The sequence below is a fragment of the Apodemus sylvaticus genome, chromosome 13 (assembly GCF_947179515.1).
Source record: "Apodemus sylvaticus chromosome 13, mApoSyl1.1, whole genome shotgun sequence".
In the NCBI taxonomy this organism is placed as follows: domain Eukaryota; kingdom Metazoa; phylum Chordata; class Mammalia; order Rodentia; family Muridae; genus Apodemus; species Apodemus sylvaticus.
In genome coordinates this window covers 20,080,184-20,152,272 of record NC_067484.1, presented here as the reverse complement: position 1 = coordinate 20,152,272, position 72,089 = coordinate 20,080,184, and positions in this window count along the sequence as shown.

The window sequence follows — 72,089 nt, the reverse complement described above, 5'->3', positions numbered from 1 at the left end:
GGAACAATGAACTTAACCTTCACTGAGCTTCTCCACTTTAGGATAAAAATTCCTGCTTTAACCTATTTCCCTATTATGTCCTAAAGGCAGATTCCTGCCCGAAGCCAGGGATTGTCCTTGACCAAAGTCAAACTCCGACCATGTGCATGACTGCCCCAATATGGCTCTGTACATGTACTCAGTTGAGACAGGTATGGGGATGGAGCCCATGACCAGGATGTTTGGGTGGCATTTCAAAGCCTTGGGACCGCATACTATCAGTACACTGGAGTGACAGGCACACTCAGTGGGATGGGAGGAAGGGCCCTGAGAAGTGGTGACAGCAGTGTGCAGTCACAAAGAATACTGATACCGAGGTTTTAGTCAGCTGATGTCCTTGTCCTCTCTCCCACATTCACTGGCATCTTTCATGCAACTGCTAGCTAGCTAAAGCCCCAGGACCTCCAGTAGCTAACTGTCCTTGGATGGCACCCAATGGGTGAGAGGCCAGACTGAGGGAGTCACCATCCATCATTCATCCTTCATCCACAATCAGGAAGAGCAGAAGCTACCTCTCCACATCCATGCGATGGGCATGGAGATTCACTGAGGGCGAGCCATCCGTGGGGCATCTGTGGACCCCGATTGCCTCTGTTCCGTTCCTCTAGGAAGACAGCACTGGGTAATGAGAGGTGAGGGACAGATTTTCAATTAACCTCTCTACTAGCAATCTGTTTAATTCTCTAGCCTATGGCCTGCCAGCATTAGCCCATCTCACAGGGATGCTGTATCACAGCAGACGGTGCAGGAGAGGCCTTGGTGGACTCTTGGGTTCAGAGAGTATGGAAGGGATGGTGTTGTTATTGTGCTCTCTGGGGGTGGGGAATGAAGCAGTTCCATCCTGTTGAGCAGAGTAAACACCTTTGAACGGAGTTTCAAACCCTGGCAATGAAACTTCAAACATTAAGTGGAGTAACCTGAGTCTATGTGGCCCTTGAGGGAGGAAGAAATGGGCTGTGTTTGCCTCGGAGGTCACCATGAATGTCTAAAGTGTACAGTCTTCAGCAGTGACTTGCCTGTGAGTGAGTTACACCACAAGGAGTGTTTCCACAAGGAGTCTATCTGTGTTTGCCCTCGGCCCCTACCACAGAACAAAGCTGAGTCATGCCAATGCATCCCCTGTGTCTCTTGAGAGAGTGCCTGCCCAACCCACTCATGAGTTATTATATGGTGTTAAATCTGTTCAAGTATTTAATCCACTGTGACATAAGAGATATAGAGTCAGTCTTTGTCCCTAGTTTCTGGTGCAGATTTCTAAAACCCTTGTAATTTTCTAAGTAGTCAGGGTGACAGAAACATTAAACAGAGCCCCTTTTTGTTCAGCTGAGGTGGCTTTTGACAAATGACCAGAGAAGCTCAGAACTGCCTCAGTCAAAGCTGTAACCAGAGGCAATACTTTCAATGCCAGTTTCCCCTGCTCCCTTCCAATTCTGCCAGGTTGCTCAGTTTCACACTCCCATTCAGCTCTGTACCATGGAACCCGGTTTGCTGAGAGCCTTTGTAAGAAAGAACCAGAGCAAGAGCTCCTTAAAAATCAAGTAAAATAAACTTTCAGCCCAGAGCATTTGTTCATTTTTAATGTAGGCGATTAAATAAGTGACTTTTTTTTTTAAAAAGGAGGAACTCCAATGCCTTTGGTTAAACACATTAATATAAATGATTTAAGAAAGCTGATGTCCTAATGAGTTGAGAATTTTATATTGATTCGGTAATTACAAAGCATATTGCAAAATCAATGAAATACTCCTGAAAATTCACATTGATTGGCTGGCTGCAAAAAGATCGTGTTGAAGGAGCCGGTGTATTTGCCAGTGTGAATGGGTGCTCATGTTAACACACTCAGTGACAGATGGAGGTGCTCGGGTGGACCTGGGGCCTCTTGGAGGGGACTTGCTCTGTGCCCTGGTTTCTGCTCCTTTTCTCGCTTGGTTCTGGCTTTCAAAGCTGCTGGTTAATGAAACATTAGATTATTACTCCCTTGTGCATTTAAGTTTTCAGGTCTTTATACAATAATTAATTAGGATTATGTGACAAGGAGAGAATTTCCACCAGGAAAAGAAAAAACTAATGGTACTGCTTTAACAAATGATGCTTAAACTCCTATTGACTCAACTTAATTTATTTAATCTTTCTACCTAGACCACCCTGAAGGTAATTATTCACATTAAATACTTTTAAACTAGTATCTTTTAAGTCTGGGATTTCTCACGTAGCCACTTAGTGTCTAATAAAGAAAGCTTCCTGGGAATGAGTACGTCAAATTATATTAGAAATGGATAGGTCCACAGAACACATACCTCAGTGCCTTTTTTCAAATGTAATGGATGGATCACCAAGTTCAGCACTACCTGGGATCTTACTCTCAATTCAGATTCCCCAGGTCAAAACAAGGCCTGAGCTAGGGTCGAGTTCAAAAGGGCATCAGCCCTCCAGATTTCCCTGAGTAGTGTGTGAGTGTATGTTTGTGTGTGTGTGTGTGTGTGTGCATGTGTGCACGTGTGTGTGTGTGTGTGTGTGTGTGTGTGTGTGTGCTTGCATGTACGTGGCGCCCCGACCCTACCCTCCCACCCTCCCCACCCCCCCACCCCCGTGCTACAACTGTATTATGTGGTTCAGAACTCAACAGAATACTCAGAGTCTGTTCTTCGGGAGCTTACGCTCAGGGTTGGGTGTAAAGGTTTGTATTTTTTGTATTTGGTACTTATTTCTGTCACCAGCTGAATTTAAAATTGTCACAAAATACTTAATGTCCTTGGACCTGATTCCTCACCCATAGAAAAACAAAGTTGGCTCCGATGATTACTCAAATTTGCAGCTACCTCAGGCTGTCACTCCTTGGGCCCACAGCTGTGAAAGGAGTGGATATTTACAGAGCTTCCACATTGACAGAGTGATTTGAAACATGTGAACAGGTTTTGCCTGTTTCCCAGGTAGCTCACCTCTGGAATGCTGTATTGGGAAGCCCAGGAGGAAGGACAGAACCAATAGAGAATGGAAAAGGAGAAGAGAGAGGGGGCAGGGAGGGAGGGAGACAAAGGGAGCTGCTCATCCTGGAGTCTCAGGAATCCTGTGGTGCCCCATCTTTAAGCCAGAGAGCTAGAAGAGCTGGCGAAGTGAATGAAGGCTCGAGCACCTGAGGAGCAGAGCATTGAAGCTGAGAGGCTTACCTCAGAGCAGAGGAGCAGCGCCTCAGCTCAAGCAGCCCAGCAGAGAACTGATCCCTTTCTTCAGCCTTTGCATTCAGGTGGTGCCCTTGGTGGCTTGGGTGGAGCCCACTCCCTGGTGTGAGGGATTGTCCGCATCTTCTGGGCAATAAACTCAAATGTGAGTCCCAGCCAGAGGCACCCTCACTGTGGCACCCCCAAATTATCGTCATCCAATTATCTAGACACCCCAGAGGCTCTAGAGGTCAACACACACACACACACACACACACACACACACACGCACGCACGTGCACATACACACACACACAAACTGACTCGGGTACTTCTGAAATTCCTATCAGGGTCTGTCCTCTGGGCTTGAAACACAAAACTCTATCTTGAAGATGAAATGGCATGGAGAGGTGACAAGAAAAGTCTCCACAGCCCATAGGATTCTGAAGTGCTCCACCTGATGAGATGTGCTGTCCCCACTTGGCCTCTGTCTGGGCCTGGGCATCAAGTACGGGGTAAGAAGACCCTTCTGGGACTGGCAGGGAGGGAGCTGAATGTCTGTCCCTTGGGTGGTGAGGAATGCTGTTCATCTGGCCATAGCAACAGAAGTCTGAACCAAGGCAAATTCCACAAGAGAAAGGGACCCTGTGAGAGGAGACATTTTTAGAATAAATTCCCCCACAGTCCACAGCTGTGCCCAAGACTGCTCCAACCTGGTGTCCACGTGGTCCTCGGAACTTCCCATGACTCTCAACACGACCTGTGAATAGAAAAGGAAATCTGTTCCACGGGATGATGATGTTGCAGCCTGGCCTAGAGGGTAATCTCCAAGAAGCCTCTCAGGCACGGCTTTTGTTAAGGTAACACTATGGAGCGCAAGGGACTTTTTAAGCACTGGGGACATGTTTTATTTGGAAAGGTAGCACACAAAACAAAGCAAAACAAAACACACTTACTGCACAATGTCATGTTAAACACATTGACTCCTCCCAAGGATTACAGTATATGAGTTAGAAGGGTATTATTATATTAGTCAGAGGTTATTCAACTGCTTCTTATGATGATAAATATATAGGAAAATTTACAGTCAGTTATATACTCTTTAGTAGGAGTGAAAAGGACTTTTTGGTCCTATTCATTAGTCTGAGAACCAAAAGTTGAGCCCAGAGTTTTTGCTTCTGAGGTGAGGAGTTCCTGGCCATCCCTGACTGAGACGTCCTTAAGAACAGAAGGCAGGAGTCACCTCGGAGTCTCCTACTTCAGGAAAATACATTTCAACAGTTTTCACCAACTCTTTGAAGAGAGACAGCATTGCAGAAAAGGAATAATATTATCCCTGCCCCCACTGGCCCCACCATGGGTGCAGTAACAGTGTCTGTCTCAGGCAAGATGCTGAGTTCTAAGTCTCAGACGCAGCCAACCCCAGCAAAATACCATTGACCCTGCAGCCCCAGCCCCTCCATCCCCTCTCTCACATCCCTTGGGGAGCAGCCTCAGCAGTAGTTAATACAAGGGGATTCCACAGAAGAATGGGCTCTTCATCCCGCCTCGGAGGGGTACACACACCAGCAAAGAGCATGCCATTTCCCTAAAATAGTCTGGCATCTGTAGCAGCTATTTAAAAAAAAAGTTATCAGTAAAGGAGTGCCTCTTGGTCATGGGTCATGGCTGATGTAAACTCTGCCGGGCCACTGTCCCCTTTGTCAAGGTTTCCCTTTTAAATGGCCAAATCGATACTCATTAGGCACTGCCAGCTCCTTGTCTTTTCCTAACTGATTTATCCACCATGCTATAAAACCCATTAAAAATTAATTCTCTAATAGACGAGGCCTCAAATTGGCTACTCCAAGGTTCCGGACACAGGGCAGATACCCATTGCCTCTAGGAGGTGAGACCTAGAAGGCCAGGGCTGTACAGAAAAAAATTGTCCCCAGACCCACAGCCCAGGAGACTGTAGGGCTGGGCTCCATAACAGTCACTAACCCCGAGGAAGGAGTGTGGGAAGTAAGTCATCTGATGGACAGGGGAAGGCTGTGGACACAGCTCCCTGGGTTTAGGGCACAGTGAGCTCAACTGAGCAGCCTCCCTAAGAAGGGGAAGGAAATAGGTCCATGAGCAGTCCTCTGACTCCAGTTTAGCCCAGCTAGGGGAAGTTGTGGAGCTGACTGATATTCCTTCCATGAAGACCCAGCTTCGCCACACAGCTGGCCCTGCCTGACCCGTAGGACACTGTTTCCTCTCCTGTCCCATTCTCTTTCCAGCCTCTAGGTGCAGACAGTCCTCCGGCCCCTCTTCCCTCAGATTCCTCTCTTCCTGAGCAGACTGATCATGCCTGCACCCAGCTTTCATAAACTCATTCATTCAGCAAGTAAGGCCTGTGTGTCAAACACTGCTATACACCAACTGCTGTCTGTGGTCAGAGGCAGAGGCATGCAGCCCCTCCCTGCTCCCCAGCAGTCTCCAGTTTTATAGTGGTGGAAAAGGAGATTTAATGTGTGATCCCAGGGAAGTTGGGCGGGGGGGGGGGGGGGGGGGGGGGAAGGAGTTCGGAACAAAGAAAAGACAAGAACATAAGGCAAGGAGACCCGGGGAGATCCCCTGGAGGCAGCTGTGAAGTCTGGCTGGAGCCCTCGCGGCCTGCTGTAGAGGAACCAAGGAAAAAAACACTTGGGAGGACAAGGCCCAGACCAGGACTGGGCCCCTTTCAGCCCAGGCAGAAACTTGGAGGCAGGAGTACTGAGGGCTGGGGCCATGGGCGTCGTGGTAATCATGAGTGTGGGAAGCATAGGGAATCGAGGAAGGGCTTTCTCCGATAAAAGAGGGTGGTCAGGTCACTGCGGGTTCCGTGTGAAAATGCAGATGTTATCATCTCTAGCCCAGATACATTACAATGGTGGCCTGACCCAAGTCACAGAGCTTTGTGTGTGGGGGGAGAGGGGGGAACGAAAGAAGCGAGGCCGTAAACTCAACTGAAGGGAAAGAAGATTTAGTGATAAACGGATAGACTTGAACCTAGTACAAATTGTATAATGTTCCATACTATATCTGTCTTTAAGAACCAGCACCTGCTCATTCATTAACTTATCCTACAGATACTTAGTAAGCATCTACTATACACCAGGCACTATGCTATGGGCTGAAGAAATAGTAGCAGTTATAACCATGCAGGGTCCCAAGAAACTTAAGTGTCGTGCTGCTTTGTTGACACCATGTTGCTTCTAGAAAAAAAATAACTGGAGGATGCGGACAACGGCCATCCCACATCTCCTGGTGTTTGTTCAACACATGATTAGCAGACCGTCTCCTGGGAAAAACAGTTGGCCTCTCACTGGGGAGAAATGTCACCGTGGCTGCACCATAATGTCGACGCTTTCCTCTCTACACAATCCAGCCTGCATGTGGCCTGCCCAGCACCATATGTCAGCCCCTCTGAAGGCTGAGAGGAGAGCCTCTCATTTGTAAAAGACCTCCAGAGCTATACTGCACATTGGATCAACAGCCAGCCTCCATGGATTTTGTGCAATATGCTGGACAGGACTTGGTGGCAGTAAAGTCCAGGGACAGGGAAAACAACACAGAAGACTTCCCAGTGATGGAGTCTGGAGAGATGTGACCTAAGATGATGCGTCAGTGATGAGAGCCGAAACACAGAGCATGCATTGCGTCATGATAATGAAAACTAACCACCCGCACCTCTCAAACCCTTCAAGAGAAGTTGTTGAAGCCTTTACTGGATGGCCATCAAATGTCTTCTTGCAGGGGAAGATGTCAAGACTGGGTGGACCAACAGACAACCCCACAGTGGCAGTCGTGCTGCCCAAGGGACAATGGCATTCAAGGTAAACCCATCCAGTGAGGCCATAGGAACTTCCTCACCACCAACCTAAGATTTATGATTCCCCAGTTCTGTGGGGTCCGCATATTTGTAGCATGCATGTGTTGGTGAACTTCCTCCAAGGAACCTCGCTCTTACCTGTCATTGCTTATCCAGTCCTGTAGGCAGGTCCCCACACCACAATCAGAGTCCTCAAAAGAAGATAGCAGGGCTGGGGAGGCGGCTCTGTGGTTAAGAATGCTTGCTGAGCAAGCAGAAGGACTTGAGTTCAAATCCTCAGCAGCCGTGTAAAAGCCAGGCATAGTAGTACACACCTGTAGCCTCAGCACTGGAGGGAGTGGGGGCAGGGTAGGAGAGGAGGAGGCCTGTGGCCTGCTGATCACCAGGCTAGACAAAAAAAATGGAGGGCTTCCTGCTCGATGAGAAAGCTTGTCTCAATGGAGTGAGTCAAAGGGGGATGGAGGCAGGTACCCAGCACCCTCTATCCTTGGTATGTATGCCAACAGTGCATGAGTACACATGCGCATGTATGCGTGCATACAAACTACCACCACCAACAACAACAACAACACAACACAACACAACAACAACAATGACACACAATACATGAGTGCTCACGTGTTTTTCACTTACTCTCTGGCTTAGAATCTGATGTGAGACAATCCTGTCCTCCCCTTCGCTCCCTCCTCAGAATGCTCATAGCTGTGCACTCAGTTCATGGGCCCCTGGGACCAAGGATCTTCTTCTGCTCAACCCTAGACTCCTAGCTACCATCCTCCACCCCTCCCACTGCTGCATCTCTGGTCCAAAACTGTAGCCATACAGGGAGCGGGACTGGCTGGTTGGTGGACTTTCCGCTCACCCCATTCTACACACATGGCTAGGTGAGGTGAGAAAATGCATCAGCCAAAATCACCATCTCTACCCAGCTGATAGTTCCCATCTTTTCCACAGTGGCCATCCTTGCTGCGGAACCCAGGAGTGGCCCAAAGCATTGGATTTCCTTCCCAAGCAGCAAGGCACACGGCTTGCACCTTGCTACCATGGCTATGTTCCTGGCAGAGGGATCTTCCAAGCTTCCACTACAATGTACTGACCACAGATGAGGGCAAGTCCAAAGGAGGTGGACATTCCTACTATTCGATGTGAGTACTCCAAGGCCAAGGTGCCCCGGCTCTAAGAAAAGTGGAAGAATTTGAGCCTCGGGGTGGAGGGGGGGAATTCCCCATCCAATCTCAGCATTCTTATATAGTTCTCAACCTGTCCTATCCAGTCATTTACTTTCATCCAACAATACTTTGTAAGGACTACTGTGTGCTGGGTATTGGAAATGTCAGACAAGCACAGCAGACCCGTCCCCCTTCCCCCCCCCCACCCCGCCCCCACTCTCGTAGCATTTATAGGAAGAAAGGGAACAGACTTGCCTGCATCTTCCCAGTCAGTGCTCAGGGGCAAGCACAGTGTTTTTATGAAAGTGTAGACCCAGAATTTCTGGTCGCCTCTGCAAAGGACGCTTGAGCAGAAGGGTCCTTCTAGGACTTCATCTCTGTAAGTAATCCCCAGTGTTCAGTTCCAAAGACATCTGTCTGTCCCTGTCCTTTCCCGTCCCACTCTGCCAGCCCCTCCCTCCTCTGACCACCACAGCCTGGGGCTATGCCCCTGCCTTTCCCAGCCCCCCTCTCTCCTGCACCCTTGGCCTTCAACCTGCCCCTAGCTGGAAGGAAGAGCAGCAAGACTAATTTCATTTCTTTTCCTTTGGTGAGTCGATCTGTGACAACCCTTTTTATGCATTTAATTCATTCTCAATTTCTCATAATCAGGGGGAAGGTATCCCCTAAGGTTAGGCAAGAGCTTGTCAGAAAAAGAGAGAAAAAAAAGAAAGGAAGGAAGGAAGAAAAAAAGCCAGTGTAAATTCACAGAGGTAATCATAGTCTATCTCCACTTCCCACTGCCCGTGGAACTATTAACTAATATCGCTCTCTAATCTTTTTTGTACTTATTTATTTTGTAGCGAGAAACTAGCATTATAAACACCCCTACTGTCAAAACTTGTCATCCCCATTACCTCTAGGCGGGCTTCATCTCTGTTATTCTAATTTCAGAGTTTCTCAAAATTCACAGCCGCTGGAAATTGAGTACAAAATCCATTATCATTTGTATATTTTAATTATGCAAATGAGGCAGCTCAGCTGCGATGTCCGGGACCTGCAGGGATGCCTGACTTGATTCTGGGTGATTACAATTTATCCAGTCGAGTCACTTTAATTGTAACAAGCTAATTACATTGTTTCATTTGGCTTTAACAAAAGAAAAAGAGACAGGAAGCTTGATGTGGCTGGGGCCCCCAGAACTGTCTCTCTCTTCCCAGGCTGGGGTAGGTGACCAGGAGAGTGGGCTCAAGCTTTCGCTGCCCCAGGGATCACAAATAGGGAAGTCTGGGGGAAGAGCATCGAGTATCCAGGTAGTCAGAGGTACTAGTTGTCTGGGATGGCAAGCGGACTTCCATTATAGCGGGGACTTTGCCCAGTGGTAAGCCTGGCCAGGGAGAGATCAGAGAATGCTGCAGAAGGGTGCTTTGCATTCAAGCTTTTCTTGACCTCAGTCTCATCTTTAGGGACCCACCCAACTTCCCCTGTTGGTGGATCTCTGTGTAAAAGTGATGTCTTCTGGCTAAGTCTGCCCATTCCTTGTAGCACTGGAGGCCATTGAGACGCCAATGGATGTGCTTCCCACAGCCAGAGAGAAGATGCAGTCGTGGACAGGAGAGGACAGAGATGAGAGCAAATATGAGTAAATTCAGCCAAGCGAGGAGGATGCTTTGGGAGCGCGTTTACACACTGTCTCACAGTCATTCCTGCCGCCAGTGAGAGGAGGTGCTTAAGCTCACAAGTGTGCTCAATATTTCAGCAGCATGACGGTCCCAGGAAGCGCCAGGCTCGCTTCCCTTAACAAATGGCCAGTCCTCCAAACAGAGTGCAGCAGGGATGGAATTAAAGCGTTTCTACAGGGGAGTGACTCAAGGCTGGCTACAGTCTGGGCTGTTGCCAGGTAATTCTTCCTCTCCCAGCTATTCCGGAATCTGGACCTCAGTCACCTGACAAAAGATGGGCTCCATGACAAAGTCCAGAAGTTAGATTCATGGCTAGTGATGTCAGCAAGTCAGTTAACCGACAAATGTTTGTTGAGATCATATAACCATTGTATCTGCTATCAAGAGAGAGGTAAGGTTTACAGATTCTCCAAGAAACAAAGTGAGGAGCTCAAAAGAGGAAGGAGGAGAGAAGATGGGGGGAGTGGGGGGGGGCAGGGGGGGAGTCAGTTAGCACTGTGGTGATCTAGTTCATTTCTGAAGGAGTTAGATTCCAAGTAAGGCAGACACTGCAGAAGGACAAAGCTGATTTGATTTTTTTTTAATGATGAAGGTAAACATCCAGGGCTCCCCTGATGGCTGCAAAGAGACAACAGAGGTGACAACAGACCCAGCTAAAGCGGGGACAAAGGCAGAAGAAAGGGGTTTGCTGCCAGCCTACTACAGCTAAACCAGGGTGCTAAATGGGATCTTCTCATCAGGTTCACTTCATGAAAACTGTGTGTGCATCCGCAGTGCGTGCGTAGGTGTCTGTGAGCCAGAAGAGATGGGAAATGGGTGAGGAATCAGCTGGCCAAGGGGGCAGCAGTCAGCGGCATGGGACTCCCGTGTGTCTTGGTAGCATGGAGCGACATGAGTTGCACATTGAGGACTTAGAAAGCATGTTAGTCTTCTCTGACGGCATGAGAAAGAGCTCTGAAGAGGATTGAACTGATGGGCGAAGATGTAGAAAGAAAAGCCCACCAGAAGCTGAAGGAGGCTGTTGGAGAAGCCTACGCTGGCCACCATGCCCGCTCGGTTGTGAACACAGCCACCATCTCTACGCTGGAAATTCTCTCCTTCTTTTAGTTTGCCTTTTTGTTTTCAAGAGAGGATCTCTATATTCTTTACTTGGCCTAGAATTCATAATGTAGCTCAGGCTGGCCTTGAACTTGCAGCAGTCCTCCAGCCTCTGTCTCTGCCTCCTAAGAGCTGTAGTTAACTAGCCTGAAGCACCATATCCAGGAGCCCTTCATGTCTGTTAATGGTTAGTGAAAAGAAGAAAGCTAGTGTCCCTCCCAGAACGGGGTTGCACTAGTAACAGACACTCCAACAAATACATACCAGAAGAAAAGGGAAGGGAAAGGAAGGAAGGAAGGAATCAACCCACGGTTGAAATAACCTGAGGGTCTTCTCCGAGACCCATTGTTACCTGGAAAATTGAGGTATGTCCTTTAAAGGGTCAGAGCCTGGTCTGCTCAAGAAAGGGGGCTGGCGGCTGGGGGCTGGGTAAAGGAGGTTCATCTGTGATGACCCTCCCAGACAGAGGTCTCAGAGACAAAGGATCCGTGTATTCATACCTCAGGAGAGGGTGTCAGTCTCTGTCTAGATATTTAATACTGTACTGAGCGTGTGCTTGATTTCAGAAAGAAAAATAAATAAATCAAGGCCGCCGCTGCTGCCTGGCTTCTTTCTCCAGCTCTAAGTAAATGAGAGCCAGATGCCCAGGTCCTCCTCGCCTCATCAGATGACTCCATGGAGTAATTAGAATACTTTATGGCATTAACTCGCTGATTCTCATCGTGCCCTAGGAGGGAAGCATTCAAGATCATTATCCTCCCCGTGCCCAGGGAGGGCCATAACATTCTTTCCATGTGCATATCCTGACAGCACCTGTCCCCAAACACACTGCAAGGGAGAGCTGAGCCCAGCCACACACTCAAGGAAGATGAGAGCCAGAACCGGGGTTCCAGGGAAGGCGCCTCAGTAGTGAGGGAGGGTCCGATAGCAAATGGACTTACAAGAGGGGGTGCCTTAAGGGGAAGGAACTGAGCTAGGCATTGAGAGAAGCAGAAAAAAACGAATGACAAATACTGGAAATGCCTCGGCTTGGAAGAGGCAGAGAGGGAGGGAGGGAACTGGGGACTTGAAGGCTGGCTGGGGCTAACCTGGGGACCTGGTGTGGAACTTAAGAGTGACATCATGAAGAGAAGATGGGGATCAGGCAGACCCTGGGTCTCTGTATGAAATTAAGCCACACTCACTCGTCGGTGGCTTCTCTGGGTCCAGGGGACACTGTGGCTGTTTCTTCTCAGCCCAATGGCACTTTCTCGCAGATGATTGATTACAAGTCTTTCAAAGATGGGAAGTGTCAACCTGTCCATACAGAGTGCCTGGGGCCACCCAGCTGGCAGCACCAAGGCCAACCAAGAATGTCTCCAGACTTCACGAAATTATTTTCCAGCCCTTCTGTTGCCCATCAGAGCCCTCCTTGTTTGGGAACAAATCCTAAGCCCCGCTTCATCCCTGGAAAAGATTGCATTTGGGTTTACACTGATCTATGTTAGTGTTCAGTAACTGAATTCTGGAAAGGGAAGTCAATGTCCCAAGGGTCCAGAGTAAAGAATCTGTGGGCCTCGGCCCCAAGTGCCTGACTCCCACTGCTGAAGATATGTCTGGTCCTGCATCCAGACATCATGGGATAGACACAAAAACCCCTGAGATGGGCTACTCTAAGCAGAAATATCATCTTGACTACTTACCAGTTACATTATTTTGCACAAGTTCTTGGGCCATTCTGTGCCTCTTCCTCTTCCTGAACAGATTACAAGTGATCAGTATCCCCTTAGAAAACACATGAGTTTAATGGGCCAGTCTATTAAAACCTCCTAGAAAATATCCTTTACCTCACCAACATCCAGGAGCAGTGAGAGTCTCACTGTCTTCTCCCTTGCCGAGTCTGTAAGTTCAGAAAGTTGCAAGGACTGCTCCCTCAGTGGTCTCCCACATGTATGCATTTAGCACCCACCAGGCATGTCACGCTCTGACATGTGCTAAGGACATAGAAGTCTAAAAATCCAACTTTCCACAAAGCAGGGGCTGAGGTGGTGCAAAGGGGACCCGCTATCCCAGCAGTGAGGCAGAAGAGGGAGAGAAAGCCACGGGGCAGGAGATCCACTCCTGGGCCTCTGTGGACTTGGCTCGGAGGGAGATGAGCCTGTGCCTGGCATTCCTTAGACCCTGAAGCTCAACAACATGTAGCTGAACCCCTATACACTCAGCCTCGGGCAACAATCACAAAGGGTTTCTGTTCCCATATAAGCCCAGGGTATGACAAGAACAGATACCCAGGAACTATGTTGGCATTTGAATTGCTATCGTCAGCAAGCAAAACCAGGAGACACTAAACATGGAAAAATAAGCACACCCACAGCATGGCAGACAAGAAATAGAATATCTTCCTTTCTCTTTCCCATCCGTCTACAGGGGACCCAGAATGGAGGGACCATATCAATTGCTGCTCTCAGCAGACACTCACCCGCCAGTGGCTTCTCTGGGTCCAAGGGACATTGTGACCACTTCTTCTCAGCTCAGTGGCACTTTCACGCAGATGACTGATTACATGTCTTTCAAAGATAGGAAGTGTCAGCCTGCCCATACAGAGTGCCTGGGGTCACCCAGCTGGGCAGCACCAAGGCCAACCAAGAGTGTCTCCAGACTTCCACAGCCAAAGGTGTTTGCTTAGCAAGCACCTGCCCTCAGACGGTTCCTCTTCCAGATGTCCAGGCCCGCATGAGACTGGAACTGGATCAGCCTATGGGAAGGAGGCTGTGGGCTCAGCAGGGGTGCCAAGCGGCCTCCCAAGTACTAGCTCCAGGACTAGGGAGGTTCCTCCCATCCCTGCTGCTGACAACTGTCTGCATCTAACAGCACATAGGAGTGTCCCAGAGTGAGACTAATCAGTGAGGAAAACACTCGCCACTGCTTCCTGTTGGGGACTTTACTTGGATGAGGGGTTACCCAAGCATCCGCATGCTGTCTCTGTACGACATTTGCTGGAGGCCCTCACTTCAGTCCTTACTGAAAGGGCTTAAGCAAACCCACGGTGTTTCTCATTCAATGTCACGGCACCAAATGAAGGGGCTTAAAAAGAGAGGATGGGGGTTAAGGCAGTGTGGGACGGCAGTGTGGGGGAAGAGAATGCCCAGGCAGGCCCCTGTTCTGGGTACCTCTGCCCCCTGAGGGACCACACACACACAGGCATGGTATAGAACAGAGTTTACTCAGAGTAGAGGATGGGAGTTAGTGGTAGAGAAAGGCAGAGAGAGAGAGAGAGAGAGAGAGAGAGAGAGAGAGAGAGAGAGAGAGAGAGAGAAGTGGAGTGGAGTGGAGGCCGGCCATGACCACGTGGGGGGGGGGGGAGAGCCCAAGGAGCAGAGAGGTGAAAGTATGTGGGAGAGTGGAGAGAGCAAAGAGGGAGAGGAGGGGCAAGTAGCCCCTTTTATAGTGGGCCAGATCTATGGGGCAGGGCATACCTGGCTATTGCCAGGTAGGTGTGGGGTGGAACTTAGACAGAATACCAACACTTACTGTATTTGCTAGTTGGAGACCCATTTTACAGAGTAGATTACTGAGGTCAGTATATAATCATCAGCGAATCCCTTAGAGCCACCAAATCTTCACTGATCATGCCCAGAGCATTTGACCCCAGACCCCCCGCAGCTGACCAACTCAACTGCCCCAGATCCTTGAACAAACCTTTTATTTTTTTTATTCTTTTGAGCTCTTTTTGCTCCATTTCCCCCTCAATATCCTCTCTAGTCTTCTCATGGCAGCAGTCTGGTTGGAGTGAGGGAGGGTGGATTACTCTGACTTCTAGTGTCTCTGGATCCATGTCCAAGAGGCTCTTCTGGGACGCAGGCAGGCTAGGTGGACTCACGAGCAGCTAAGAGGGTGGAGCCACACTGAACAGGCTGGACACCAAAGAGCCAACCCCAGACTCACCATCCAAAGACTAACACCAGATGAGCCCATCCTCCCATCCCCCAGTGTTGCAAACTAAGGCAGCCAACCCTTCCTGGTCGTCCACACCTGCCGTGCAATGGATGGCACTTCTAAATAATTAAGGAGAGTCATTTTGTAATGTGCTGACCCCTGCACGCTACACATCACTCACTGTGATACCTCTGGTCCCTCTTGTCCCCTCCTCACCTCTCTCTCACTCTGCCAGCTCAGCCTTGCCTTCTAGCTGCCACCAAACACCCCATCAACTGGCCTCTGCATTTGTCACAGCTGAATGATGCCTCCTTTCACAATGCAGTGGAATCCTGCAAATAACGGGAATTTGGGGACTTTGATGATGCTACTTCAGCCAGGGAATTTCCAAAATCTCTGCTGTAGGAGAAGGCCGCCCTAAAGAGAGTATGCCTGGGAAGAAGTCTCTGCCGCATGGCGAGCAGCCCTTCCCTCTGGAATCTTTACTCCCAGGCAGAACAAAAACATTCACACAGAAAATGGGGAATTGGCCTGTACAAGATAACCAAATGATTTTTCTGGCTCTGAATTTTGTGCACCTTTTAGAGCAGATCACCTACTGTGTGCCCAGGCCTGTAGAGGATGATGGAGAAGGAACAGCCTTGAATCCCAATGCTTGTAACCCCCATGGGAGAGAAGGACTCTTGAAACTATCAGGGAAAATGGCAGAGGTCGGGAGCTGGTCTGTAAGAAGCACCCAAAAGCTATGGACAGCTGCCTGTGGAGACTGTAAGGGGCCAGGGGGCTGGGCTCTCACTCTTTGCTTTATAGAGCACCTACTAAGAACTGTTTTTACAACATATACCTCCCAGTTTGTTTAGGCTTTTACATGCCCATAATAGAGAATGGCACTGTCTGAGCACTTTACACACCAGAATCTGACTTCTCTGTTACTTTTCAAAATTTTAACATTTTTGTCAAAAACTTGATAAATCAAGACTGGAATATAAGCTACTGAGGTGAGAGGCCTGTTGAGCACCTATAGTCTGTTCTGAATTTACAGTATCTAGAATATTCCCAGTGGAAATGCTCAATCAAGAGTTGCTGGATGTGAAATAAAGATAATGCTGTTGTGGGGTCTTAAATTAAAAATGTAAAAGACTCAGGAGGAGAGGTACCATGATTATCCAAATATTTTAGACGGGAGCCAGAGAGATATAAACAAATAGGGAAAAGTGATTTAACTGACATAGCTTTGGATGGATGGATGGATGGATGGATGGATGGATGGATGGATGAATAGGTGGGTGGGTGGATGGATGGATGGATGGATGGATGGATGGATGGATGGATAGGTGGGTGGGTGGATGGATAGATGGATGGATGGATGGATGGATGGATGGATGGATGGATGGATGGATGGATGGGTAGGTGAGTGGGTGGGTGGATGGATAGATGGAAGGATAGATGATAGATAGATAGATAGATAGATAGATAGATAGATAGATAGATGGATAGATAGATGAAGGAGGCATAGGAAAGAAGCAACCAATGGGGGATAAGAAAAAAAACATGAAATAAAACAGGCAGGGAGCTTCGAACCTTGAAAGACAAGCAACCTCTGCTTTAAGTTTATTACCAGACACGCCAAAGCTGAATGCTCTCTCTGTTGCCCAGCAGGCAACATCCAAGGCTGAGACCTTCCTCATTCCAACCCCACCTCCAGAATGCTCCTCTGCTCTTGAACCGTCAACTTCCAGACCCAAGCAGTGCGAGGCTCCTCATCTGCATCAGAGCAGGCATGGAATCAGTGAACAGCACATTTCTAGGCTAGATTCCCTCAGATTCCTATACCCAGAAACTGTACCCAGAAACCATAAGTTGTTTTCAGATTGACAAGTAGTTTATCAGATTTATGAAGTACACTTTGATATTTGTAAGTCTACATTATGGGATTGTTAAACTGAGCTAATTAATTTATCATCTCACATACATAAAATATCTTGTAGCACAAATATTTTGTTACAGTGTACAAATGTAACTCTTAGCAACTTTGAAATATACATCATAATATCATTACCATTGTCACCTAAAGATTCTGTGCTCCTTATTAGAAGTAATAGGAAGACCTGAAATCACAGGGTAGATACAGAGTGTATGTTGTTCACAATTCTTCATTTTTGAAATGCTTCCTAATTTGAGGATGAAAAGCTCACATAATAAGTGATCTTGAATAGTCATCAATAGTGTGGTCACTCCCTAGGGCCATCTGCTTGAAGCATCAAACGATGTAATGCAAGTGTCTGGTCTGTGGCCAGAATTGTGTATACCTGATGGTTTCCTACGAACCTGGAGATAGGAGGAAGGGAGGACGAAAACCCACAAGAAAAGGCTGGCAATGCCAGAGACAGAATACTGGCTGGGTAATTTTGTCACAATCAATTCCTTCCAGCACAGTTACAGGCATGAAACCGGTACTCAATACATCTCTGCAGTGGGGCTAGGGGATGTACTTGCCTAATTTACACAAACCCTGGGTTCAATATTTATCACTTAAGAGAAAGACAGAGAAGGGGGAGACGGGAAAGAAGAAGGAGCAGGGCCGCATGGTAGCTCTACTGTGGATCTGATTAACCAAAACAGGGCTGGTCTGAGGTCACCTCCAGTACCTAGCACAAGGACCCTGCCCTCAGATATCTCAGTTCTAGGCATTACTGTCAAGTTTATACCCCTTCCACGAGTCTTACAGGAAACAGAAAGTTACCTTCCCAGTCCTCCACCTCCCCCTTCTTCTGGGACAGTGGAAACTATAAAACACAAGGCTCCTTGGGGTGCAGCCCAAGTGTGATTATGAACCCTATTCAGTAGTTTTTGAGTAAGACAACAGGAAAAACAAATTGCTTTTCCCACAGTTTGAGCCCAAATAATGCCAGCCCTGAGATTTGAAGATGCTGGGCCCTGGTGAGAAGCTGGAATAATTATGCTGACAAGCTTCCAGAAGATTGCAGAGAAGTAATGACAGTGTTGACAACCCACGGCATCCTTCCCCCCACCCCCCAGGCCCTGCTGATTTTGGTGCCGTGTTTATTTCAGTTTTGTGGATCCCACCCCTGGCAGAACTGAAACCCCAAGCCAGGGACTTCAGGATTCATTTTGGCCTTTACAAACCCACCTGAGTTCTCTAACCACCTCAATCTCAGCCTCTCCCATATTATGGGAACAAGGACTGAGCTAATAATACTTAATTTTCATTCGCTTCTGTGTTTACCTAGCATGAAAAGCCCTGTGTTCATCATTAGTGCAAAGGCTGTGAAGATGAGTAAGATCTGGCTCCTGTCCTCCATCAGCTAATATGCCTGGAGGCACAGGGACAAACTCCCCAGGACAAGAAAGTCAGGCAAAAGCCAAGAACGTGAGGAGTGGGTAGGCAGGAGCTAAAAGAAATATATTAATCTGGGGAAATCTGAAGAGAATCCCAGCGGAAGGTATTGTGTTCAACTTGAGGCATGGATGACGGGGTGGTTGATGGCTTGAACGTGGACAGACAGGTCTATGTAGAAGGGGGCACAAGACAGAAGGAAAAGGAGAGGATGTTCCAGGAGCAAAGGCTGGAAAAGCCAGGGCCAAGAGCACATTGGGACAAGTAGAAGCTGCCCTGGTATCGGGAATGTGGGCGGGCTGCCGCGGGGAGCGGCTTCACTAAGTTGGGGGGGCAGATGGCAGCCATTAGAGGTGCCAGGGCATTGAGTAGGCACACACTCAGGGAGTTGAGGTTGTCTGATGGGCAGGAAGAGGCCCCATCTAGTCTCATGTCACTGCCATGGGTGGGGCTTCAGGAAACCTAAGACAACTGGGAAACATTCATATTTTAAATTGGAACCTTCTTTTTAAGTTTTTAAAATAAAACACGATAGAAAAAATGAATCTATTTTAACTGAAATAGAATTATATACCTTTCTCCCCTCCCTCCCCCATTCCCTTCTAGATATCTCTGCAACATTTTTTATGTCTCTCTTAAGTTGATAGCCTCTTTTCTTTGAATATATATAAATATGTATAGTCATATACATTTATATATATATATGTGTGTGTATATATATATATATACACATATATATATATGCAACCTGCTGAGTCCATTTGTTTTCTATGTGTATATTTGGTTTCAGGGATGCACATAAATATTAGACAACCAATAAATGGCACATTCCAGGAAGAGGTTAATTCTCCTTCCCCCAGAAGTCGCTGGTTGCCTGTCGTTCTTTATCTGGGGTGGACCTCATGGAGCATGTCCATTGCTACTGGTATCATTTCAGTCTTGCTTGGAGCCATTGCCAGGACAGCCTTTCACAGCAGACTTCTTTCTGCTCCCTCTTCAAAGATGTTCCCTGAGCCACAGATAAAGTAGCTGTGGTCCCAGCAAGCCTTATTTATAAAACTCACCTGTCTTAGTTAGGATTTTACTGCTGTGAGCAGACACCATGACCAATGCAACTCTTATAAGGACAACATTTAAAAATTGGGGAGGACTTACAGGTTCAGAGGTTCAGTCAATTATCATCAAGGTGTGAGCATGGCAGCATGCAGGCAGGCATGGGCCAGGAGGAGTTGAGAGTTCTACATCTTCATCTGAAGGCTGCAAGCATAATCCTGACTTCCAGGCTACTAGGCCTAGGGCATTAAAGTCCACACCCACAGTGACACACCTACTCTAACAGGCCACACCTATTCCAACAAGGCCATACCTCCAAATAGTGGCACTTCCTAAGCCAAGCATATACAAACCATCACATCACCCAGCATTTCTTTGGGGCCAGCTAAAGGTAGAACGGTGACGGGCATTTTATGTCCATTGTGTCATCGGATTCTAATGACCTTGGGTTGTCTTCCACCATTTTACAGAAGCCAAGGTTCAAAGGGGACCAGGGTCACAGCACAGCATGTGATGGATCTGGAATACGAATTCACCTAACTCCAGCACCTAAGGCCTTCCCATCAGTCCTCCACTACTTTACCCTTCTGCAACATGAGCCAGCCAGAAAACAGGCTCTGAGAGAGAAATACTCATGGCTTGTTGTGGAGGTCTCTCAAGAGTGCCAAGCTGTGGGACCTTGGCCAAATTACTTCCCTCATCTAGAAAACTAAAACTGCAGCTGTGGTTAGAAAATTGTTTTGAGGGCCAGTGAGGTGGCTCAGTAGGTAAGGGTTCCTGCTCCCAAGCCTGACATCCTGAGTTCTATTTTGAGAACCACACAGGACAAAGTCTTCTGACCTCCACATGCCTGTGTCCCACACATAAATATAGGGAGACTCAGAGAGAGAGAGAGAGAGAGAGAGAGAGAGAGAGAGAGAGAGAGAGAGAAGAAGAAGAAGAAGAAGAAGAAGAAGAAGAAGAAGAAGAAGAAGAAGAAGAGGAGGAGGAGGAGGAGGAAGAGGAGGAGGAGGAAGGAAAGGAGGAGGGGGAGGAGGGGAGGAGAAGGGAGGAGAAGAAGGGGGAGTAAGAGGAAGAAGAAGGTGGAAGAGGAGGAAGAGGAGGAGGAGGAAGAGGAGGAGGAGGAGGAGGAGGAGAAGACGAAGACGAAGAAGAAGAAGAAGAAGAAGAAGAAGAAGAAGAAGAAGAAGAAGAAGAAGAAGAAGAAGAAGAAGAAGAAGAAGAAGAAGAAGAAGAAGAAGAAGAAGTTTAAAATGAGAAATATTTTATAAACAGGAATGGTAGGGTTAGAGAGATGATGACTGGGCTGATAAGTACTAACTGCTCTTACAGAAGAACCGAGTTTCATTCCCAGCACCCACATGACAGGCCACAACCATCTGTAAGTCTAGTGCCAAGGGATCAGACTCCTCCTTCCAACCTTTGCAGTCACTAGGCGTTCCTGTGGTATAATACATGCATGCGGGCAAAACATACATACACATACACACACATACATACACATAAAGTGTCTTTCATTAGAAAAACAAAAGTCATGGTGACTCACACCTGTAATCACAACACTTGGAAGACTGAACAACTTGATTGCCTCAAGTTCAAAATCATCTTGGTCTTTATAGTGAGTTCTCTGACTGTCTATCTGTCTGTCCGTCCATGTCTCTCTCTCCCTCTCGCTCTCTCTCGCTCTACTATCTATCTCTCTATAGATAGAAATAGAGAGAGATATGTGTCTGTACATATGTATATATATATATATATGTATGTATATGTGCATGTGTATGTATGTATATGTGTATGTACAGAAATATATTTGTGCATACATGTATCTATGTGTGTATATATGTGTGTATATATGTATATGCATAATCCCATGCCTCCTATCTGATCACTATGGAGTAAAAGTGGTCTTCAATAGCAACAGAAACAACAGAAAACCCACATACACGTGGAAACTGAACAATACTCTACTCAATGATACCTTGGTCAAGGAAGAAATAAAGAAAGAAATTAAAGACTTTTTAGAACATAATGAAAATGAAAACACAACATACCCAAATCTATGGGACACAATGAAAGCAGTGCTAAGAGGAAAACTCATAGCCCCGAGTGCCTCCAAAAAGAAAATGGAGAGAGCATACATTACCAGCTTAATGACACACCTGAAAGCCCTAGAACAAAAAGAAGCTATTTCGCCCAGGAGGAGTAGAAGGCAGGAAATCATCAAACTCAGGGCCAAAATCAATCAAGTAGAAACAAAGAAAACCATACAAAAAATCAACAAAACCAGGAGCTGGCTCTTTGAGAAAATCAACAAGATAGATAAACCCTTAGCCAGACTGACCAAAGGGCACAGAGAAAGTATCCAAATTAACAAACTTAGAAATGAAAAGGGAGATATAACAACGGAAACTGAGGAAATCCAAAAAATCATCAGATCCTACTACAAGAGCCTGTACTCAACACAACTGGAGAATCTGGAGGAAATGGACAATTTCCTTGACAGATACCAAATACCAAAATTAAATCAGGACCAACTAGACCATCTAAACAGTCCCATAATGCCTAAAGAAATAGAAGGAGTCATAGAAAGTCTTCCAACCAAAAAAAGCACAGGACCAGATGGCTTCAGTGCAGAATTCTACCAGACCTTCAAAGAAGAGTTAACACCAATACTCTTCAAACTATTCCACAAAATAGAAACAGAAGGAACACTACCCAGCTCCTTCTACGAAGCCACAATTACGCTGATACCAAAGCCACAAAAAGATCCAACAAAGAAAGAGAACTTCAGACCAATTTCCCTTATGAACATAGATGCAAAAATACTCAATAAAATTCTTGCCAACCGAATCCAAGAACACATCAAAACGATCATCCACCATAATCAAGTAGGCTTTATCCCGGGAATGCAGGGTTGGTTCAATATACGGAAATCCATCAATACAATCCACTACATAAACAAACTCAAAGAACAAAACCACATGGTCATTTCATTGGATGCTGAAAAAGCATTTGACAAAATTCAGCATCCCTTCATGCTTAAAGTCTTGGAGAGAACAGGAATTCAAGGCCCATACCTAAACATAGTAAAAGCAATATACAGCAAACCGGTAGCCAGCATCAAACTAAATGGAGAGAAACTTGAAGCAATCCCACTGAAATCAGGGACCAGACAAGGCTGCCCCCTTTCTCCTTATCTTTTCAATATTGTACTTGAGGTACTAGCTCGGGCAATTCGACAACATAAGGAGGTCAAAGGGATACAAATTGGAAAGGAAGAAGTCAAACTATCATTATTTGCAGACGACATGATCGTCTACCTAAGTGACCCAAAGAACTCCACTAGAGAGCTCCTACAGCTGATAAACAACTTCAGCAAAGTGGCAGGTTATAAAAACAACTCCAGCAAATCAGTGGCCTTCCTATACTCAAAGGATAAGCAGGCTGAGAAAGAAATTAGGGAAATGACCCCCTTCACAATAGCCACAAACAGTATAAAGTATCTTGGGGTGACTCTTACCAAACATGTGAAAGATCTGTATGACAAGAACTTCAAGACTCTGAAGAAGGAAATGGAAGAAGACCTCAAAAATGGGAAAACCTCCCATGCTCATGGATCGGTAGAATCAATATAGTTAAAATGGCCATTTTGCCTAAAGCACTATACAGATTCAATGCAATACCCATCAAAATCCCAACTCAATTCTTCACAGAGTTAGAAAGAGCAATTATCAAATTCATCTGGAACAACAAAAAACCCAGGATAGCTAAAACTATTCTCAGCAACAAAAGAAAATCTGGGGGAATCAGTATCCCTGACCTCAAGCAATACTACAGAGCAATAGTGTTAAAAACTGCATGGTATTGGTACAGTGACAGGCAGGAGGATCAATGGAACAGGATTGAAGATCCAGAAATGAACCCACACACCTATGGCCACTTGATCCTCGACAAAGAGGCTGAAAACATCCAATGGAAAAAAGATAGCCTTTTCAACAAATGGTGCTGGTTCAACTGGAGGTCAGCATGCAGAAGAATGCGAATTGATCCATCCTTGTCTCCTTGTACTAAGCTCAAATCCAAATGGATCAAGGACCTCCACATAAAGCCAGACACTCTGAAGCTAATAGAAAAGAAACTGGGGAAGACCCTTGAGGACATTGGTACAGGGAGAAAGTTTCTGAACAGAACACCAATAGCGTATGCTCTAAGAGCAAGAATTGACAAATGGGACCTCATAAGGTTACAGAGTTTCTGTAAGGCAAAGGACACCATCAAGAGGACAGATCGGCAACCAACAAATTGGGAAAAGATCTTCACCAATCCTACATCAGATAGAGGGCTAATATCCAATATATATAAAGAACTCAAGAAATTAGACTCCAGAAAATCGAACAACCCTATTAAAAAATGGGGTACAGAGTTAAACAAAGAATTCTCACCTGAAGAACTTCGGATGGCAGAGAAGCATCTTAAAAAATGCTCAACTTCATTAGTCATTAGGGAAATGCAAATCAAAACAACCCTAAGATTTCATCTTACACCAGTCAGAATGGCTAAGATTAAAAATTCAGGAGACAGCAGGTGTTGGAGAGGGTGTAGAGAAAGAAGAACACTCCTCCACTGCTGGTGGGGTTGCAAATTGGTACAACCACTCTGGAAATCAGTCTGGTGGTTCCTCCGAAAACTGGGCACCTCACTTCCAGAAGATCCTGCTATACCACTCCTGGGCATATATCCAGAGGATTCCCCACCATGTAATAAGGATACATGCTCTACTATGTTCATAGCAGCCCTATTTATAATTGCCAGATGCTGGAAAGAACCCAGGTATCCCTCAACAGAAGAGTGGATGCAAAAAATGTGGTATATCTACACAATGGAGTACTATTCAGCCATTAGAAACAATGAATTCATGAAATTCTTAGGCAAATGGATGGAGCTAGAGAACATCATACTAAGTGAGGTAACCCAGACTCAAAAGGTGAATCATGGTATGCACTCACTAATAAGTGGTTATTAACCTAGAAAACTGGAATACCCAAAACATAATCCACACATCAAATGAGATACAAGAAGAAAGGAGGAGTGGCCCCTGGTTCTGGAAAGACTCAGTGAAACAGTATTCGGCAAAACCAGAACGGGGAAGTGGGAAGGGGTGGGAGGGAGAACAGGGGAAGAGAGGGGGCTTACGGGACTATCGGGGAGTGGGGGGGGCTAGAAAAGGGGAAATCATTTGAAATGTAAATAAATTATATCGAATAAAAAAAAGAAATAGAGAGAGATATGTGTCTGTACATATGTATATATATATATGTGTATGTATATGTGCATGTGTATGTATGTATATGTGTATGTACATAAATATATTTGTGCATACATGTATCTATGTGTGTATATATGTGTGTATATATGTATATGCATATGTGTATATATGTGTATATATGTGTATGTATATATGTATATGCATATATATGCAGAGACCTTTCTTCAACATGAGAGAAATGAACCAAATAAAATAAAAATGAGACTTGCTGGTTCATGCTGACAGACAAGTTCTTCAATCGTCACATTACAATTATGAAGCAGATGTTTAGGGCACTGAGTAAGCTGGCCAGAGCACTTAGGCACCCAGAGGTTGAACTGGGCTGCTAAGCCCTGGCATGGCATCTCGCTCAGAGCCTGAGATGCTAACATTTGCTTCCTCTTGTCTTCTGAAAAGGAACTAGTCTAACACTTCATTTAAGAGAGCGCATTTACAGCAAGCAATGAGACACAGAAGTTAAGGTTCATAATGGCAATAATCCCCCACATTGGCTCATGTTAATGGGAGAGTGCTAGGTAGGCAGATATAAATACGGGCTTTATTACACCGCATCACAAGGCAAGGGAACTAATGCTGCCGGAGAGCATCCATCCCCACATTTTCTTACTTTTGTGCATCTTAATTTGCAACTTAATGTGGCATTATCATAGTTTTTTGCATTATGTAATGATTAAAGTGGGGCATGTCATATTTATTGATTTATTTGATTTATTTAAAATGTAACCATTGCCCCAGGGCAGGTGCACGCACAAAATACAAATGCAACAGTTAAATTGAATCTAGCAAATAAATTCCCTATTAAGAAAAGACATTTTAGAATTGTCAAGATGATGAGAAATATCTTCCTGGAAACATCTGGAGAGAAAGGATCTTAAGAGGTCATCTAGTCCAACCCCCTGCCTCAGGCATAGTTGTTCCTGATCTCCCAAAATTGAGAACCAAAAGGTCTCTCTAACAATTCTAGAGAGAACCACTTCTTACTCCATTCTCTCTCCTGTCGTAAATGCCAGGACCACTGTCTCTGGCCTGCATCTGTGTAGCCTCTCTTTCCTTAGAATTTATGTCCCCAATACACTCTACTCTCCTTTACCCCTTCCTCATCTTTTGCATTCTAAAAGACTCATCTGATAGCCTCGGGCTCTCCCTAGAGAGTCTCCATTTTCCAGGGAGAAGGCAGAAGATGCCAATGGGTACCCTCTGCTTCTCCTTTGGTTCCTCCTCGCAATGGGCCTCGCTCAATTCCTTGAGCGATCTTTTCCCTTTCCAAATCTCACTTCAACCTATCACCCCAAGAGGGTCTGTGCTGTGACTGTCTCACTCACTGAGACCTTGTCCCTAGGACTTAGTAAAACACATCTTTCTTAGTGTATCCTCAGTACTTACAGAAGGGAAGAGAGGGTGTGGGAGAGGGAAAAAAGAAGGAAAGATGGAGGAAGGGAAACGATGGGGCGGGTAGGAGGGAGAGCAGAAGGCTGAGAGGCAAAGAGTAGGAAGGATGGAGTAGGGAAGACGGGAGACGGGAAGGACCGAATCATGAAGGAACCATGCCTTTCCACTCCTCTTCAAGAAAAATCCCAGTTGGATTCCCTCTCCTGCTGGGCATAAGCTCCAATAGTCATTGCTTTTTCTCAAAGTTCCTTCAGTCTGCTAGGAAGTGTCTCATTCCCCAGGGCACTGTCTAGCCATAGGCAGCATAGATGCAGCCTAATAGGGAAACATCCTTCCTTTTGCTGGGATACAAGGGCTGGGAGAGCCAGCTAGGAAACTGGATGGAGGCTGTAATGCATCGCTTTGGATTTCCTCCCAGGGATGGCCTTGGCAGTGCAGGCTTAGGAACAAATGTAGGTTCTTTTGATTGAGGTAAGGTAGGAACTAATCTCAGGTGACGCTGAGGGTAGAGTTTGGTGAGAAAGAGGTAGATAGGTCATGGGCAAAGAGAACACTGCTGTTGAAGTAAAACAAATTTGAGAAGTTACAGGGAGGAGGAAGAGACTTGCTGACTTGCTGGGTTAGACTGAGGCCCCAGACCAAAATCTCCTTGACAAAAGTCAACAAAAAGAAATAGAAAGTATTGCAATGGAGCTTTGAAAAAAAATCCAAAGAGGACAGTTGCCCAAGAACAGCTGCTTAAATTAAAAAGATCCAGGGGTGGACAGGTTTTTCAGTTCATCTCAAACTCAGTATGAATTAATAAAGCAATGTAATTGTCCCCAAAAAGCTAATTAAATTCCTTATGTGGTATTAATACAAATTTAACTTCTGTATTGAAAGAGGTGAGGCTCCCACTGTGTGGCCCGTGCACTGGAGAGGCTGTATTCATGCTTCTGCTGTCTTCTCCTGGCCTTTCTAGTTTAAAAGGAACACTGAATTCAGCACACATTTACAGAGACAGAGGAGAGGCTGAGGGCTTCCTTCCCTAGCCACTACTGCAATTAGACATTCCTGTGCTTCCTTTCAGGAATTTCAGTATTCTGTCACTGAGTGGCTTCTTTTGTCTCTCACTGGCCTCCTCACTCCTCTCTGGCTTCTGGGGACTTCACTGAGGACCATTGTAGTTGGTCTGTGTCATGGTCTGAGCAGCCCTGATCCTGACATCCCCTCTGCCTGCTGAGTGAGGCTTCTGCTGCTGCTGAATTGCACCTGTCATCCTCTGAACACTTCTCCCAAGGCTGCATGATTGATTCCCCCTGTCTGGAACTTCCTCCCAACTTTCTGGCTTATTGCTTGGAAATACCTGGTGCAAAGAAGGAACTGGAGTTCATATCATTGCAGTGCCAGGCTTCTTGGGTGAATTTCTATCCTGGGTGCTTAATGGAGTAATCAGGAAACCTGGATGGTTAGTCATGGGGCACAGACTCCCTCCTAGACTCAGACAGAAAGAGCTTTTATTCTATAGCTGTGTGGAGAACTGAATATTCTGACATCAAGGACAGTTACACACACACACACACACACACACACACACACACAATCAGGACTCTCTCTCTCTCTCTCTCTCTCTCTCTCTCTCTCTCTCTCTCTCTCTCTCTCTCTCTCATCATTCAATGGGCATATCTTCAACATCCTGTGTCTGCTCCTCCCTTTGCTTGGAGTATAAAGAACACAACCCCACTAGGCTAGCAAGAGCATAAAGTCATTTGATTGCTTTGAAAACCCAGCAAAGCTGACAAACACACATCCTGTGACTCAGGCAAAGGACAGACAGAAAGCATACACACGCTTGCTAAAAGGCATGGGTTAGAATATACTGTAGCAACACTGTGTAATGGCTAGAACCAGGAACTATCCAAACATCCGTCAGCTGTAGAACAGATAAATACATTGCAATATATTCCCACAGTGGACTGTCATACAAGAAGTGAGAATGGATAGCCTCGACAACTCACAGCAATTGAGTTGCATCTGACATAATGCTGACCAAGAAAAACCCCACACAGAAAAGTACAAACAGTATACATATGGCACAAGAGCAGAGTCCCTGTACGTGTTTGGGATGCAGAATAACGATTCCTTCTGGGGCTTCTGAGGGACACCCATGCCAGTAATATTCTGCTTCTTGTCACATGGTGTGCCCAGTTAATGAACATGCTCCAACTTCATTCTTCTGATGTATCTGTCTGATCAAAGTCCAAATTGTAAAACACAACAGTAGCATGGCCTCGTAGCACAGGTGTTTAAAGCAGGTTAGTCTTGGCATTAAAAAGTGTGGTCTTCAGAGAGCTTTTATCCAGTCACTGATGAGAGCAGGTGCAGAGTCCCACCACCCAATACTGGGTGTAGGTCTGGGAGCCCTGTGGAGGGTGGGAAGGGAGGATGGGAGGAGCCAGAGGAATGAAGGACATCACAAGAAGATGACCCGCAGAATCAACTGACCAGGACTCAAGTAGGCTTGCGGAGATCAGGGACCTGTAGAGATCCTCTACGTATACACTATGCTTGTATAGCTCAGTGTTCGTGGGACTTCTCACAGTGGGAGCAGGAAGCTGTCTCGGAGTCTTTGCACATACTTTGGGATCCTTTCCATCCAACTGGGTTGCCTCATCTAACTTTGTTGTAAGAATATCTGCCTTGGTCTTATTGTAGCGTGTTATGAGGTATTTGTTTGAGGCCCCTGAGAGACTTGCTCTTTTCTGAGGGGAAGTGAAGGGAGAGTGGAGCTGGGGAGTGGAAAGAGAAGATGGGGGAGAGGAAACTATAGTCAGGAAGTACTACATGAGAGAAGATAAACTAAAAGGGGGAAAGGTGGTTTCGGTCAGCCTATGCAGCTGTGACGAAATGCCTCACGTTGTACGGCTTATGCAGCAGGCCTTATTTTCTCACGGATCTGGGAGATGAAAGTAGGGACACAGATGGGGAAGGTTTTGGCAAGGCTCTTCTTGCCTTGTAGCTGGTGGCTCTTTGCTGTGCCTTTACACTGGTGCTAGAGCTGTCTCTGTCTTCCCCTTGTTGGAAGATTAGCAATCCTGTTGTGCTTAAACTCCAGCCCCAGGACCTCATTTCATCTCCAGTCTACTTCTAACATCCCTGACATGGGTACCTTTCCTTGGTGCCCATGATTGATCAGTGCTAGCATACCAAACTCGGAGGATGCTCTAGTTCCTTCTATAAGAAGGAACAGCGCTTGCACAGAGCCTGTGCTTATCATCCTGTGAGCTTTAATGATCTCTCTGATCATTCAATGGGCATATCTTCAACATCCTGTATCTGCTCCTCCCTTTGCCTGGAGTATAAAGAACCCCACCCCACTAGGCTAGCAAGAGCATAAAGTCATTTGATTGCTTTGAAAACCCAGCAAAGCTGACAAACACACATCCTGTGACTCAGGCAAAGGACAGACAGAAAGCATACACACGCTTGCTGAAAGGCATGGGTTAGAATATACTGTAGCAACACTGTGTAATGGCTAGAACCAGGAACTATCCAAATATCCGTCAGCTGTAGAACAGATAAATACATTGCAAAATATTCCCACAGTGGACTGTCATACAAGAAGTGAAAATGGATAGCCTCGACAACTCACAGCAATTGAGTTGCGTCTGACATAATGCTGACCAAGAAAAGCCCCACACAGAAAAGTACAAACAGTATACAGTGGCTGCATACTGTTTGTATAGCTGGTGGCTTCTTGAATGCCGATGACATCAAATACACTGCAAAGTCCACATGAATAGTCCCCATACTGTGTTGTCTAGAGAATGATGATCAAAGCCGTCTAGAGCTGAGCAGACTGTCACACGCCTTATAAACCCCAGGCAGAGATAGGAGATGTGCTGGCAGGTTAAAGCGTGTTTGCCCTAGTTAGTGCGTTCTAGCCAGCCAGGGCTTCATGGCAACACCTCATCTCAAAATAAATAAATCTGGTCATATTTAGTACAGACATGGCCACTGCAGGTATAATTATGTGAGAGGGAAAAAAACAAAAAAGCAAAAACCAAAAATACCCTTTCTCAGTAATTTTAGTCCCTTGATGGCTGAATCCATGAATATTTAATCCACAGCTATGCTTGTGGAGAGTGGACTATATAGTCACTTTAGGGTCAGGGCTCCAACATGTAAACTAGGGAGGACACAATTCTGCCTATAACAGGAGTTCTGCATTAAGCAGTCAATGAAACATAAGAGCATCACTGGACAGCACTAATACAGGACAAATGAAAGTTACAGAGAGTATGTGGGAGAAGAGTTTGATGTGATAAGGACCACTTTCATGGAAGGTAAAGACCAAGAGTCTCACCGTCAGAAATGACCTTACTCATTTGTCCATTCTTTCCTTTACCCTCTCACTGCCTGCTCTGAATACAAGCTCTAGAGACCATAGACCTGATAGACTTGATCTGGTCCATCCAATACTGCATGCCAAGTATCTGGAAAAGGGCTGGCACAGGGGTGGAGCCGGGTAAGCGAAGAAAGAATGAGTATAAAAGGTAGAGAACATCCCTGAAGACCAGCCTTTCCCATGGCCCCAGGGACCAGCTGTACCCTAGAGCATGCTTGGCAGGCACAAGTGCAGCCTGTGACATGCCAGGGGGCAGAAACTGCCAGCCTGGCTGGGAGAGTCCTCTATCTGGGATAGAAATAGAGCAAAGACACTGAGCAGGTCCAAAATGGCGAGAAGAGTCATGCTGCCGTCATCAACACACTGGATGGCCCTGGGAAGAGAAGGCTCACAGACTTCCCAGGCAGGTTTTTTGTACCTTCTAGCCCCTTCCCAAGAAAGCCTTCCTGAGCCATTTCCACTCTCTGGTTTCCTTCCTAGCAGGCTGAGTAACAATTACCCAACATAGCAGGACCGGAGCCCTGGAGCCTGTCAATGTTATCTTGGGCAAAAGAGAGTCTTTGCAGATGTGTTTACAAGTCTCAAGATGAAAGGAGAGGCCTGGGGTGCTAGGTGGGGCTGAAGTGCTATCTGTGGGTTCTATACGGAAGGTCCAGAAGATCTGTCAGAGACAGAAGACAGAAGGTGGGAAGATGGGTGATAGCAGAAACAGACACTGGAATGATGTGGCCAGGTGCTAAGGAGAACGAGCGAGAGGCAAGCCGTGCTTCCCCCATTCCATCCTCCAGAGAAAGCTCAGCTCTGTGTACCCCACAGTTTCAGCCTAAGGGCAGGGATTGTAGATGAAAGGGCAATGCACCAATGAAAGGGGCTTAAAAAGAGAGAAATGGGGGGTTTAGGGAGTGTGGGGAAGGGGGTGCCCAGGCGGGCCCATGTACAAGCACCTCTTCCCCCTGAGGGACCACACACACACAGGCATGGTATAGAATAGAGTTTATTCAGGATAGAGGATAAGAGTTAATGCTATAGTGGAAGTAGAGAAAGGCAGAGAGGGAGAGGGAGAGGGAGAGGGAGAGGGAGAGGGAGAGGGAGAGGGAGAGGGAGTAGAGAGTAGTGGAGGCTGGCCATGGCCATGTGGAGAGAGGTGGGAGGGGAGGAGCGTCCTAGGGGCAGAGAGGTGAGAGTGGGATGAGAAAGAGCGAAGAGAGAGAGAGAAGGGGCAAGTAGCCCCTTTTATAGTGGGCAAGGTCTATGGGGTGGGGCATACCTGGCTGTTGCCAGGTAAGTGTGGGGTGGAGCTTAGACAGAATACTAACAGTAGACTTCTGCCTCCAGAACTCTTGGGTTTTTTTTTTTTAAATCACCAACACAGTAATGATTTGTTTCATCCATCACAGAAGTCTAATTCAGATCTGTCAGCACGGTCCTGAGTTTCCCAGGACCTTCTGTCACCACTAGTGAAAGTAACACTGGCTGTGTACTAACGTCCATAGAAGGCTAAAAAATGTTTGCTGCTGTTTAGCTGTTTACACTTTTATATGAACTCTTTTGAACGCTGTGTGTCTGAATGCATGTGAGTACACATGTGTCCCTGTGTGTGCATCTCAGGGATGGGGGAGGGCAGGTGTCAAGGTTGATGACCTCTCTCTCTCCACCTTATTTTTAGAAGGGTCTCACTGAACCTAGAACCCATCAATTAGCCAGGTGTCTTATCAATAAGCTCAGGGGATCTGCCTGTCTCTGTCTCTCTGCTGGAGTGGCAGACACATGCTGATGCACAAGGGTTTTGTTGTTTTGTCTGTTTAACATGGGTGTTGAAGAGCTAAACTCAGAATCCTCAAGTTTGTGTGGCAAGAAGTTTACCAACCAAGGTATCCCTCCAGGTTAATTTAAAAATTAATCCCTAAAATTAATTTGCAGAGCTCTCCAGATAACTCTAATGAATTAGGAAGCACTGATTTGAGGCAAACATGTGAGTAGCTGGTGATGGATAGTGGAAACTGCCCTCTCGCTATGGTGAGGATTCCAAGGTAACACACATGCTAACACATGAAGGGGATTAATAAAGGCCTGCAGAAGGTTCTGGGTAGCACACCTAAGACCTCTAACCAAAGGAAGCAACATAGCCTCAAAGCAGCGCTGGTCAGGGCCAGGACAGGAGAAGCCCTGCGAGGACTTGGAATGGCCAGAATGGTTTCAGTATTTTTACAGACATTCCCTCTGTAGATTGGTTCAGACATCCATCTCATCCTGGAAACACACACACACACACACACACACACACACACACACACACACACATACACAAAACCACGTCATCAGGTTGCTCTTTCTGCCTCTGTCTTGGTTACATCTCCTTTTCTGTCCACCCCAGCTGCCACTGCAGCCTGTCACCATCCCGTCTCCAAGCTACAAAGGGATGCCAGTCACAGAGCTGGTCAGCTGGGATTTGGGCTGAGAGAATTACCCCTAAAAGGAGAAGAGCCAGAATGAAGCCCTGGGGCTCAATCTTCCCCCTCTACAACAAGAGCAGATGGGGGAAGGGCTGCTTCATGCAAACCAGATCAGCTGGTCCCTGACCAGTGAGGGAGGAGGATGGGGAGGGGAGGGGGGAGGGGAGGGAGGCATAGGCAGGCTGGATGAGAGCACAACCTATGTAGCTCTGCCTCTGAAAGCCACCAGCAGGAAAGCAGAGCCCCCTCCAAAGGCTGCCTTCCCTCAGCCTGCCAGGTGCACCCACAGATACAGGAACACAGGAACACACAGCCTTGACCCAATGGGCTGTGATGGTTCATCTTAACTGTTGACTTGGTCGAGTTGACAGGTAAACGCTAGAAAGGCAGTTGGCAATGCACATTTCTGGGAGTGTCAGCAAGAGTGTATCCAGAGAGCAGGAAAAGAGACCTGCTCTGAATGCAGGAGGCACAGGGAACCCAATGGAATCAGAGAAAAAAGGGATGAGCCAGTTAGTGTAGGCATGTGTCTTCTCCCTGCTTGCTGGCTGCTATCGCTGTGTGAGCTGCTGTGTTCCCTCACAGTGTCCCCACCATCCTAGAACAAAACCTCTGAGACCGTGAGCCAAGTAAATCTTTTCTCCCTTAAGTTGGTTCTATCAGGTATTCTGTTACAGTAGAAAAAAATCTAACTAATACATGCGCTCACCCCCACTTGAGAAGGCAAAGACTAGGCCCAGAAGCCAGTTTCTTCCAGTCTCTCCCAGTTCTCTCTGCCACCAGCTGTGCACTCTCAGATAGATCACTAATTTTTTTTCACTCCAAACCACCCTCTAGTCCCATCTCATTTGTCATAAATCGTACCAATATCCCTTTAAGATGTTCCAAGCCAATGAACCCACCCTTCCTACTCCTGCCTCCTGGCCCCAAGCCAGGGATGCCACAGCAGACTCCTCCTTCATCTCCTCGCTCCATCATTGGCTTTCTTGAACCCAGTTACTCGCCAGTCTAAAGGGGTTTTTTTGAAACCCAAGTCAGGTTATGCCACTGAGCTCAGAGCCCCCACCCCAGACCTTGTCTAGTGTTCCACTCACAGCCCTGTCACCCCGCTGATCTACCCACCACCTCTCCCAGCTCCATCTCCCTGCCCCAGTGTGTGGCCTCCTCGTCGGACCTCAACTCTGTCAGTCCAGGGGCTTCCTCAGAGCATTTGCTGGGCTCCCCCGGGGATGAATGCTTCCCCAGCTCCCCACAATGCCGCGGGGCTGTCTCTTTACCAGTCCCCCATCCCACAAGGCTCTTTCCTATGTAAAGCAACACATTTTTCCTTTTCTTCATCTCTGGTCCCCTTACCTGCTTAGTTGTTCTTTGTATGGCTGCTGCCATCTATCATTATATATATGCATATGCATATGATGTATACAGTATATGGTATAGTGTATGTGTATGTGTGTGTATGTGTATATGTATATGATGTATATGTGTATGTATATGATGTATATGATGCATATGTATATATCATATACACATATATTATACTAGATATACATATAAATATATACACAGATATAATTATATATAGTACAAATATATACATTTATTATGTGCTTTGCACTTCAACCAGTGTATGACCCCATGAGAATAGACATTTTAGTCTGTATTATCATTGTATCACCGTGGTTCGACATAGGACTGACATATTGAGATATCCCTAAAACACTTGCTGAATCTCAAGTGTTTTGATCCCAGAGTATGACACCAACTACAAGAAAAATTATTCTGTTAAAGCCCTGCCCAGGCAACCCTGAGCAATGCAGGTCAAGACAGAAAAGAGCTGCCAGTCCAGACTGATCACACCCACGACTGCACACTGCCAGGACTCCCAGAACACTCTGGATACGAGGAGCAGAGCAAGGCAGACCGGTGAGAGAGGCACCCCACCAGAGCCAGCACAGGAGGGCCTCAAGATGACTTTGGGGGGACAAAGGCACCTGGTCCGTCAGCAGGGACATCTGTGCAGTTGTGTTACACAAGTGACACACTTGGCACTTGCCTTTCAGCCGCCGTGTATCAAGCCTAACTTCCCCCGACAGAGCTGATGACAGCACTGTCCATAATACCTCAGACTTTTGCCTTTTGCCTTGTGTCTCTGTAGCTGTTACTAGGTTTGCTTTGTAATACACTTATACAAGAAACAGAAAGAGAGATGTGTTTCTGGGTGTTTGTGTGTGTGCCTGTATGCATGTGTGTACCTGTGTGTGTATGCATGCCTGTGCATGTATGTGCATGCATGTATGTATGCATTTCTGTGCAAGCCTCTGTGTGTGTGTGTGTGTGTGTGTGTGTGTGTATGTGCTACAGATAAGATTTTTATGGTTTGAATCCGAAACGTTTCCCAATAGGCTTATATTTTGAATGTTTGTTTCCAAGCTTCAGGACCCCTAGGGGATGAGACCAGCTGGTAGAAATAAGATAGTAGGTAGGACAGGGAGGGCAGCTCAGACCCTGGTACAGCTTAGTCCATTTTCTGATGCCCTAATGTGGCAAGCCTCCACCAGGAGCTCAGCCACGTGAGCTGAACTGCCCAGCCATTCCTTCCCTTCTTTGATGGACAAAAGTCTCTAAAACACGGGTCAAAATAAATCTTTCCTTGCATCCAACCTCCATCACAGGCCACATCCGGTCCCACCACTTCTCTGAGTCAATATCACTTTAAGCATCCGTCTCCGAAAGGCCAGCCTAATAGACACGCCTGCAGCTGGGATGTGGTCCTAAGGCTTTGAGTTAACTGACAGTTCCTGAGCCTCATACACCGCCTGAGCTCACTGCAAACAGGAAGCATTAGTTGAAAGTGATGTGACAGTCTCACGTTCAAACCGCCCTGTGAAGGGCATCACCATGGATAGATAGAAAGGGAGGTGAAGGCGCCATCCTTGGAATCTTATGGAAAATGCACGTGTTGGTGATGTGGACTGTCGCAGTACTGTTGCGATGGGCTGCTACGAACCCAGAGACAAGTCTAAAGATGGGAGACAATCAGGGGTGGCCACTAGACATACGTGTGGCAGGGAGATGTGTGGGCAGAGAACGTGTGGTCTGGCTACTGGGAAGGCAGTTAGCAGCAATGTCTCTGGAGTGGGTCTCAAAAGCTGCAGAAAGTCACCAGTCCTTCCAGGGGCCACAGTCAATGACTGGTAAAGACAACAGTATAAAGATCAGCAGTGCCAGGCATTTCCAGTACACTATTTCAACTGCAAAGATCCATATGGACTCAGCCAAGCTGTGGTGAGCCTCACAGATGGCCTTTTCTGCAACAAGGCTTCTTCCAGCAAAATTTACCTGGGTTCTGAGATACAATGTTGCAGAGATGAGGTAGTGTGACCCGGGACAACCAAAGAGCTGCGATCTATCAATCTTTCCTTCCTCTATGATCAACCTCAGAGGTGCCTGTGGCCTTGGCTCTCTGGGGTATTTCTCTTTTCCATCCTACTTTCTCTCTCTCTCTCTCTCTCTCTCTCTCTCTCTCTCTCTCTCTCTCTCTCAGCAGATTCCTTGTCATTTGTTTTTTTTTTTAAAGTTTCCCCCAAGGAAGTAGAAAGCATCAGTTACTGCACAATTCACTGTAATCCATTGTTCCCACTATGGAGCCAAACAAAGAAAAGACAGAGTAATAATATCTCTGTCCAGATGGCAGCCAGTCCCAAGTCAAGGAATTAGGTTTCCCCAGCAGACCCTACTAGATAGGAAACCTTTCACCTTCTTCCCAGACTCCCCAGATCTACACTCGGTTAGCTTTGGGTCGCTGGCAAACAGTCCCTGATGGTAGGCAGGAATTGGATGGAAGAGGGAGTCTATAGAAGGGAGGTATGGGAGGTGGAGCCAGGCTCAGAAGATGGGTGTTCTTTTCATCCCTCACTCAGCTGGATAGAGGACCCAAGGCAGCTCACTCATTCTTACTCTTTCTTCCTTTGTAGAAGAGCACTGGATACCTGTTTCAATAAGACCCGCTCAGTGAGCTGGAGTCAGGGGAGTCAGAAGGATACAGTCAGCAGGGTGGAGTCAGGGGGTTTCACCTGACTCACGATGGCCAGAGGGAGCAGTTCCTGGTCTGTGTCGGTCATGTTGTCCCAGAAGCTCTGATGTCTTCTCTTTGCTCAGCTCAGTCTTGCCGATGTCAGAGTTCATTCAACACATGCTCCCTCCTGTTTACAAGATGGTTGCCAGTGGCAACAGAGCAATGTGCTTCTTTATGTCCACCCTCCAGGAAAAAAAGAGAAACCTCCTCCCCTTGTGTAGCCCCTATTCCTCTTTTTCCTGAGGGGTTCAGATCATACAAGGAGCCTCATGTAGAAAAAAAAAAAGAGTTTTAATGTCCCACTGAGATCCTGTGGCTTGGCCTCCTTCATTGTCACTACCCAGGCCCTGGAGAGTTCATTGTCACACCATCTACACAGGGTATGCCTCCTTCCTTCTGGTTTGCCTGAGATACTTGATTCTTTGTGCCTGAGATATCTCAGGGGATAGGTCTCGAGCAGTCATAGCCTTCTCAGTCCTTTGGACAATGACTAGGGTGGACATGTGACTCAGTCTTCCCCAGTGAGACTTGAAACATCATCAGACAGGCAACTTAGACTAATTTAAAAATAAGTAAAAAGAAACACCCATTCACTGGCAGTCACTCAATCTGTGCATAATGTCCAGAGGGACAGACATTGTCTGTGGCTCTGGGGGACCTAGTGGGATAGAGATGTTCAACAAACTGTAGAGACAGGAATGGCACTGAACTGTTCAACTATCTACTACACAACTATCTACTGTCCCACTACTGAAAGCCTTGACCCAGGAGCTAATGAACCCTTTGAGTGTTAGCTTTAACACATTCCCTTTAGTCTACTTGCAGTTGTTTAGACCCAAAGGTTTCTGCTGATTAAAAACTCCAAGCTTCATGTATCAGATTCCCTGGTCCTAAATGGTGTGGTACTCTCAGTCACCCCAAAGGTGAGAAGTCTCAATGGGGACCCACAAAGAAACCCTGGAACATTCAAAGAATTAACTTACAAGAGAGATTAGAGGAATCCGTTTGGCATCTGAATGTGTGTTATCAGGGGAAGGGGGTGGATCATCCTACCAATATGGGGAAAGAGTAGATTAGAAATTAAGGGAAATAAATAGTGACCTCTGGGGGCTGGGAAGATGGATCAAGGCAAGCAAGAACACCCGAGTTCAAATTTCCAGCATGTGCATTGACTGGCATTGTAGTGTCTATAACCCTAGCACTGGACAGCAAGAGATCCCAAGCTCTAGTTCTAGGCTCAATGGAAGACCTTGACTCAAAAACTGAGGCAGGGAGTGTCTGAGGAAGACACTGATCAGGAAGTCCCAAGGGCAATACTAGGCAGAATGATAAAGGACACCAAATGTCCTCTCTGTCACATGTGCAGGGAAGGATCTTGCCTGCCTGCCTGCCTGCCTGCCTCCCACTGAAATTCACAGAGCACAGGTTCCTATGCCCTTCTGTCAAGTAAAATGTTGTCTTGAAGCCAAGTGCTCACTATCTGGGGACTCAGTTGTCTCAGTCATTAGAGGAGTTAAGTAATCCATCTGGGTAGCTCTTTAGGCTGTTCTGAGATCAAATGAATGGACAATGAAGATGGTTGGCATTTCTTGATGTGACTTAATACTCACCCAACACTTCCTCACCATTTATATATTCATTAACTCATGAAATCCTAGCAATGCCCTATAATGGTAGGCATATCATCTTCCCACTTCACAAAGAAGAAAATTGAAGCCCTATAAAGTCAAACCATTTGTCCCTGATGACCAATTAAGAGGAGCTGGATAAGCTCAGGCACATAGGCTGGAAGCTTTGTTCTGTGTCTTGATGCTATATAATGCAGCACCTCTATCAAACCCCCAAGAAAGGAGGCTCACCCACAACTGCAATGACAGTAGTGCAGTGCTTCTAATGTGGCCAGCATGTGACGGAGAAAGGCCAGCATATAATCTTCTCCAACGATGAGCACCCGGGATCCTGTGCTCCGGAGCAGAGCCACACCTGTCTTTCTTCCTTTGCTCATCACCTCTTGGAAGACAAAAAAAACAAAAACAAAAAAAACAACAACAAAAAAAAATGACATGACATGAAGTCTCAAAAAACATCCCTGATACCAGAAACTACTCTTGGCCTCTCCCAATCTCTGCCTGACTCCCCACATGCCCCATGTGACCTCATACTCGTTGTTATCCCAATCTAAAAATGGGATGAGGACCAAGAATGTTGGAAGTGAGTGCATGGAATTAGCACACCCAAAGCAAATGATATTATCCCCCAAGACCTAATGTTACTAAAAGGAAAAAAGGATAGAGTCCATTCTGGGCCACTCAACATTCTGTCTTCAAAGGGAATAATAACAAGAACTCTCTCACACACTGTATGTCTGAAACACATACAACACAAACACACACACTTCCTCTCTCTCTTCAAGTAGGAATGCCAGATTTCTGTGGCCAACTCCACATATCCCTATACCTGAGGACTTGTCCTGCACAGCCCTCCTCCTGAGGATTGGCTGTAAGAATCTTATAACTCCTCTAAGCTCCTGCCCTCAAAAGTTATCCTTGGCCCTAGCTGAGTCAAGACCACTTCTGTTACCTCATTTATGCATCAATGTCAAATTGTCCCAAGACTAAACTCTAAGCTCCATTCAGTTGGTCTACAGTCTGATAAGTTGAGGTAACTGTAAACAGAAATCTAAACACCTATGCAACAAAAGCATGACCAGATATCTGCATCAAGAAACTCAACAACTACCTAACTCCAGATGCCTTGGTTCCATCACAAAAACACAAATAACATATTTAACCAGTGTAACACATCTCCAAAAAAAATAGTACTCCCATAGTAATGATCCCTGGAAAAGCAACTTGGATTCCATGTGTGATGGTATCTGTTGGTTTGTCAACTTGACTGCATCTGAATCTACTAAAACCCAAGCTGCTTGGAGTGCTTTCAGGGATCTCAATTGAATCATTCAAGTTCAGAAGACCCATCCTAACTGTGAACCACAAAAAGTTTTTTTTTTCTTTTCTTCTACTTTCCCTCCCTGTTGCCAGCAAATTCATCTCTGCTGTTGCTGAGGGGTTGCTTCACCTGTGTGATAACTCACTACCATGGAATTACAACATGGACTGAAGACAACAGCTCTGGGACTCCAATATCAGACTCAGACCACTGAGACATCCAGACTCTCAGACTAGACAGCTGCGAGTTCTTAGCCTTTCCCTTGGGAGACAATCATTTTTAGATTACTCAGACCACAGCCTGTATGCCACTTTAGTAAGTCCCTAATAAATCATATATATACATACATATATCATATATATGTATATATATGAAGTTCCTTTTGAGAACACTGACTCATACAACAACCAAGACAATAATTTCAAAATAGTTATAGTATGTCTGAGAAACTGAAAGAGTACATGAATAAATTCTGAAATGAAGACACAAACAGTTGAATTAAATTATGAAAATTATCTAAGATAGGAAAATAAAATTTAATAAAGAAATAGAATATTTGAAGAAAAGCCAAACTTAAATAAAACTCAACATGAAAAATGCAGGAAGTCAAATAAAATGCTCAAAGGAAGGATTCACTAACAGCCTGAACTAGGTGGAAGAGAGAATATTGGATATTGAAGATAGGGTAGAGGAACTGGATAGCTCAGTCAAAGAAAATGTTAAATCTATTAAAACTCATGAATATAACATTCAATTGAGACTTGGAAAGTCAGAAAGGATTGAATAAGTATTCTACAAATTATGAAAGGTCATTAGTGTCACCCTGGACTACAATGCCTATCAAAACCAGCAGTTAGGATTGAAGGAGAAAAACAGACTTCCACAATAAAAACAGATTTAAGCAATTTATAATCACTAAACCAGATTTACAAGGTGTCTTAGTCTGTTCCTGGAAAAAACATCACAACCAAGATGCAAGTAGGGGAGGAAAGGGTTTATTCAGCTTACACTTCCACATTGCTGTTGATCACCAGGACTGGAACTCAAGCAGGTCAGGAAGCAGGAGCTGATGCAGAGGCCATGGAGGGATGTTCCTTACTGGCTTGCTTCCCCTGGCTTGCTCTGCTTGATTTCTTATAGAACCCAAGACCACCAGCCCAGGGATGGCACCACCCACAAGGTGCAAAGCCTTCCCCTCTTAATCACTAATTGAGAAAATGCCCCATAGTTGGATCTCATGGAAGCACTTCCCTAACTGAAGCTCCTTTCTCTGTGATAACTCCAGCCTATGTCAAGTTGACACATAAAACCAGCCAGTACACAAGGATTTTAGAGGGGAAAGTTAAATCTGAAAAAGTTAAACACACCCCAAATTGGCATATATTGTAAACAATTTTATAACATCTAATCAAAAGAAGTATAAGAAAAGACCACAAAAACAAAATTACTTTATTATTGTTCAATAATAAATTAATATCAATAGTCTTAATTCCCCCAATTAATAGAGACAGACTAAGTACTAGAAAGCAATATCTTTTTACAGCCTCCAAGAAACACACCTCACAATCAACAATAGATAGCACCATAGGGTAAAAGGATAAAACCCAAGAAATTGGATCTAGAAAACAGGCAGGTTTATCTGTATTAATCTAATAAATGGACATCAAGCCGAACTACTCAGAAGAGATAAGGAGGGACTCAGACTCAGAAAGACACATTTTTCTCTCACATGTGTACATTAGCTCTGAATCTTTAAAAAGAATTTGATTTGGAATGCCCATAAAAGTCAGGAAAGATTTAAGAGGCCTCCAGAGGTGGGGTGGCCTTAAAGGAAGGGACAACAGAATGCAGAGAAATAAAGAGTAATAATGGAGGGAAAAATAGAGAAAGAAGGGTTAAATGAGGTGGGGGCAGGGCACAGGAGACAATAGGAGAAGAATAGCATTAAAGATCTTTTGAAAAAGTCTGCTACTATAGTTTTCTTTTTTTTTTTTTTTTTTTTTTTTTGGATTTTTTTTTTCCGAGACAGGGTTTCTCTGTATAGCCCTGGATGTCCTGAAACTCACTCTGTAGAGCAGGCTGGCCTTGAACTCAGAAATCCACCTGCCTCTGCCTCCCAGAGTGCTGGAATTACAGTTGTGCGCCACCACTGCCTGGCTACTATAGTTTTCTGAAACACGTATTTGTATACATATAAAAATATTTTACATGGAGTTACTTCATAACAGAGCAACAATTCCCCTACTAGACACTATAGAATAAAAAATTAAAAGTTCAGGACCAGGAATGGCTTACATCTTTTGGAGTTGATATTGGCCAGCAGGGTCCCATAGACACCCCACACGCTATAGGCTATTAGCAATACTCTTAGTTAAGCTCCAGGAATTTAATGATAAGATCCTGTTTCTGAAGACACCACATTCTTGAGTCACGGAACATGGAGCTGGTCCTGGAAGTGTCATCCTTACTGCCTCATTGTCATAGTGCTGGAAGGTGCTATTCACACTATAAAAGCAAGGAAAAGTAATTACCAATCTTACCCAGCTGTGCACACTGTGAACTACAATAATGTCCAGTCTGGCAAGTTATGCCCACTGTACAATAGTAGCACAAATGTCACAGAAGTAATCAACTCCTTTCTGGTGGGATGTAAGGCCTGCTCCAGAGATTGGAACCCATACCTGGCCCCATTATTGAGTCCAAGATGTTGTGGCTAGACAGGTCATAGAACCTGATGGAATACCAAGTCCTATTTTTCTGCCAAATGAACTTAGTGTTAAATCAATTCCTAATGACTTATTGCTATACCCACAGATTAATGAATCTCTCAGTCCTCATCAGAGAAGCTTCTGTTTGCATTCGATGGTGATTAAAACAGAGACTCACAACTGACCAAGGTGCAGAAATAAAGGTTCAGAATGCTTGACCCTAAATGGAATATCTTTGCTACATCCGTCCTCCCATGGCCCAGAGACCATTGCATAAGAAGGAGAAGAAAGTGTGTAAGAGTCAGCAGATGATGACGATGAAACGATCTTTTCTGCATATATAAACTGTTCTAGTTTGGTGGTTTCCATTGTTGTAATAAAATGCAAAAAAAAAAAAAAAAAAAAAAACCTCCATGGCTAACATCATATTTATTTGGCTTACATTTTCATGTCATAGTCTGTCACTGAGGGAAGTCAGGGCAGGAATTCAAAAAGGAACCTGAAGGTAAAAACAGAAACAGAGACGATGGGAAAATGCGATTTATTGGCTTGCTCTGCTACCTTACACAGTCTGGGCCCATCTTTTCAGAGATGGCACCAGCCACAGTGGGCTGACCCTTCTATATCAGTTCGTAATCAATACCCCACAAACATGTTCATGGTTCAGCCTGATGGATACAGTTCCTCACTTAAGATACTTTCTTCCTCAGTATGTCTGTGTTTACATGAAGTTACCAAAAACAAACTCACACATGAACTCACAGCAGTTGTGACAGTTTTGCATAAGACCCTAGCAAGCTGAAGCCTGCCTGACGGAGACCTGAGCACTTAGGGGAGAGGGTCACCCCTAGCTGAAGAGATGAACCTCTGAACCAAACACCTGGAAGGACAGTCAGTTTCCTTCAAGGGCGTGACCTGGTAGATGGGCCCTGCTCCAGTGCATGGCCCCGTACACAGAGTGTGTGGCCTTACATAATAGACCAATGAGGTGGTTTTTTTTTTTAAAAGAAAAAAGTGGAAAGGGAGCACGGATAGACCTGGGTTAAATATGATCAACATACACTGTATAAAGTTATCAAAGAATTAACAGAGATATTTTAGAGGAAACAACAAAAATGACTAATGAATTGTCTTATAGATACACATCAAGTCCCCCCTCCCCACTTCTCCTTTGTCGGGAGTCCTGCTCTCCACGCCAGATCCAACCCTAAACTTCCTGGACCCAGCAGGTTGTAATGAGCCCAACTGAACTTAATGAGCTTGTCAGCATTCATCTCTGCCACAGCCAAAGGAGAAGCACTGCGTGGTGAAAATTTCACACACGCACACACACTAACTAAATAATAATAAATATTTCTTGACTCAGGTGTTGCCAAAATCAGTCAGTCAGAACACCACAAACCACCCTAGAGGCATGTGATAAGAGGGCAGGGAAGAGGGCAGTGGTTTTCCCACCCCAGCCCAAATGTGGAGTGCAGTTGGACAGGGGCCATGTTCCTGGGCTCAGATTACCCATCCTAATTTATCATCATCCTCCTATATTCTTATATAAATAGTAATACAGATCGCCCCAGACAATTAATCAACCTGTAATTAGGAGCTGACACCAACATTTACTACCATCAGGCATAATTTATATGATTACAGATGATTAAATAAAATGTAATTGAGTGAAGAGGCAATTTGTTAAGCACATCTAGACACAGCCATATCACCTAAGGCTGGAAGTGTCGAAGTCTCCCTCCAACAGCAGGTCAGGAAGCTGATGCTGGGAGGGAGCTCCTCGGAGTGGCCCGGGAGCAAGGGAGATGACAGCAACTCTCTCAAGGGCCTGAGTGGGGGCAGTGGAGGGGAGCCAACCCTCAAGGACCTTGGGGCACATAAATACTCATATTTTTCCAACACGAGGCCCCCTGGATTTTTACAGCTCCTTAGAAGACAAAGGAGGAGGAAGAATGGTCACTTAAATGACATGCCCTGCAGCCAAGCTGGGCATACTGCTCTCATTAGAATTGTACCCACTGTTTGAGAGAAGGACCCCTACCTCCATGCATCCAACAGCATCCCTCTAGAAACATTTCTCACTGTGAAGAAAGTCTTTGCTAAACACAAAACTGATGCCCAGCAGGAAATGCCCTCTGTCCTAAAGAGGGTACTTCCCAAAGCCACCAGAGACTAAAATCTGCCTGAACTGCATTATCAACCACAGTCACTGAAGGTTCTCTCCCTCCTCCCTCCCTCCAGCGATACACTGCCTAAAGTTGACTTTGCCTCACTTGTGCTGCATCCCTGAGTAGTGTTCTGAGTAGAGCAGCATTTCACTGCCAGAGTGAGCAAACACAGGGGCATGACTCCCAGTTGAACCTCATCTCAGAGAAGCAGCGCTTTAGAATACAGTTTTCTCTATGGTCCCTCCCCAGGAGAAATCCCAGCTCTCCTACCTTTCCTTACTCAACCACCGAAATCCAAGGCATCCTTTCTTCACTCTCCCCTCACTGATTCCAGTGCCAGCTATTCAAGAATCTGTCACAGCATTTAGAACAATGTGTAGTCACTGCACGTTTTTGGAATCCCCATGTACACATGGATAAAATCTCTCAAGACCTGGCAGAGTCACACTTATCTTTATGACTTTACCCATGTCAGGCACACAGTAGTACACAGTAAGTGCCTCCCAAACAGATTAAGAGACATTATGATTTGCCCAGGCTCACATAGCAGCTGAAGTATAATGGATTCTGGATTCAGCCTCATTCATTAGGTCTATGCATTCTGCTTCTTGATACAGAATGGGTGTCTAGAGGCCAAACTTACAGTTCAAATGAAGACGCAATGGGGCAGAAAGAATAAAAAATATCAGTAACAAGTGCCTGTCACACAGAACAACAGTGCATCGGAGAAGAAAGACTGACTGGCTGAGGACTAGTGATGAATTTGAAACTTGATCTCACACTATCCACAGGAATAATTTTAAATAGATCATAAAATTAATATTAAAGCCTTAAAAGAACTAACGTATGCCTAATTAAGAAAGCACAAAAGAATGTCTTTTAATTTATGATCAGGTGGCAGGTGGCAGTTTCTTACATAGGACACAAAAAACAATGATTATTTTTTTGAAAAAGTTAACAAGCCAAACCTTATTAAAGCCTTCAACAGACGGATACAGGAAATATGGTACATGTACACAATGGAGTATTACTCAGCTGTTAAAAGAAAATCATAAAATTTTCAAGCAAATTGATGGAACTACAAAAAGAATCATCCTGAGTGAGGCAACCCAAACCAGAACGATAAATATGGTATTATTCACTTATAAATAGATATTGGCTGTTAAGTAAGTAATAACCAAGCTACAGTCCATAGTCTCAGAGAAGGTGGGTAAAGAAGAGGGATCTAGGAGGAAGTAGACTTTACGAATGGACTGGGGGTAAGTGGGGATGAGGGCAGGGTGGGGTGGATCAGGTTGGTGAGATGGGGTTGAGGTAGAGAGTGAGGGTATTTTGGGGGACATTTGGGAAGTGGCATGGAAATCCAGTGCAGTGGAAACTTCTTGGAATGTAGGAAGGTGATCCTAACGAGGACCCCTAGTGACGGGGGATGTGGAGTCTCCACTTGCCATCTCTTATTGAAAGACATGACCTCTAGTGGCAGGACTGTGTTGCATTCAGTTGAGTTGTTGGCTGAGGGGGTCCTACAGATATCCCCAAACAATGGGGCTGTTGCTAAAACAAAGGGTTGTTTTCTGCAGACTGACCACAAGGCCCCATTGCCAAGGACAAAGGCCACAGAACTCATTGACCCTGGAGAAGTCAAGTGGATGGCTACATTCAGTCTTCATCCCTATGTTCTAGTCCCTTTGATGTGGGAAGATGCTCTGCAGGGTACCAAAGAGAAGCATGGACACCAACCCAGCCACAAAACCTTTGACCTATAATCTGTCCTGCCTGCAAAATTTGTGGGAGTAACCAACCAATGTCTGACTTGACTTAAGGTCCATTCAATGAGAAGGAACTCATACCTGACACTACTTGGAGAACCAAGAATCAGTGACTAGATTGCCTATATACCTAGGGCAAAACCAAGCACTGCTCAACTAAAAAATAAGTATTAATAAGATGACTCCTAATGATATTATGATATAGTCATAGATCAGTGCCTTATCCAGTCACCAGCTGAGAGGCTTCCTCTAGCAGCTGATGGGAACAGATGCAGAGACCCAGAACCAGATATTATTAGAGAGAAAGTCTAAATGTTAGATCTCCATAGATCTCCATCAAATACCTCCCCCTCAGAGTTCAGAAAATTCCTCATAAGAGGAGGCATAAAGATTGTAAGAGGGGGCTGGAGAGATGGCTCAGTGGGTAAGAGCACCGACTGCTCTTCCAAAGGTTATGAGTTCAAATCCCAGCACCCACATGGTGGCTCACAACCATCCTTAAAGAGATCTGATGCCCTCTTCTGGTGTGTCTGAAGACAGCTACAGTGTACTTACATATAATAAATAAATCTTTAAAAAAAAAAAAAAAAGATTGTAAGAACCAGAGGGGACAGAAGACACCAGGAGAACAAGTACCCCAAATTAACCAAGCCAGACACATCTAAGCCTACAGAGACTGGAGCAGCAAGCACGGGCCCTACATGGGTCTGCCCCAGGTCCTCAGCACACATATTATAGCTTTAGCTTAGCATTTTTACGGGATTCATAGCTGTGAGAATGAGTGAGTCTGTGAGTCTTGTACCTGCTCTTGGGACTCTTCTCCTCCTGTTGGGTTGTCATGCCCAATTTCAACATGATAGACTTTGCTTTGTCTTACTGTAGTGCATTTTGTAATGTTTAGTTGTTACCTTTTAGAAGCCTGTTCTTTTCTAATGAGAGACAGAAAGGGAGTGGATCTAGAGAGAAGGGGAGGAGCTGGGAGGAGTGGAGAGAGGGGAAACCATAATCAAGATATACTGTAAATAGAACATAATTTTTAAATGAAACATAGACTCCAGAAACACTGCTCCTAGATAGGTTCCCAGGGGAAATGAAAACACGGTCATAAAAAAAGACACATTCACAAATATCTATGGAAGCTTTAATCAGAGTACACACAACAGGCTCACAGATATCCATGAAAGCTTTATTCATAATACATGCCACAGGCTTCATGGCCCCATCATTATATACTGAGAGTACAAAAAAGAAGCTTTCACAACATAGTGATGTTCTACAAAAGACAAAAGAGTCTACGAGAGGAGAGAAAAACAAAAAACACTCATCCTCAGTGTGGATGGTGACTGGGGCCGAAGGGAGGCACTGGTGATCTGAGGTGAGTGCTGTGTTCAGAGCCCCTGAGGACCCCATCACCAGCATGGATATCATTTAGATGGCGATGATGATGCCCGAGAGCAAGTGAAGATGAGACTATCTGAGGTAGAGGGACTTCTGCCATGCCAAGGCCTGGATGGGCAAGAGAGACCCAGTAGCAGTTTCTTACCAATCAATGCAATAGTTTTCTCTACAAAGCTGTGGAGAGAAACAGATAGACAAATGGAAATGTGTTTGTCTGTATAGTTTAAAAGGGGAGAATGCAAGAAATGGGGTTGAAGGGAGGGGATACAAAGGTAGGAAGTGAATTACCGAGGGAGTTTGACACCATGGAAGGGAATTTAAAGTGAATTTAAGGACTGGAGATCAACGGAGTGGTTTTGGATGGGACAGTGACCGCAGAAGGATTAGACAGACTTTTGACATCCTAGTTGGAGATGAAGAATGAATTCAAAAAGGAGACATCAGGCAATAAGATCTAGCAGCCAAATGGATAAAGGAGAGATGAGCGTTGCCTGGTAACGAGCATAGCATCTGGGACACTTTCAAGAGATGTGTGGGAGGTAGAATTACTGACAGATTAGACAGAGGTAGAGAAACAAATAACATCAACAATATAAAGGTGAGAAAGTATAAAACAAACGAAAACGAGAACTCTTATAACAGCAAAATAAATACCAAAAACATAAACAGACCTCATTTCAAAGTGAGCGAAGGACTCAAGTAGGCAGTTCTCCAGAGAACACACCAATGTCGCACGTATAAGCACTGGGGACATGTAAGCTGCATTCCTCTGCTAAGGGCTGAGGCAGCTGTGGAACAGAGGCAAGTGCAAGGGCTTGAGGAGGACAGCAAGGGCTCTGGAGAGGGAGCGGGCTGTTCAAGACAAGCTGATCTACTCTCAGCCCAACTCATTCTGTAAAGGACGGACTTGGCTTCCCCCTCCCACCTAGTCTCTCTTAATTCCTGTTTCCTTGACCTTTCTAACATTTCTCTGAATTTCTAATGAATTCTCTTCTGTTCAAATACGCCAGGATGATTTTTTGCTTTAAACTGGGTAGAGAGTTGAGCATTCCAGCTCATGCCTGTGACCTTAGCACTTGGGAGGCAGAAAGACAGGAGAAGAGGGAAACCTAGAATATATGAGATTCTGTTTCCAAACAGAAGATGAGCTGTGTAGATGACCGGGTGTGTACACATTTTCCACACAAACCCCAAAAAAACCTAAGTTGTGATTCCCGGAATGCGAAGATCAACACTTAAGGCTGTCCTCTGACCTACACACTTACACAAATATGTGCAAAAGGAAACAAATATTTTTAAAGAAAAGTTAAAGAAAAACACATTATGTAGTCCCAGGGTGTCTACGCAGCCAGTTTCCACCATGCTGTTTAAATTGGAATTGTTTGCTGAAGCTGAGAACAGTCATCTTGAGTAATCCGAAGACATGCCCTTTCTACCTTGTTGGTGTTGGACCTCTTCATCCAGTCTGCCCTTAGCAGAGGACGGCAGTGAGTCGCAGACACTAACCAGGGGCTCAGGAGACAGTCCCCAGCCAACAGAGAAAGTGAGGACAAGACAGCAAGGCTCCCTCACACATTTTTGATTCCCTCCAAGGAGAATCCAGAGACATGCAGAGTGTCCCAGTCAGTCAATCCCTGCCTTTTAGCACGTGATTGTGTGTTAATACCAAACTGAGAAGAAAATGGAAGAGAACTGGAATTAAACCTGGCATTTATTTGATAGGGCACATGTCCCGTTTAGCTACCCATCCCACACACGTAGTTTTCCAAGATGCCTGCTGTTTTAACTGGGATTCTTGGATGGGTTTCTGCTGAGGCCAACCCTAGAGAGAATAATTACTATCCAGTGCCAGATGAGTGTTAGAAATTATCGTTTCTCTCATTAGACTCATAGCCTAACACTGGAAGGCATGAGTTGGCCATGACCTCACCCTTGGTATGAGCCAATATCTCCTAGGCAAGATGAGCTGGTAAATAAATGTTATTGGTATGGCTTGAATGTGCATACACAGCCAACACCCAGAGCTAAGAACTTCAACCCTAGAATGAGGGACTAAGCGATGGGGCCTTTGGGAAAGTAATTATGTCATGAAGGTTCCTACCTTGTGAGCAAAGCAATGCTCTTATATGAGGCATGAAAGAACACACTTAGGGTCTTTTGTCCTCTGCCTTCTGTCACCTGAGGACACAGCATTTGACCTTCTGCCCTATGAAAGGGTAGCAACAAGAACCATCTTTGTGGGGTCTGGTGTTTTATGGCTTTTGTTTTTTAATGTGTATGGATGTTTCGCCTACATATGTGTCTCTGTATCATGTGCATACCTGGTGCTCAAAGAACCAGAAAAGGACACAGGATACCCCGGAATTGAAATTATAGTAATTATGTCACAAAGGCTCCTATCTTGTGAGCAAAGCAGTGCTCTTACACGAGGCATGTGAGCCACCTCGAGTGCGTGTTCACAACTGAACCCTGGTCCTTTGGAAGAGCAGCCAGGATTCCTAAGCAATAGGCCACCTCTCCAGCCCGTGCAGAGAGCCATCGTAGAAGCCGAGAACAGCAACACATTTGCAGTGTGAATACTGGCAGAACTCTGGATACTAAAAGCCTTTCTGATGAGGGCTGATGTATAAACTAGGCATGCTAACTGAAAAAGTGGAGAGTCATCTATTAGTATGCACCAAAGGGCAAAGAATTTAGTTTTCTCATGCCTTTGGCAGAGCATGGAAGATGGTACACCCAGTTGATAAGTTTCCTTTAAAAACATAAGGTAGGGCTGAGGATATCGTGCCCAGAATTCAAGAACTTGAGTTCTATATCCAAGACTGAAGAGAAACAACATAGTGCATACAAGCTGAAGAGCTTAAAAATGTCAGAAGGTGGAGATAGATGCTTCCTCCGAGGGTAAGAGCACGGACTGCTCTTGCAGAGGATCTATATCTGGCTGGTCACGATTGCCTGGAACTCCAGCTCCAGGGGATCTGATGAGCTATGCACAGACATTACACTTACAGGGCACACACACACACACACACACACACACTTAAAAACAAAAGAAAAAACTTAAAACATTTAAAAAAATAAATAAAATTATAAAAGTTTATACTCACCGTTTCAGAGACCATTATTCAAACTTGCTATGTCAGTGTGTTTGGTGTCTTCTAGAAACTCTGAAACAAGCTGTTCCCTTCCTGGCTCCTAGCTTCCCAGGGTGATGACCGTGTTCTTCCCGTGTGCATCTGTGTCTGTACAGTCCAAATGTCCCTCTTCTTTTAGGGACATCATTCATCTAGGACCATCATTGAGGACCCACCTTAATCCAATATGATGTCATCTTAACCTCAAATCTACAAGGAACTGGAACTCAGACATCCACTTAGGAAGAGTCCGTGGAAGGTACGGCGAACGCTGCCTCCTTCAGTTCCCATCTTGTCCATCTTGGACAGTGATAACTCAGCAAGGCGCCCTAGCTCATAATCTACCTGGCTCTCGTGTACCTTCCACGACAAAGAAATGGTCCAGGTGTGAGGATCAAAACACAGAAAGCTAATGAACACCTTCCTCAAATTTTCTTGGAGTTGGGGCCAAAAAAAGAATTTAGGAAGCCATTCTGAAATGAAGGACTGCTACCTGGCCCTGTATTTCCTGTATGTTCCTGTGTGGATGAAAACAAGGCCTTGGCCACTTCACGGCATACTTGAGGAGAAGGTTTTTACTGTACAAGAGAGTGTACATCCAGGGGCTGCTGGCAGGGTCTAGAATGAACCAGGCCGTGAGAGGAGGGGAGTGAGAAGGCTAGAGAGGAAGAGAAGAGAGAAAAGGAGAGAGGAGCTGGGGACCAAGAGAGTGTGTAGCTGAACTGACAGGTTTATATTAGACTCAGAAGCTGGGGGGAGGAAGCCAAGCCCAGGCTCTGAGCTAGAGAGGTGTAGGGGATGGGGAGGTGGTAAGAAGGGCTGGGAGGAGCCACGGGTACTGAGTGAGCCTTGTCCTGGGTTTCTTTGGGACCTAACACTGTGGAGATGATTTAAGGTCGCTAATTAGCAGCATTCTCCTTCCTCCTGTGTCCAGGGCAGCAGGTTTCTGAGAGCTTTGAGGAGTTTATTTTTATCCTTCTCATGGACAAAAGATATTAATGAAACCATTTGAAACTTCAGAGACTGGGCTCCACCCACGGAAGCCAAGAAAGCAGGGGCAAGTATGAGCGGCCACTGATCACCAAATGTCCTCCTAGCAAAGGAGCATCCTCAGACTGGCCTGATGGGTAGCTAAGTGCGTAGAACGTAGGGGGAGTACTATATGGGCATTTGGTCTAGAGAGGCACCTCGGCTTTCTTGTACAGAACAATTAATGAAATAACTCTTCCTCCTCCCCCTCTAGACTACCAGCTGGCCCAGTCCTTGAACATATAGCACCATATTATTACAGCTCCAACAATTTGGGTCAGCACGATGTTTAAACTCTTTAGTGGCACCACTAATCTCTGTTAATCTGACTGTAAAGATGAGACCTAATGCTTAATACAAAAGCCTAAGAGTTGGTAATGTATGCGTCCTCTCCCAGGCTGCTTTCCCGGGCATGACCTCCCATGCAAAGGGAAGGATCTTCAGGATTGCATTTCACCATTCAAATTCTATTTATTAACCTTACTGGAAATCTCTGCAACAGAGAACAGGGATTCCGGAGATACTGCCGCCATGATGCACAGAGGACACATGCAAGGATTTTGGACCGCCAGGCTGCTACCATCTCCTCTTTCAAATGGAAGCGTAGCAGTGAATATGTGACAAGTAAGGGCCTTAGCAGAGCAGCAGCCTTGTCTCTGCTTGACTGGCCAAAGGCTGGGTAGACCAGTGGGCACAGTAGATGCTTCACCCCTGTCTGACTTCACCTGAAAGAGAAATGAAGGAAAACATGACAGAGATCTCGGCCTTGTTGAAGGAACTTGTTTGGCAGGTCATGACGTGGCATTTTCTGTCAGCACAGCTAACTAGAGACTAAGTACAGCCACTCCCCTCATCTTTCTCATCCCTACTTACTCCTTCATCTGCCCAGTGTTTCCCAAACAATGATCCAGGAGGTAAAGAAGAATCATCCCTGAGAAACTGTGTGTGTGTGTGTGTGTGTGTGTGTGTGTGTGTGTGTGTATTACATGTATATATATGCATGTGGCATGTGGAGTGGCATATATATATATATATATATATATATATATATATATATATATACTCCTTCCTTTGAAGGTGCACACTATGTGTGCATGCATGTAAGACCAAAGGTCGACCGCATGTGTCAACCTTTTAAGGACAGGGTCTTTCTCTGAACCTGAAGCTCGATAGTCTGTCGAGACAAGTTGGCCCACAAGTCCCAAGGATCCAGGAACTACAGGTGCAAGCTCCTGTGTTGGGACCAGTGTGTGGAGGAAATCTGACCTCCAGCCCCCATTTCTGCGTGACAACCACTTTACCTACTGCACTGTCTCTGCAGCCTGGAAACCCCACCTTAATAGGCTCTACTGGTGGGTTCCAAACACAAAGTGTTACAGTCATGACCTAAGGTTCTCAAAGCTTCTGTAGTAGCCCAGACAGAAAAACATAAATAATAAAATTAGGAAGAGGGGCAGAGACATTGCACAGTAGTAGAGCACTGTCCTGGCATGGGCAAAGCTCTCAGTTCAATGTCCAATACCATGGGGGCTTGGGGAATAGGGGGTGGAATAGAAGAGAAGGAATGGGGGGAGGTAGAGGGGGGTATAGATCCAGAGTATGGAAAGATTGTGATTTCTTTCTCATAGCGACCATTTACAGAGTTGAAACCCACTAAGAATAGAGAAAGCCCTGAACCCTACATTGTAGTAGAAAATAACGGACCCCTGAAGGTGGTTCTCTGACCACAACATACACTGTGTGTGAGCACACCTATACACATAAAATAAAGAGGTAAATGGGTAAATAAATAAATGTTGAAGAAACTCAAAACCTTCCTGAGGGCTGACGCTGTACCTCCACTCTAGCAGCTCCTCTCTATCTGGTCCTTAGGTTCTTGTAGCAATTAATAAGCAGATTGCTAGCAGATTGTTAGTTTTCCAAAGCAGACAGAGAGAGGCTTCAGAGAGGAGGTAATCAGACGATGGAGGACTGGTAGAAATGTGTCCTCTTTACTCCTCAATTCACTGCCAACAGGATTCTCACAGTTTTTCTTACCCATACTTCCTCTGCGTTCCTAAGACAGTTGATACTGATCACCTGGGGTTGAAAAATAATCTGTGACCAAGAAGAAACCAGCATCCTTGAAGTGAAGTCTTCTGGGAAGTGTTTTCTCAGAGTTAGCACCCAGGAGCTGTGTTCCACAGATGGCCAGGACTGTACCTTGCTGTTTGCTGAGCTTGGAGGTACAAGAGTTATCTAGATGGTGCTGGTTTGGAAGGCATAAAACCAGCATTTTGAGGAAGCCAGTACCATGGGATGGTCTCTGGTGCCCAGTGGTACCAACCTAAGCCTAGTGAAAGAGCTTCACATGCTGCAGAGGGTGGAGCCAGGCAGATCACAAACCTTTTGGTGGAGCCCAGACACTGGACATAAGCTATTTACTCTGTTAGAGTTCACTTTTCCATTGATTTCATTGTGTTTGTGCCCTGGCTCTTCCTCTCAGAATAAGGAAGCATTTAATTTGTGTTTGATTTTTTTGCCCACAGTTGAAAGATGTTGAACTTTTTAAAGAAATCTTGATTGTTTAGAGAAATTTTGAATGTTTTAAAGAGACTTTGAACTTTTCCATGTTTGAGTTTTTTAAAGACTAAGGGACTTTGAAAAGTTGGGATGTTTATTTTGTGATATTAATATTGAGTGACCTTGGGGATAAATGGGAAAGGAAAGGTTCTGGCTTAGCAGTGATGTGTCTGTGTGTCATTGGCAAGTGGTCAATTGTGCTGCTGGTTTCGTGTCAATTTGGCACAGCTAGAGTCATCTGAGAGAAGGGAGCCTCAACTGAGAAAATGTCTCCAGAAGATCAAGCTATAGGCAAGCCTGTAGGGCTTTTTACAATTGATCATTGGTATAGGATTGGCCAGACTATTATGACTGGTGCTATCCCTGTGCTGGTGGCCCTGGGTTCTGTAAGAAAGAAGTCTGAGCAAGCCGTGAGATTGCACCCAGTAAGCAACACCTGTCCGTGGCCTCTGCATCAACTTTCTGCCTCCAGATTCCTGCTCTGCTTGAGTTCCTGCCCTGGCTTCCCTCAGTGGTAGACTATGTATCTGTAAGTATAAGAAAAATAAACCCTTTCTTTCCCAAGATGCTTTTGAGTATGGCTTTTCATCACAGCAATAGAAACCCTAATATGACACCTGGACACAGATACAAAAGTAACTTGGATTTGGCTCATGTTCAGTGTTTTCTCATTGGTTCACGTCTACATCCATCCTGTCAACTGTCTATCTGCATTGTGACAAGTACTTTGTCAAAGCACTGGGGGCACAAGGCAGCCATAGTCTTGAACTCCTTAGAGTTTACATTCTAAATAATTATACAAGTAAATAAATATATACCAAAATACAGTACAATAGGAACCCATACTATGGGGAAATGCAAATGAGAGCACCTTGCTAGCTTCCTAGCGTTCAGTCTTTACCCTGAGCTCTGGTGGATGAGTGGGTGTTGTCCAGGCTCACAATGGGTGAGCAAGTGGAATTGTAGGCAGAACGGCTAAGTTGACATACAGAACGTAGAGAAGCAGCACACACCTGTAATTCCAGTTCTCAGGAGCCTGAGGCAGGAGCATCATGAGTTTGAGGGCATTCTGGACTGCACAGTGAGGTTCCCTCCTCAAAAAACTAAAACAGTAAAAATGATGAAGCAAAACAACCGAAGGAGTTACGGCCAGTGTGGAGCAAGATAGAAATGGGACTGAGACAGGGGGACAAGACCAGTGTGTGCAGCCTGGTGGGCTATGTTCATGGCGTGGGACAGCCAGTGAAGGGAGAGCATTCAACTGCACCTTCCTTTTAAAAGGATAACTCTGCTGGCTGTGAGGCTCAACCTGGAGGAGCGAGCAGTAAGCATGCAGGAAAAGCAGGGAGGTTTCTCCCCACCCATGCAATGAGAATGGTGTGGGTGAGGCTGCCCAGTAGAGTCATGGATCTGAGGCTAAGAAGACACAGCAGAACTGATAATCTCCACTGGGGTGGGAGATGAGGAAATGTAGGTATATATCTTTTCCAACCTACTTTAAAAAGGGTTCAACCTCCCCTCTAGCCCAACACCCACCAGAGGGAGAGGAAGAGAAAAGTTATTAGGACATGGGAGAAGTTGTTTAGATATAATTCCTTGGTGGGGGGGGGGTAGAGGGGGGCCGAGTCCAATCTTTATTGTCAGGATATCAGCAGTTCACTCCCATAGCAAACACCAAATATGACTCAGCAGCTACAGTCTAGGCCTCTCAGCAGGCAGACACCACACAAAAACCAGCAGTTGCAGGTCAATTCTTAGGAAACTGCAAGGCTTGCCAGCCAGGCCGAAGCTGCAGAAGCGCCGAAGCTGCAGAAGCGGTAAGAAGCTGCAGGAATCTCACGAGAAGTTCTTTGGAGAGTCTCACCACAAGCGAGGCTCAGCAACACAATGTAAGGTGAACCAATACATGCGTGTCGTTAGAAGAAAGGCAAAGAGGAGCAAAGCAAGCCAATGCTCCCGCTCACTCTCACTCTGTGGGGTCATATTCACATTCCTTCAGTAATACCTTCACGTGCCTGCTCTAACAAAACATCCTTTCACCTGTGTCTGCTTCAGCAAAACATTCTTTCCCATGCCCGCTTTAGCTAGACATCCCTTCATCTGTGTGACCCAGTAAAACATCATTTGACATAACTGACTTTCCAAAGAAACCAGAAGTTTCCACTTCAGGAAAAAGTCCAGCTTCTGGTGCCAACACCTGCAGAGTTTGTGATGCCACTGACTGGCCTGAAAGCACCAGAAAAGAAAAGGATTTGAGAGGAAATTCTAATGGGACAAGATTTCACATTATGATGCCTGGATGGTGGGGAGAGCCACAGGGAGAGCCTGCATCTTTTCACTGCAGCAACAGGCCGATACCACAGGTGGACTATGCTCCACTCACAGGCAAGCAAAATGAAAAGTGTCTGACATACACATTACTTTATTGGAGCACTTCTAAAGACCTAAATTTTAGCACCTGGGCCCATGCTTTCAGCAAAGCATAAGGAGTCTCCATTAAAATTCACTGAGGAAGAAAAATTATTACATGTTAAGAGGAACCAAATCCATCAAAGCTGGGTTCTGCAAAATCTAATGCTGGGTGTGGTTTGATAACCTGAAGGACACACAGAATCAACCCTGCACTTTATACAGCTGGCTGCCTGCCTTCTGTTGAGAAATCAGTAGAACTCTGGTGGACTTGATGTCACCTCTGTACTTCGGATGTGTCCTAGATTCTCCAACTATTATCAGCAAAGACTGACAAATACATTCATTCTAATTGTGGAAAGGAAACTATTTCTCAGGTTGGTTGTTTTATCAACCACACCTCTGAGCTAGACAGCCAGATGAAAGACACAAATGGAGTTTTGGTTTAAAAAAAAAAAATCAATAGGCCGGGCGGTGGTGGTGCACGCCTGTAATCCCAGCACTCTGGGAGGCAGAGGCAGGTGGATTTCTGAGTTCAAGGCCAACCTGGTCTACAGAGTGAGTTCCAGGACAGCCAGGGCTATACATAGAAACCCTGTCTTCAAAAAATCATTAAAAAAATCAATAGATTGGTTCTTATGGAGGTCATTAATACAAACTGTTTAACAAGAGGTTGATTTTCTTTTTACTCCTGGTAGACATTCCATAAAAATGATTAAAAATAAAATAAAGAAAACCTCTTTCTTTATTACTGAACCTAGGAAGAGGCCATGACAGGGCCATATCCACCCCACCCATGGTGTTCTCTGAACCTTTGCTTCAAAAGGAAGGTTGTGTTTGGCTTGTGGAGCAGGGATGGAACCAATATTGACTACAAGGAAGGGCCAGTCTGACCTGCACACAGATGAAGTGGGGCACTGGAGGTTCTTCAGCAATGGTAGGAATGAGAGAGGTGAGGTTTAAAATTAAATCACAACAAAACAATAACAACAACAACAACAACAACAAATAAAACCCACTCTGATATTTGCACCAGGTCTTCCAACCCAGCCCTGAAATCAAATCACTAGCTGGAGGAAGAGTGCATTGAAAAAGGGACCTTGTTATCTAGGTTCATGGCGAGCTTCCTCTCCCTAAGCCCTGCATCAGTAGCTTGGGTCTCTGAAGCATTTGATGGACTTGGTAGTGAATATGACAGGAAGGGCTGGAACTTGCAGCCGTTTTTAATGGAGGACATTGAGTGAGATATTCTAAAACATAGGACTGATTTCAAACTCCACAAAAGCAGGGGTTTTTTTTATGAATATATAACCACACACTAACAGTGGCCTTCGATTCTAAGTAGAATGTGTTAATCAAAATAATACTGGCTGGAGAGGTGGCTGAGCTGCCCACTGTTAAGAGCCCAGACTACTCTCCCAGAGGACCAGGATTCAATTCCCAGCACTCACATGGCCCCTAACAACACTCTAACTCTAGTTCCAGAGGCTCTGACTCCGTCTTCTGGCCTCCTCAGGCACTGCATGCACATAGTACACAGAAATGCAGGCAAAACACCCATATACATAAAATATTTCTTTAATCCTAATGAGTATTTGGGGAGGAGGGGAAAGAGGTTTGAGGTCCTGAGTTTGGTTTAGATAACGAGGTTGGCGTGTCTCATCACTGAAACTGTGAGCAGTCCTAAGTACTTCTACACTTGTGCTCGAAGCACTTAGGATTGGGCAGGCATTTGAGTTGGGCTCTTTTGAAAAAGAAAATGAGGGCTGTGTTCGCTGACTATTCTGGAATCATCTCATCAGGCTGATATGGGTGATCCTATGAAAAAGAGCTAGGGAGTTAATTGGAATTCTGGGTACCTGAGGTATGTCACTCACTCTTAAGCAAGTTACTTCCCCTCCATGCTCCAGAGCTCTGTTCTGATCTGGAATCAGTAAGAATGAGCCTGGACAGTCCCCAAGGTCCATTCTAGGAACGGAACAATGTCGATCATTTGTAAGTTAAAAAGCAATCTTCCCATTCATTCTTCAATGAAGAGTCTGTATCCAACATGACAGAGAAAAGTTCTAGAAAGACATGTCTGTATAAACTAAAACCCACACTTAGCAAGGTGGACGGTGGAGAGGTAGGGCTATGGGCCACAATTGGCCATCTTTGCATACATTAAGTCCAAATTAAGAGACTAGAGACTGGCTAGGCATCTAACCATGGCCCACCAAGGAGCCTGTGAGGTTTCTGTGCATCCCTCTCAGGATTTCCAAAGGCTGAGGTCACAATACTCAAGTCGGGGCTGGTCAGATGGCTCAGTGGTTAAGAGCACCTACTGCACTTAGGAAGGTCCTGAGTTCAAATTTCAGCAATCACATGGTGGTTCAACCATCTGTAATGAGGTCTGATGCCCTCTTCTGGAGTGTCTGAAGACAGCTACAGTGTACTTACATATAATAAATAAACAAACCTTAAAAAAAAAAAAAAGAATACTCAAGTCAGTGGATTCTTTGGAGATTCCCTCCTACAGTTTTTGAAGTTTCCCCCAGAGGAACCACCATCATGGAAGCAGGTAGGTAGTGAGTCCAGTTAACTATGTCTAAAGGGAAAGAATTAATTTATTTATCATGCATGCATGAGCACTTGCACAAACGCGCACACACACACTTACGCACACACATGCAGACACATCATCCCCCATCTTTCCAGAACCCACCCTCACCTCCATGTGGACACCCCCCCAGAACTGGGATCTCAACAGGGAAGGGGATCTTTTGTTAAAAAAAAAAATAGAGAGAAACAGTCCTCCTAGTCTCTTGACTATTCATCATGACTGTAAGAGCGTTTATTAATGTCCTGTCAATTGCCCAGAGTGAAGGCAGCCTGTTAGCTGTCCTCCCTCCCTGTTAGCTGTGTGCAAACACTGGTGATTAAGCGCCAGATTTAACATTCTCATGAATATTTAAGAGGTTGTTTTTGAAAGTTTCCTGTCCTTTTACACTAATAGCCCCATTAAAAGCTGTTTACAAGCCAGTCAAGAGAGTAACTGCATGCACTTAAAACAGAGAGTGCTCCCCCAAGAGGGGCCCTAGACCCACGTGAGGATCAATATACTGCTTAAAGTAAGACTGTCTGCCGGCCCCCAATGGAACCTAGCCCCAGGGGAGCCACGCAAGGACCTGGAAAGGACCCAACTTGTTAATTAGGGCAGAGGGGTGGGGGAACAAGCCCTCACTCCTGAGCTCCCTGCTACCTCTTGAGGGGTGACCCCAGAGCCAGTGACTTCATAGAAGTTGCCCAAATGGTGTTACCACCATCCAAGCCAGAAAGGACACCTGCCCTGGCAGTTGTCCCAGCCCTAGACCCTCTCCTGTGTTATGGCCCATTCAATGACTCTCAAACAGCTGTCCAGGGCATGGGAGGGAAAGCAGTGCCACCTCCTCCTTAGACTTGAGAATTTCTGGCACTCCACACTCCAAAGAAATGAGGGTAAGCAAGTCCATGGACCCCAACAGCATTGGAGTCTGGGATCGTTCATTCCAGAAGTCCACAAGGTTTCACAACAGTATGTGAGTTTTCTATTCAAGAAAAAGTAATAAATTATAATGTCTTGTGTGTAATGAAGCAGGAAAGAGTACAACTCCTTTAAAAGTTTATCTAGGAAAGTTAGAATTTTTAGTTTGGAGGTCTAAAGAGCTAATGCTGCTGCTATACATAAAAGGCATCTCCATTAGAGCCCATTTACCCACTGCCTTTTTCTACACAAGTTCCTATTCCATGTTTCCACCCAAGTGTCTTCAAACCAATAGAGACAAATGTATAAAGTGGAAAGCCAGGCAGCCAGCAAATGAACTTGTTTTAGACCTGTGTGGCCTGGGATGAGATAGCACTGACTCATCCTCAATCAAACTACCCACATGTTCAATGCCAAGGGATTTCATCAGCTGGTAGTAAACATAGCCATTACTGGATTTTGCCTTCAGCAAGTGTGATGGTTAGTATTGTCAATGGACACCTAGGAGCCAAGCCTCCAGGCACAGGATTCTGTAGGATTACGCTTAGCCTCTGAGAATGCCTATAAGGGATTGCCTTGACTATATTAGTTCTTCATTGTGAGTGTGACCATTCTCTTGGTGAAGGGATCATGGGCCGTATGAAATGAAGAAGTCAGTCTGAGCACTGGCACACAGGTATTCACTGTTCTCTGCTCCTGATTAAGATGTCACAAGACTAGCTCCCTCGAGTTCCCACTTCTGTGGCTTCCCGGCCATGATGAACCATGAACTAAGATAAACCCTTTCTCCCTTAAGTTACCTTTGTCAAGTATTTTTTTAACCTCTACAACAGAAAAGAAACTAAGACAGTAAATTTAACCAACACCTAAGTTATACTAAGTAGTCAAAGCTTAGAGCCTCCTGACCTTTATCTGTACCATGGACACTCTTTGTTTCTTATACCCAAGGGGTAAAAATGCTCTGAGTGTTGTCCACAATGCTGGCCCCTGGCTCTCTCAACTTCATGGGCAGTAGCAGTGCTTCCACAGTCTGAAATTGGACTTTCTAGAGCTATTTAAATGGTACTTATCCAAATAGGTTTCTTCTTTACAACTCCTCCACTATGCTCTTGAGCCTGTGTCCCTGTGGCATCCCAGAAGAACCTATGGCCAGTCTAGTGTCCACAAGTGAAGATGTTTGCTCTCAAGAGTTAGAGGCAATCAAAGTTTGCACCGCAAAGACACAGATGAGTAAGCCATAATGAACTCACCAGATGGAATAAGTTGATGCGGTTTGTCAAGGCAGTATGAACACCTAGCACACGGCCATGTGTGCACACACACTGAACAGAACACATTGCACAAATGCATGTACAAATTACAAGATAACCTTAGAGCATGCTGAGAATGGTTGCCAGTGTGGATAGAGAAAAGAGAAGGAAGGAAGAAAAGTAAGAAAAGATTGTTCATGAAAAGTTCAATTGATTACTACAGGAGAGAAGCCAACAATACACAATCGGTGCTACTCTTCCATGTGCTGAGAAGTGTGACTAACTCTGCCCTCCAATCCTAACTCCATTCAATAAGGCTGGATAGGTATGTGTGACGATTATTTGTGCACGGTGAAATGTTATTTAATATTATCACTATTTCTTTGTCCTTATAGCATGGGTAGGAAATGGCAAGAGGGATGGAATGGGTTAGTTAAGAAGTGGGGAAATGGGTCCCTTCTTTCTATATTGGTAAATTCAGTGAAGGCATTTAAAGTTCATTAAATATGATTCTGTAAATTTCAAGCTTATAACCAAAACTCATGGACAATTTAATCCTTCCTCTGAGTTGTGTATCTACAGTAAACATTGTCATTTGACCATGCTTGGTCTCTCTCTGCTTTTTTAGAGGTACAAAATCCACTATAGTTCAGACAGCATCATGTCTCTGTCCCGAGATTCAACTGTAATTAATCACCCAACACAGTAATATCAGTGCCAACAGCTAGTGGATGGGGGGGGGTGTATCTTGGTTCAGAAAGCAATGTTAATAGGGGAGTTTGCTTAATAGGAATTTTGGAAAATACTTTTCCCTGGAGAGAGTTGGTAGAGAGTTGCCTTCTCTCTTAAAATGTTTCTCAGTTTGGAGTTGAGGCTACTGTTTTTGACCACAAAGCAATACGCCCAAGAGCCAAGTTAGCATGCCTGGGTCACACAGAAACAGTCTGGTTCTTCGGTGACTCCAGGGAACCTACCAAAGCTAAAATCCCTTGATCATGCAGCTGTGTGCCTTAGTTAGGTTTTTGTTTTAACACTAGCTACTGTTAGATGCTCTTGAAGGTACACAGATCTCAGTTGATATCATATCTAAGTTGCCATGTGTCCTTAGAAGGAGATCTCCATTCCTGTAAGTATAGCTGTCCTCCTCCCAGTTCGTGGTGCCCCTAAACCTACATCTAGAAGGTCCGTAAAGCCTGTGGCTTACCGCAGGTGCTGCCTGTCCACACTGTGAGTGACCTTGGGAGAACCCATCTAAGCAAGGCAGAACGTGACTCTGAATACGTTCCACACATCTCATTCCACTTTTGAGCCAAAAGTCAGAGAGATACCCAATGAGGACGCATGTGGTCTAGAGTGAAGGCTCTGAAGTTATGGGAGAATACCATGAAAATACCAGAAATGAATATTGGACTTCTTCTATGTCTTCCTACTGGGCCAATGAAAGTTAAGAGGGCCAATCTTAACCTGATACTAATTAGAGCTACCTTAGCCAAAATAGCTTGTTGCATATGGCTGGATTTCTGAGCCCTTGCTGTGTCCAAATGAGAGAAAAACCTTCATTGAGTACCAAATCTCTAATGTTCCATCCAAGCCCCAATTTCTAAAATTGTGGAATTAATCCTCTGGCTAAAATGATTATGCAAATTATCTTCACGGTCATAATTTAGTGCATACAGGAAACATTGAGGCCCTTGGTGGAGAGAGCCATGCACACTCAAGAATATGGAGTCATTAAAGATTCTCTTCCAGGGTTGAGGAGATGGATCAATGGTTAAGAGCACTGACTGCTCTTCAGAGGACTCAGGTTCAATTCCCAGCATGCACAGGGCAGCTCACATGTCTGTAACTCTAGTTCCAGAGGATCTGATGCCCTCGGGCCTCTATTGGCATCTGGTGTGGATATATTGATCTTCTGGCCTTTTTTGGCATCTGGTGTGGATATGTTGATCTTCTGACCTCTGTTGGTATCTGGTATGGATATGTTGATCTTCTGACCTCTGTTGGTATCTGGTGTGGACATAGATCATAGACATGCAAGCAGGTAAAACATTCATTCACATAAAATAACTATTTTTCAAATATGCATTTAAAATTTTTCATCTAATGCTTTCTTCCAATGCTATTTTCTTCCAGTGCTATAGTTGGATGCAATAACTTCTTTTAAAAACTGGAAGCAGAATTGATGTGTGTGATACACTAATCATGCCTCCGAGTATTTCCCCTAAAGAGCGGGAGCATACATCCAAACCTACTCACACGTCCATGCTCACAACAGCTTTGTTTACAAGAAACAGAAGTGGAAGCAACCTAAGTGGTCACCAGAGGATGAATGGATAAACAAAAAAGAACATATACCTACAATGGAATAGTGTTTAGCCTTTAAAAAAAGAAAGAAGTCTAGCCATGGTGGTGGCACCTTTCATACCAGCCCTCAGGAGGCTGAGTCAGGCAGATCTCTGTGAATCCGAGGCAAGTCTGGTTCACAAATCAAGTTCTAGGCCAGTCAAGACTGTGTAGTAAGACCCTGTGAAACAAAAGGAAGGGAGGGAGGGAGAGAGAGAGGGAGGGAGGGAAGGAGATAAGGAGGGAGGGAAGGAGGAGAGAGACAGGAGGGAGGGAGAGTTGGAGCTATGACTTGTTGCTCAAGTGTTTGCCACACAAGAATGAGGACCTGAGTCCAATTTTCAATGGCTACAGTCAGTTCATGTCATCCCAGTACTGAGGAGGCAGAGACAGGAGGATCCCTAGGGTGTGGTGACCACCCAGTCTAGCTGAATCAGTGACTCCAAGTTCATTGAGAGACCCCGTTCCAAAGCAATAAGGTGGAAGGGCTGCGGAAAAGGCCCAGAAGTTAGGATCACACACTGTTCTTATAGAAGACCCAAGTTCAAGGTGTGGCACCCATGCTGGGTGGCTCACAGGACCTGGACCTCCAGATCCAGGTGATCAGACACCCCCTTTGAATTCACATACACACACACACACACACACACACACACAGGAAAAGTTTCTTTTTTTAATTGTTCAAATATGATTTTATTTGCCCCACTTATAAAGTTATAATTCAATAGGCCAAGAAATATTTGCCATATATCTGCCTAATTGCTTACAGCTTTTAGCAAGGATAATGTAGATGTTAAAGAAAGATAATCTCTCTTCCAATATCTTCTTGAATACTTACTTCCATCTTAGAAGTAGGTAGGAGCTCTCTTTTTTTTCTTTTTTTTTTTATTTATTCGATTTATTTTTTATTTACATCTCAAATGATTTCCCCTTTTCTGGCTTCCCACTCCCCGAAAGTCCCATAAGCCCTCTTCCCTCCCTCTATTCCCCCATCCACCCCTTCCCACTACCCTGTTCTGGTATTCCCCTATACTGCTGCAATGAGTCCTTCCAGAACCAGGGGCCACTCCTCCGTTCCTCTTGGACAGCATTTAATATGTGGATTATGTCTTGGCATTCCACGTTTCTAGACTATTATCCACTTACCAGTGAGTGCATACCATGATTGATCTTTTGAGACTGGGTTGCCTCACTTAGTATGTTTTCCAGCTCCATCCATTTGACTAAGAATTTCATAAATTCATTGTTTCTGATGGCTGAATAGTACTCCATTGTGTAAATATACCACTTTTTTGTAACCATTCCTCCGTTGAGGAATGCCTGGGTTCTTTCCAGCTTCTGGCTATTACAAACGGGGCTGCTATGAACATAGTGGAGCATGTGTCCTTATTGCATGCAGGGGAATCCTCTGGGTATATGCCCAGGAGTGGTATAGCAGGGTCCTCTGGAAGTGTCATGCCCGGCTTTCTGAGAAACTGTCAGACTGATTGAGGAAAAGTTTCTTAAACAGGATGAATAAGCCTCAAAGACATTACACTGAACAAGATAAACCTGTCACCACAAGGACTATCAATGCACGGTTCCAGCTGCAAAGAGGAATGGAAGGAGTGCGGCAGGAAGCAGAGGGTGGTTGTAGGAGCTGGGGAAGGTAGAGGTGAGGGTTATGACTTAATGAGGACAACGTTTTAGCTGCAAGATGAAGAGTTCTAGGGATCCATTGCACAATACAAACACAGTTACCACTACAAAACTGTCCTTCCAAACTTTGAGACAAACCCTAGATTAAGTGTATTTCCCACAGTCTTTGTAAATAGATACGGTCATTAAGTGTTTTCTAAGATGCAGACTCATGAGCTCTTTTCTCCACAGCCCAAGGTTCAAGGACCTCCCCCTTCCATACCCTATCCCCCATAAAAAGGCCATCTCATTCTCACAGTACCAAAGAGGAGGGGCAGCATGTGCAGCCACTGCCCAGAGTATAGTCCTGTTCTGGAGATCAGCCCACCCTCCCATGGATGACTGCTCTGACTCTGGCTGTCCGCATCACTCTAAACAGAAAGAACTGGGAAGAGGCAGCTGATTACGTGAGTGGCCTTGGACATCACCCATTTTGTCCTCTCCATTCTCAGAGGCAGAGGAGGGTCTTATCCAAGATCTCACTCAGTCTTAGTGACAGTAGACTCTAGAACCATCAGAGCTTCCAGAACAGGCCCCTCCCCTCACTCGCAGGTAGGTCCGTGGGAGTATTATTTAGTATTGCTAAAGAACTTCCTATTCACAAAGTGCTTTGGGCTCATCTATTATTCACGCACTAATGAGAATACTTAGATTGGGCCTTTTCTCCAAGGAGCTCAAAGCACTTTGTAAATGTTAACTCACTCACCGCGCTGAGTCCCAGTGGGACCTACAGAAATCCTCACCCCTTGGTTCCGCACTTGGTAAAGGCAAAGCCAGGCAAAGGTAGCAAGCATGCTGGAAAGCAGAGCTGGAGGCAGGGAGCGGCTGCTCCTCCTCTCTGCCTTCTGCCTACCTGATAGGGTTCCTGACACCGAAAGCCCAGTAGTTTCTCTGAGGCTGTATAGCATGCCTGGTACCACAGCAGAAGGACTTTAGTTCTGGAGGGAGGAGAGTAAAGGGGACAAAGAATGGATGTTTTCTGGGAATAACAGCCACCAGCAGCTGAACACTCACCATACAGCAGATCCCCAGGTCCTCAATTGTCTTAATGAATCCTCGACCTTTGTTTATGACTTCACAGGGATTATTGCCACTTTCTCTAGGTGTGGGCAAGAATTCCAGTTTCATTCTGGTGCTGTGATTAAACCATTCTGACCAAAAGCACCTGTGTTTATTTCGAGTTACACTTCCAGGTCATGATCCCATGGACGGGAGGTCAAGGCAGGAGCCTGAAGCAGAAACCATGGAGAAATATTGTTTACTGGCTCCACCACTGGCGATGTTCAAGCTAGCTTTCTTAAACAGCCTAAGATCGCCTGCCTAGAGATGGTGTCGCTCACAGTGGACTAGTAATTAGTAACAAAGTCAATGCCACACAGACATGATCATGGGCCAATGAGACTGAGCAAACTCTTCAATTGTGGTTTTCTCTTCCCTCTAGATTGTATCAAGCTGATGATAAAACCTTACCATGATAGCAAGTTAGGCCGCTTTCCCAAAGCTACCCCGTAGTCATGGCAGCCTTGTGACCAGAACTCAATCCTAACACCAGGGCCTGAGCAGTACCTGAAGCATGGTCTCTTCTCAGTGCGAAGGAGCAAACATGGCAGAAATCATTGTCTAGTAACGTTGCCAAATCTCCTTCTTGGGAAACGCTACTCACCAAAGTCAATAGGAAGACAGAGGGTGAGGACACTTAATAAGGTACATTTCCACCATTTCTTCTGGTGCTCCGGCTGTGGCTTGCTCTAGAATAATACTGCCAATGCCATAATACAGCTGCCCTTCTCAAGAGTGTCCATCCTTTCCACCGCAGCCCATCAGTATTTCAGCCCCATACTGATGTGATGCCCAACACAACAAGCGCCAAGTCATTGGTGGATAAAAGGGAGAACATAGCTTCAAGAGAAACCTAATGCACATCAAATGATCTGATTGTCAATGATTTTGTTGCCCTACTCTTAAGGCTATCAATGAAAGTTGTAAGTCTCATTCAGAAAATTTGTACTGTGTCCCTCATCTCCCACAATAAGAGATCAATAAGCAAGTGGTGATTGAATGACCCCAGTAGTGCAAAGATAGCGGAGAGTTCTGAAGACACCTGTGAGGTAATCTTTATGCTCCCAGAGTTTACATTTCAGGTTATATGCATGATAGAGACACACCAGAGGTGACAAATGAAGACCAGAAACAAAGGTATACACAAGATTGGGAGCAAACTATAATGCAGGGGGGAGAGAGGGGCTGGGAAGGCTTTGTAGAGGAAGTGGTATCTGAGTAAGACCTGAAGGGATAAGCAAGCATAGGTAGGCAGAAAGGAAGATGCTCCCATTGCGAAAGCATGCAGAGCCAAGACAGGGCAGTGAACGCGCTCTAAGGGAAGAATACGAGAAGAACCAAGACTTCCGGAGCAGGGCCCCAGGACACACTGCAAAGGCTCAAGGACACATCACAGAGCACGTCCTGGCCAGCCATGGAAGTGCCACCAACTGCTTGAATGCCAACCATTGGTGGGGACCGGGCAGCACCTACTCAACATGAAACCCAGTTCTGAGAGGCTGTTTTGGCCCTTCACAAATGAGGATTGGCTAAACCAGGGTGTTCTTCCTTAATGAACACACACTCGCTGAGACTCATAACTTCAGTTTCTGGAGGCAAACCTGAGAGTCAATAAAGAGGCAGCACAGTCTAAACAATATTAAACTTCCTGGGAATGCAGTAATTAGAATTTCAAACACTAATAAAAGACTGTACAGTTAATTAGCAGGAGTCGTAAAAGTCTAAGAACAAATATACCATGTATTAAATACAACTAATGGGATTGCTGCACACAGACTGAAAAATTAAAGAGGGACAGGCTGGGAAGTGAAAGCACTCGCCGCAACCAAGTCAGCTCGAAGCAGAAGCAGATCCTCTCAGTCTTTACAGCCGCAGCTCCTGGTGTAAGTGATATCAATATCACGCAGCCTTTACTGCCGGTATCAGAATGTTTTACTCCTCATTAACAGACTCCACTTCTTTGAGGAGCTAGAAAAATCTGGCGTATTTGGCCCACGCATTGTTTTCTGAGCCTGGAGACACACAGACACACATATGCACATGAATGCATACACATGTTTCTAACTGGTGGTCTTAGATATTTTTTGCATTTAATTATTTATGGGAGGGGGGACTCACACTCTTTGGTTCACATATTGAGATCAAAGAATAACTTGCCAGAGCTACGTCTCTGCTTGTACTGTGGGGGTTTTGGAGACTGGACTTGGGTCAGCAGGCTTGGTGGGAAGTACCCTCACTCGCGGAGCAGTCTTTATCACCTCTGTCTTGGTCAGCGTTCTATTGCTGTGAAGAAATATCATAACCACTGAAACTCTTCTGAAGGGAAGTGTTGAATTGCGGCTTGCTTACAGTTTCAGAGGTTTAGTCCATTCATAGTGACCACGGCAAGGGAGCACAGTAGTACACAGACAGACACAGTGCTGGAGGAGGGGCCGAGAGCACTACATCTGGATCCAAAGGCAACAGGAAGAGAGACTCTGGGCTTGGAATGGACGTTTTGAAACCTCAAAGCCCAGCTCCAGCGACACATTTTCTATATCAAGGCCACCACTCCTAATCCTTTCAAATAGTGCCACTCCCTGGTGACCTAGTATTCAAATCTATAAGACTATGGGAACCATTTTATTCAAACCACCACAGTCCCTAACTGGTTCTATACATAAGTAAGTTCAAGATGGCCTGAACCTGCTATGTAAACCAAGCTGGCCTCAAACTCAGAGAGATCCACCACTGGGCACGTCTTTTATCAATCTTCAGGCCTCCTTGGTGAAAAAGTCCACAGGAGAAAAACAGCCCCATAAAACAGTGCTGCATAATAAATAAACAAACAAACAAACAAACAAACAAACAAACTTAAATTTGGACTCACTTTTGGCCAGCTTTAATGGCCAGCAAGTTTCTAGAAAATAAAGAGGAGAAGAAGAAACTATCATCACTTGGATTCAGGTAGAAAAACCTAGGCTAAGAAATTATTCAGAGAAAACAATCTAGTTTTTTCAGCAAATACAATAAAGATAAAAGGAACTGGGAATGTATCTCAGTAATAGAATGTGTGCCTAGCACACCTGAGGCTATGGGTTCAATCCTTCGTGTGTGTGTGTGTGTGTGTGTGTGTGTGTGTGTGTGTGTGTGTGTGTGTGTGTGTGTGTGGTGTGTGTATACCTATAGATTAAAGAGTGGAAGGACATCCAACCACGCACTCTGGTATTCCCCAAATGTGCGGAAAACCATATGAATGTAAAAGTCGCTCTATTTATAGCTGGGAAAACTTGGAAGCATTCTTCAGTAGATGAAAGAGTAAACTGTGGAATATACAAACAATGGAATATTACTCAGCAGAAAAAATGAATGACCAAGGAGGCTGAAAAGAGGAAACAAGTGTATTTCAAAGTGGAAAAGAGTTATGAGAGGGCACATATTATGTGATTCCAACCTGGCAGTGTTCCACAAAGATCAAAATCATGGAAAAATAAAAGCAGCAGTCTCTTTAAGTCTTAGAGAGGGGTGAGTGTGTGGAAGAAGGGGACTCTGGAGGTAGCAAAACTAGTCCATGTGATGCTGTAACAGATACACCTTTGTCTATGTCCAATACTAAGACAGTCTGTTCAATACTAAGACAGGATCCTAGTGTGAACTTCAATCCTTAGTAATAATGACATTCACTGGAGGTTATGAATGAGCACCTTGGAAGGAGATGTGGCTGGCAGAGGTACAGGGGAAACCTCTGTGCTTTCTTCTCAACTTTGCTATGAATTAAAAATTGCTCTTTAAAACAACAATTTTTGTTTTCTCTTTTGAGACAAGGTCTCACCGTGTAATTCTAGATGTCCTGGAAATCCTGTGTCAACCAGACAGGCCTCAAACTCACAGAAATCCACCTGCCTTTGCCCCTCAAGTGCTGAAATTGAAAGTATATGCCATCAAGCCCATCCGAAAAAGGGAATAATTTTATTTAAATTTTTAGAGACAAATGCAGCATACAGATTTTTGTTTTTAACATTAATTCTCATATATGGAAAATTCTAACACTAATAAGCTGGACATTCTATCTTATTAAAAAAGTTTTATTCAGTATTTGGGGCATAGTAAACCTGTGATGAGTTTACTTTCCATACATTTTTGAGATCCTTCCTAAAATGGCTATAGGTGTGGTTCTAAAATAGGTGACTGGACTGGATGGAGCAAAGTTCCCTTGCGTTATCAAGTCCTGGGGCCGAATGAATACCAAGGGATCCGCTACGTGATATTATCACTGTTGTACATGTTTGAAATTAGACATAAAAGAAATGGTTTTTAAGTATAAAAATAGGTGCGTGCTGAACCTTTTGATGCTTTGCTTTGCCCTGAAGAATTTGTCATTTTATCTGTCATTCTTTGGATGGGAGATCACATGCTCCCCAACTCACACCTTCAGGGACTCCCTCTTCACCTACTATAACAACCAGGGTCCTAGCAGTATTACCTTCCTGAAGACACCAAGAAACCTCTAAAGCTGGGCTTTCCTTGGCCTTAAACATCTCCACCAAAATCTCCTCAGGGTTGAAGTCCATTTGCCTCCTGATCAATCCTCTTCAAAAGACAAAGCCTTCCCACCCTCAGCCACCATCTCCTTATCCCTCACCTTCTCTGTATTCATGTACACGGCTCACTAACTATGTGAGGAGACTCCATGGAGTCATGGTTTATTTGTTAACTACTGACTTTGGATAAATGCCATGTAACATATGCAAGATGGGGTGATCTTGGAGACAGGAGAATGCCCAGCCATGCTTCTGGATACCAATAGGAGGACCTTCGTCGAAGAGCTGACCTGGGTGGGGTAGTGTGTTCCAGGCTTTTTGTCATTATGACAAAATACTGAGCAAATCAACTTAAAGGAGGAAAGGTCTGTTTTGGCTCACAGTCTCAGAGATCTCAGTCCACTGTCAGCGGTCCCCATCGCTCTCAGAGCTGTGGCAAGGCAGGAAGAAGGTGCCTCTTCACTCCAGCACACCCATGAAGGAAAGAAACAGACACAAAGAGGTAAGCGTGCCACTCCCTGTTTAAAGTATCAACCAACGTTTTACCGCTCTCCCAATGGTATATCTGGTCTCTTTATGTGCTCTCCAAGTCCCTGATCTTGTGCCTTCCCCTGAAGCCCTGTCTGATCACCCTGACCCTAAGTTGTATTCAGAAATGGACATTCTTTCAGCTTCTCCCATATAGACCACACC